Below are 69088 nucleotides of genomic sequence, written 5' to 3'. Positions count from 1 at the left end.
TGTTTCAGTAGAGTTTGTGCCTATTTTATTTATTTTTGTGCTTTGTCGCTTAGATTCGGACCCCGCCGAAGAGCCGGTTTACTTCGAGATCGTCGCCGAAGTTCCCCAGGGGCCAGAGCAAGGCAAGTGACACTCATCTTTGATCATATTGAACCCATTATTGCAATTTTCCCGCTTTATTTATTCAAATATGCATTGTTTTAACTAAAGTATTTTACTGTACGTTATTTTCGGGTAAACCTTATTATTATGCCGTTGTTTATCCAACCTTATGCATTGCTAAACCAGGGGTAACTTGATTAGAGTTAGGCTTAGGTTAATGCTTAGCCCTGCTTAGAACAAGTAGCTCATGGGATCACATTTAATCATGCTTAGTTCTGAATAGCTGAGATATTGGTTCATTACCCGATTCGGGCTAATGTCAACTAAAATATTGATAATGGTGGGCTGTGGGTGCATGGTTTTGAGAGTCGCACCCATGGCAATTAAGGACCGGTTCAAGGCCTGTTGCAACGTGGTGTAACGTTGAACAATGGATGATTATATTGAATATTTACTGTTTATTTCAGTCTATTTTATTTACTGTTTTGCTAAATTATTGTAACTTTGTATAATTTAACCTTAGCCTATCCTTGATATCCTATTGCATTTATTATCATTCCTCTCTTGGGCGTTACTTGTTAAGTACGGTGGTTTGTACTCAACCTTGCTTAATTTTTTCCCACCAAAGCAAGTGCCAAGGCCTGATTTAGAAGGTGCTAGTTCCCAAGGTTGAAGTGATGTTCAGTCCGCTATCGAGAATGTCTTTGGTGTGGAGCTGTCATCGCCAAGTTGAAGAATAGTTTGAGTTTTAGTTTTTTTTCTACAGTATTTTGATAAATAATTGTTTTTAATTGTTTTTAAGTTGTGGAACTGTGCATTAATTTGTCATAGTGTGTACTCGGGCTGATTCCTGACCGAGATTTAATACATGCTATTGTGCGAAAATTGGTGTAAATTTCTGGGAATGACAACGACTTTGAGTGGGACTAGTGGATGGGCTGACCAATGAACACACCATGTATCGGTTGACTAGCAATGTGATCGACGACGCCTGTGCGACCTATCGGCTCACCGACGAACACATTCAGGGTCATCTTAGGGTGTTTAGAAGATAAAATCAAATAACATATTTGCAAATAGAAAATAATTTACGAATAAAAGTCAAAACAAGAAAATGAACTTCAGTGAAAAAAATCTCAAAATCAACTCCAAATTTAACGTTGAAAATTTAAATTTTAGGTTATAATCCAAACACAAATCCAAAAGATGACTTTGATTCATTGCGCACCACATGCGTCGATTGTCGTCCGAGACGCCCATCCGTACTCCTCCTAATGTTGTTTGATACAACCAGCACTAAAGAATGCCCCCGTTAGGCCGCGTTCGAATGTAGGTAGGTTATTCGGTGTCACACCCCAAGTTTCTATCCCAAGCCATAATTCATTAAAGAAATTGTTAAGTAATAAATGTCTTAATTAAACCTCGGGAAGAAAACCGTCTAAATAATTAATTTAAATAAATCAAAATCCGCAAAATTATTAACTGGATTTAAAGTTAAAATTCAAATTATAAAATTTTCCCCAAAAATTTAAATTAAAAATTGGCAAGATGAGGCCCCCTCTCTTTTTCTCTTTTCCTCCTTTTCCTCTTTTTTTTTTCAAATTTGGGCCGCAGCCCAAATCTCCCCTTTCCTTCTTTCTTTCTTTCTTTCTTTTCTTCGCTGGGCCAACCCAACCGTAGCCGCCGGCCCAACTCCGCTCCTCCCGCGCGCCCGCTCGCGTCCCCCTGGTGCTAGGCCAGTCACCCCTGCCCCCGCCCCCGCCCACGCCGCAAGTCCGCTCGGCCTCCCCCTCCGCCCGTGTGCCGTAGACAAGCGGGGCATGCCTGTCAAGCCACCCTTCCTCCCTGAGTCCGGCTCGGCCGCCGCCGCTGATGCTGCCACCCGCCGAAATTTGCGCCGCCGCTTTCCATACTCGCGCCACCTTCCATCCCGCACCCCCTTTCCATGTCAGCAACCCCCTACCTTATTTAATCCCTCTCCCCATGCCACCGCCGCCATTTTCCTCCCACCCGAACCACCGCCGTCCATGCTCCGACGTCGATCTCGAGCGCCGCCGCCATCCGTCGCTACCGGCCCCCATCATCGTGTGTGCTGCCCGCTCGCCATCGTCGCCGTCACCTCCCCGACACCGGTGAGCATCTCTCCCCCTTCTCCGCCCTCCTTTTTTCTCTCCGGCCACTCGCCGTCACCGCCGCTCATCGCCGTCACCATCTTGACACCCTCGCCAAGCTGCCGCCGCCTGCTCCCGAGCGTGCCCAAGCCGGTCGCGCACCGTCGCCAACGCGCCGGACTGCCAACGCCCTTCCCCTCAGTTGCGCCCTCGCGACGCTGTTCGCCGCCGTCGCCGCGTCGCTGTCGCCATCGTGGCACCGCCGCCGCGCCGCCGGTCGCTCCCCACCCGAGCTGGTCACCACCACCGGTCGCTCCCCTCCCTCTCCCCTGCTCCCTCTCTCCTCTCGACCGGACCCACTTGTCAGCCGCCCCGCCGCCTCCTCTCTCTCCCCTCGGGTCCCACCCGTCAGCCTTTCCTGGCCTCCCCTCTCTCACCAACAGGTGGGGTCCACCTGTCAGCATGGCCCCTCTCTGGCTGATGTCAGCGAGCCTCTTTATTGCACAATAATTCATTTAAGGATTTTTCCTATTTAGTTTAAAAACCCAGAAAACTTCTAAAATTCATAACTAATTCATCTAGTCTCCGTTTAGGTCCATTCAAATTTCATTAAATCCGGAAAAATGTCAAGAATCCATTAAAAATAGTTTCTTTTGCTGTTTTTGTAGAGTTTGTGCCTGTTTATTTATTTTTTGTGGTTTGTCGCTTAGATTCGGACCCCGCCGAAGCGCCGGTTTACTTCGAGATCATCGCAGAGATCCCGCCTGAAGCTGAGCAAGGCAAGTGGCACTCCGTTTGACCATAATGATCCTATTTACTGTAAAAAATTCCCGCTTATTTAATTCAAACATGCATTACTTGCTTACAGTATTTTTCGTACTTTACTTTATGTTATTCTCTGGGTTCAGCCTATTGTATTATGCTGTTGTTTATCCATTCCTTACTCCTGATGTACCTAGGGTAACTGAAGTAGTTTTAGGTCTAGGTTGTGGTTAGGCGTGCTTAGAACAAGTAGCACATGGGAAACTATAATTACTTGTAGACTGATCTAGGTTAATGATTGATTACCCATCAGGGTTATTTCCAACTAAAATACTGATAATGGTGGGTCATGGGTGCATGCTTTTGAGAGTTGTGGCCATGACAATTAAGGACTGGTTCACGGGATGCCCTAGAAGTAATCTAGTGGTAACCACATGCCGAAATGGGTAAGGTGGGATTTGAAGCATGGCTTCGAATTATTTGACGTACCAAGGCAAGGGTGGGCGTGATGGAGTAGAGATGGGAGTCGTGATGTAACGATGGCCTATACTACTTCCGGATTCACCAAGGCACAAGAGGGGACTGCCCGACTTGGTGTAAAGGAGGGGGTGAAACCTGAAGTGCGGTGCGATTAAATAGGGAGGGTTATGTGACGGTCCTATCATGGTCTCCTATCCGGTGTGTCATGGTGACATGTCAGTGCACGTTCAAGTGCAGTGGAGTCGTATCTTGTGGGTATAGTAGTACGCCTCTAATCAAAGTATAATCTATTCGAATTGTCATGCCCACAGTTACGGGTAGACTCCTAGATTTAATAACCTAGGTAAACTGGCTTTCACTTGGGTCTACTACAACATAGTGTAACGTTGGGTAGTGGATTGGGCTTGTTGCAACGTGGTGTAACATTGAACAGTGTGAAGAAGCTTTATTTAAATGCTTTACTTAAATACTTTATTCATTTATCTAAATACCGCCTTTCTACTTTAAATCTCTGTTTTACTCAACTGCTGCTTTTGTCTAACCCTAGCCTATCCTTGTGATTTCCTGCATTCATTTATTACTCCCTTTTCATGCTGCTTGTTGAGTACATGGTTGTACTCAGCCTTGCGTATTTTCCCCCTTCAGAGGTAGAGTACTATTCTGATGAAGGCAATTCTGAGGTTTGACGCTTGTCCGCCGTCAAGGTGCTGCCTGTGGTTTGGAGCCAAGCCGCACTGGAGCTAGAAGCCCTTTGTTTTACTTTCCGCTGCATGTCGCTAGACTGTAATTATCATTTATTATTGTTTTTAAGTACGATGGTGATGTAATCAACTTTGTCTATTAGTGTACCCTCGCTGGTCCTAGACGGGGATTTTAATACACAATAAAGTTCGGAAATTTGTGTGGGGAATTTCTGGGCATGACATCCGGCGTGGAAAACATAGTAATAGATTAGTACACAATAGTGGTGGATCTAACCAACGAGATTAGGGGGTCTAAACAAGTTAGATAGAGTTTCAACCCCTTCTATTGATCTTTGCCATAAAATTTTGGGGGATCTACGTGGCGTCTCTAATGGCTTTAACATGGTGTTAAAGCCGGATTTTGGTAAAATCGCCATATGAAATTCTTGTGAAGTCGATTGTCTAGTTCATCGGCTAGGGTCCTGGGACGATATCACCTATCCGACCGACAACGGTTTCGGGTTTAAATGTTTTTCATGTTATATCTTATCAGTTACAGGATCAAACTAACTGGCACGCCCAGAGATTCTAAGAATTAGGTCCTGCACTATAGAGGTCTTAGATTAACTCCCAGGCCTACGCGTGTGACCGTTGTTGTTATTTTCAGTGTCAATATAGGGGTAGCGGGGGCTCGAGCCCCCGCCGCCCACATGCCAAATCTACCCTTGGTACACGATTAGTTAATTATTGGTTATAAAAAATTGTAAATTATATTAATATAATTTTTTAAAGCAACTTTACTATAGAAAATTTTCAAAAAACACACTGTTTAGTAGTTTGGGAAGTGTACACACGAAAAACGAGGGAATCCAGCTTATTTATCCGAAGGAACGAACATGACCTTAGGCCACGTTCGGGTGAGTATTAGTTATCCGGCATGAAAAACGTACTAATAAATTAGTACATGATTAATTTTAAAAAAGTGTAAAATAGATTAATATGATTTTTACAATAACTTTCCTATAAAAATTTTTCATAAAAAATACACCGTTTAGCCGCTCGAGAATTGTGTGCATGAAAAACGAGAGAATCTAAGGGAGAGAAAGAACGTGGCCTTGTTGTTCGCAGGATATTTAACTATTGGGACAATTTCGTTCTGACTACTGTTTCGAAATCTAATATTGATTTTACCCATCTTTTTAGGGTTTTTATTTTTATCATTGTTTTTTAACTGAACCAACAGAATGCCCCTCTTTTGGATGGAAGTTAGTAGACCATGAGCTGTGAAATGAAATGTGTAAAATAAATATAGAAAACTAATTCCTAAATTGCTAAAGGACATATTTGCCCTTGTTACAACTAGAGAGAGGGGAACCATTCAACTAGTGAACTAGACACATTCGCACAGGAGGGCTGGCTCCGACTAGGCTTGGTTGTCGGCGGCAGCGGGGAAGGCTCGCGGTGGCAATGCTAGGTGGGCAGGTAGTGGCGGTTGTGAGGGAAGGCAGAGATGGGTAGGTGATAGCGACGACAGCTGGGAAGACTCGCGGCGATGACCGCTAGGCAAGGGAGGCGGAGACCGCTAGGAAGGCTCATGACGGCGACATTGGACAGGCAAGCGGCGACGACTATGAGGGGAGGCGACAACAGCTCGGAGGGCCGACGGCGGTGGGTGGGTAGGCAGCGACAATTGAGGGTAGGCGGCTGGGAGGCCTTGCGGCGGTGGCGCCTGAGGGTAGGCGCTCGGCAACCACCCCTGGAAGGGGAGGTGCCGACTGGTTCAGGCGGTGGCCAGGAGCGGAGGCCGCGAAAAAGCAAATGATAAAAAAACAGGGTTAAAAATGAAATACCCAAGAAAGGGTAAATGAGTACTTTAACCTATGAGTTAATACCGTTAGATTACTCCATCTAAAAGAGAGGCATTCTGTAACTTCTGTTGGTCCACTTTAAAAAACATGTAATACTGAATGTAATACTGAATCCGTGGTAAGAACAAAATTACCTCCTTGTAAGAGACTCTCTACTGGTCTCTCCAAGCCAAATTTTAGCTATTCAAGATAAAAAGGAGAAAGGAGGTCCAACAGACCGGCCAACCGAATGGCCAATTGTCACACCCGGAGTTTTGTCCTAAGCCTAAAATCGTAAAAAGAAATCTGTAAATAACAATTGGCTTAATTAACTCAGGAAAAATCCCTCTAAAAGAACTTAATTTAATTAAATCAAGGTTCATAAATCAATTAACTGGATTTAAACTCAAATTGCAGAAGTATAAAATTTGGTCAAACAAATTAATTTAAAACTCGGCAAAAGTGGGGCTTTCCTTTCTCCCTTCTTTTTTCTTTCTTTTTCCCTTTCTTCTCAAATTGGGCCGAAGTCCAACTTTCCAACCCTTCCTTTTCTTTTTCCTTTTTCTTTTTCCTCTCCTCCTTCCCAGGCCGACCCGGCCGAGCCGGCCCACCTCTCCCTCCAGGCCGGCCCAGCCAAGCCGACCTCGCCCGCGCGCGCCTCCCCTCCGCCTGGGCCGCCAGCCGCCGGCCCAGCTCGCTCACCCGCGCCCGCGAAGTTTGCCGCCACCTCCCTTTTCCCTCGCGCCACTGACAGGCGGGGCCCGCCTGTCAGCGACCGCGCCCGCGCCGGCCGAGTCCGAGCCCGCGCCACGCCACCGCCGCGTCGCAACCGCCGCGCCGCAACCGCCGCCGCCGAGTCCTCGCCGCGCCTGACTCGGTCTCCAACCACCGCCTGACTCGTTCTTACCACGGTTAATGCTTAGCCGTGCTTAGAACAAGTAGCTCATGGGATCACATTTAATCATGCTTAGTTCTGAATAGCGGTAATAATGATTCATCACCCGGTTCGGGTTAATGTCAACTAAAACATTGATAATGGTGGGCTGTGGGTGCATGGTTTTGAGAATCGCACCCATGGCAATTAAGGAACGGTTCACGGGAAACCCTGGAAGTAATTAAGTGCTAACCACATGCCGAAATGGGTAAGGTGGGATTTGAAGCATGGCTTCGAACTATTTGACGTACCGAGGCAAGGGTGGGCGTGATGGAGTATGGACGGGCAATCGTGGCGTAACGAAAGCCTCTGCTACTTCCGGATCTACCAAGGCACAAGAGGGGACTGCCCGACTTGGTGTAAAGAAGAGGGTGAAACCTGAAGTGCGGTGCGATTAAATAGGGAGGGTTGTGTGACGGGTCCTATCACAGTCTCCTTTCCGGTATGCCGTGGTGGTATGTCGGCGCACGTTCAAGTGTAGTGGAGTCGTGTCTTGTGGGTACAGTAGTACACCTCTGATCAGAGTATAATCTATTCGAATAGCCGTGCCCACGGTCACGGGCGAACTCCCAGCTTCACTGTGATTAGTGAACCTTTAATAACTTGAGTAAACTGGTTTTCACTCGGGACTACTGCAACCTGGTGTAACGTTGAGTAGTGGTTGGGCCTGTTGCAACGTGGTGTAACGTTGGACAGTGTTGTGGTATTTTACAACTGTTATTTACTTATCCTTTACTGTATTCAATTATCTTTATTCATTTTAATCTCTGTTATTTGCTTAACTGCTGCTTTATTGCAACTAACCCTAGCCTGCCCTTGATAATCCCTATGCATCATTTATTACCCTCTTTTCCGTGTTACTTGTTGAGTACGGTTGTTTGTACTCAGCCTTGCTTAACTTCCCCCTTCAGAGTTAGAAGTTGAGTCTGGTGGAGAAGACTCTCAGGAGTGAGCTGATTTACCGTCGAAGCTTTGCCTGTGGACTGGAGCTAGTCTGCCTTTTCTTTCCGCTGCATTTTCGTTAGATTAAGTGTTATTTTTAGTTGTTTCTAAGAATGATGGTTATGTAATCAACATTGTCTTTTTTATACCCTGGCTGGTCCTGGACAGGGATTTATTACACAATTAAGTTCAGAAATTCGTGTAAGGAATTTCTGGGCGTGACACCAATCCATCTGGCTGGCCAAACGGGCTCCTCACTGGCTACATTTGGCTGGCCAAAAGGCCTTGCCAAACAGGGGCCCCACACACAATTATTGCCAACAGTGGGCGAAACACACTTCCCTAAAGTCGTTCGTCGCCTAATCCCCCTGGAGACGAATCTCGCCACCGCCACCGCCAGATTTGGTGCCTCCATCGCTTGCCGTTGCCGGAGGGGGGGGAGAGGAAGAGGCCCGCAGAGGACGGGGGGCGGTGCCGACGGCCGATCTGTGCCCCTGCTCCGCCTGGATGTTCACTGTGGCCGCCTTCGCCGACCCGCGCCCCGCCAGCTGTAGACGCCCCAAGCCCCGCCGCTCGCTTCGACGTCCTTCGACGCCGCCGCCTCTGCCTCAGTGAAAGAAAAAGAAAGAGAAAGAGAAAGAAAGAGAAAAAAGAAAGAGGGAGGGAGAGAAAAAAGAAGAGTATGACAGGTGGGGTCCCAATGTCATAGACTCATAATAGAGAGGAAGGATGAAGAGATATTTGGAGTAAAAAATAAATTTGAGGAACCAAATAAAATGAATAGTGGCCAAATAAATTTGAGATGCTCTAACTATTCACAGGTTGTTTAGATGGGGCTAAACTTTTTAGTCCTATGTCACATCGGATATTTGGATATTAATTTAAAGTATTAAATATAGACTAATAAAAAACTAATTTCATAAATAAGTGGTAATCCGCGAGAGCAATTTTTTAAGCCTAATTAATCCATAATTAGAGCATGTTTACTTTAGTATCACATAGACTAATTATGGATTAATTAGGCTCAACAGATTCGTCTCGCGAATTAGTCCAAGATTATGGATGAGTTTTATTAATAATCTACGTTTACTGTATAATAAGCGTCCATATATTTAATGGGACAAGAGACTAAAAATAAGTCTCTTATCCCAAACACACCTCAATCTTAAGATTTGACATATAAACCCTATGTCTTCGACATTAGACAGCGATAAATATGTAAACGGTGAAATGAAAAAAAAAAATGGCCCGCTGTTCCCCTCTTGTTTCCAGCGCGGCGCTGGGACCTGCAGACTGCTGCGTTCGTTTCCACGATGGCGGAGGACTCCGGTGCCATCCTCCGCCACATATCCTCCCTCAAGGACATGCTCGACAAGGTCCGTCCCGCTCCGCTTCTTCCGTTTACTCTCTCTCTCCTGGGTAATGCTGTGCGGTGAACTGCCGATGGCGAAGCCTAGGCGCTGAGCACTTGGCCAGGAGGAGGCGCTAGGAGGCCGCTCAGTCCTCGGCGATTAGGCGTCGCCATGGCGATAAGGCGGCCGAATCGCCCGGCTGGGCGTCCGCCGCGGCGATCAGGCGTCACCATGGCGATGAGGTGGCCAAAAGGTTGTATACTTGTGTGGTTTTAAATCAATGATTTGAGAGAGAGAGAGAGGGGGGGAACAACAAGAACGCATCTGGAGGGCGAACCCTAGCCGCCACCGATAGCTTGGCGGCCGTCGTTGCGAGCTCTTCCAGTGCCGGTTTGCTGTTTCCCGTACCATTTCTGTTTCTTCTCTGCTCCGTCTTCTTCTACTTGCTTCTACCTCTTCTTCTCTATTTACTCAACCCATTCTGTTTTTCTGGTGTTTCTTCACCACTTTTTTCTTCTGCTCTCCCCCCACTTCTTTTCTGTGCTCACTATTATCTGTCACTTTATCAGTCTCATCATGGTGGAGCAGTGGTCCATTTGCCGGCTAAAGAGGGCAGTATGGCCCATCCAATGATTGTGATGGAAGGCTAAGTCGAAAGATCCAGGATGAAACGATGTTTTTTTTTGGACAGATTTGAGCAACAGAGATTTGATGCAATGCTCGCTTTGTGGCAAGCAAATGATTGCAGGAATCAAGAGAGTCATGCAGCATCTTGCAACAGGCTATGGAGATGTGCTGCAATGCCCCAACACTACCACAGCTACCATGAAATAGATGCGGACTTATCTGATGAAAAATTCAAGAAGCAAGCATCTCAATTTACACTGCTCCTGTCATTGGTTAATGCGAAGTTCTGTGAGCTGCCTAAATGAAGCTCATGCCGCTCTTCAATTTACACCACCAACCCCAAAACAAATATCCATTGCTTCTATGCTTCCAAAGGTGCCTGGAAGTTCATGAGAAAATCCATGCTAAGGGATCTTCTCAACTTTACTATAGAGCAATGTACAAGCCGATACAAAGGAAAACAAATGGCCCATCAGCATGTATCAGATTTCTTTTTGGATTTGGGATACCATTTACTGCTGCACACTCAAGGAGCATAGAGACTATGGTTCAATCTATCGTACAATTTGGACCTTGGTATAAGCCTCCTAGTCATCATGAGTGGTGGGTTTCATTGCTTGATGGGGGCAAGGAGACTATGTTGGGAGCCAGTGTTAATATGGGTGATTTGGATGATTCGGAGGATGATGTTTGGAAGTTAAGACATAATTATTTGCATATGATGTCATGCTAGTATGCTATTATACTACTCCATCCATTCCAAAATATAAGTATTTTTAGTATTTGAATCCTGTCCCCATAATATAAGCATTTCTGTCATAGTACTTGTCTGTCAATCATTTCTCGTTCAAAATTCTTCCCATTTTATCCCCACCTACCCTTCCACTCCCACCCATTCTCATTTATTGGTATGCAGTTTTGGTGCATGATTTTTGCTATCTTATCTTTGATAACTTTGACTGTGCAATGTCAGCGTGCTTCTGTGTTATTGTTTGCTGCTAAATGCCATTGATTGTACCTGTCACCTAGGCATATTCCTAAATGACTAGGTGGGGTTCTTGGCTAGTTGGCTCTCAGGTGCCATGCCACTAAGACTAATGAAAAGTTGTTATTCCTACTGTAATTTTTGTTGCTCGAGCTATATAATAAAGTGTTTTTTTTATCATTAGCTTCCTGCTTCCATACATGGATTCTTTACTTGTACTAAGAAAGATGAGGTGAAATAAATAGAGCATGGGTAAATAATAGTGCAGTGGCTTTGTTTAGCATTTGTTTCCTGCTTCCATACATGGATTCTTTACTTGTACTAAGAAAGAAGAGGTGAAATAAATAGAGCAAGGGTAAATATAATTCTTCTTGATCTCCACTATTACCTTTTTTTTTAGGATGCAAATGCAATAAGCATTAAATCTTGGGGCTTTCATCTGGCTGGTTTGAAATTGAGTCCTTAGAGATAACTTAGTATTTGTAAAGGAACATGTATTATGTTTTAAAAGACATGTGGAGGATATGGATACCTGATATTCAAATAGAAGGCATAACTGACTATGAATATGGGGCGAGCTAGATCCAGGAGAATATGAGATAGACTAGAAGTCGCAAAATATCTTGTCTTGTATCCTAAGGCAGTATATAGAATCCCATTCAAATAATACCATATAAAGATAAGGAAACTAGAGTCATATTCGGCTAGGTTCCCTACCTTGTAACCGTGTCCCTCAGTGTATAATTGGAGCCAGGGCCCCCTCAAGGACAAGTATTTAATACCACCCAATACAATTGGCTGAATAAATCCTTGTATTCCACATCCATCGTGCTTTAGGTCTCGTGTGCTACTCCCTTTATTTACTGCTGGTAAAAATATCGACAACACAAATCTGGGATTTTCTTTCAACTGAACAGGTGCAGAATTTCTGACATGGACCTATGGCTATATGATCATCTGTAGTTTCACAGAAGCAACAAGATAATGAAGTTTGGATTTAATGCCTTAATGTAGCGTAGCTTGTAAGTTATTGCGATAAAATCCAATGCTATCTCTTTTCAAGCAAATATCCACTGGCTGTAGAATGGGAACATGTGCAATATGATGTCACAACCTGGCATGGGCCGTAAGTTGTACAGGTGAAACGACAGGCTGAAGCCTCTGATGGCGAGGTTGGCGAGGCACAGTGGTGACTTGGCAGTAGATGAAAGAAAGAGACATGCAATACATAAGAGAACACGCAGGAGAAAGAAAGACAATAGAAAGGCAGATATAGAGAGATTAGAGATTTGATTAACTTCCTTTTGTTCCAAACAAATACGATTACAAGCTTAAGTAGTTCGGGATTCACTAACAACTTGACTCAATCTTAACAACCTCCTAGACTTATCTCCTAAACCAAAACAACTCTATATAACACCTATACTACTACGACAACTACTCTGCTTCTGCATCGATCACATCACATTTGTTCTCTCTTCACTAGTTTCTGGCAGCGCCGATTGTACTGAACCCCCACATGACATATGATGCAATGGATGATTGTTGGGTGTGAAGAACTAAATTCATTATATTAGCATGCAAATTTTCAAATCATTTGATCGACCCTAATCGCCATGACACTGATCAGACAATTAATTGTGATTAATCTTCGATCAGACCGATTAGTCGACCCTTGTGCATTACTGCAATGTTTTCATTCAATAAAACACCATCCTGTATTATATATAAGTGTAAAGTAAAGAAAGCATCAAGATTGAAGAGAAAAGGCTGAACTGCTTGATGGTCTGCTGGTCACTTCAACACTTGTGAGTTTTGATTTGTGAACTGTCCATAACTCCAGATCCCTGCCCCTGACACTTAATTCTCAGGCAGGCAGCCCAAAGCCCAAAATTTTAAGTCACCATTAATCGTCTCCCTCCCTAATCAAATGATTAGTTGTGATTAACTTATGATTAATTGGATGATCAAATTTCTAATTAGTTGAATGCGTAGATTGCACCTAATCGGATTCAGGGGACCAATTTGCCTGAATTTGGATGATTAATTGCGATTAATCAGATGATCAGATAACATTGGTAGTACGTTGAACTTTGTTATTCCAATTCTTATGTATAACTGTTCTATATTTTTGTCTGTTATTTTCTGAATTAGGTTAACAAAGAGATTGAACAAAATATTCAAAAGACAAGGGAAATAGAGTCAGAAATAGTGAGGCATTCTGAAACTGAAAAGGAGTATCTCATGAAAGAGTCTGAACTAATGAAAGGAGTATCAATTGCTGAGTTTGAACTCAATGGTATTATACAACTGGCTGGTAATTTCTGCTTTTATTCATGCAGTTATTTTCAAACTGGAAGCTACTTTTTTCTTCATTATGCAGCTGCAACAGAACTGTACTTTGCCCTTAAATTCAATGTTACTTATGTGGCTAGGAATGTATGTGCATATGGATTCTATTTTCAGTATTGTATCTTTAAACTCTCTTCATCTATCATTCTTAAAGTGGATTTATGTCATGCTTTTCATACAAGTTATGATTGTTTGTTAACAAACTTTTGACTTTTAAGAACTGCAAGGCACTGTCCCAACCAAGTTTATTCTTGGTCAGTCAGTTACTTGGTGGTCTCATGTCATATTGTTTTCTAATTACTGTTCTCTACAGTGATTTGTATGTCAATCGATGTACACCTTTTTCTCAAAATTCAGTAAGACTCATTACATTTTGTGTTCTACTTACAAAATTTGGTTAGCTGGAGATAAAGGTTTATTTTTCAGTTCTTAATAAATTTATCCTGAGCCAATGGTGTACTGTAATTCATGGATGCATCCCTATGTCAATGAGTGTGATATGTTATTTTCTACCCTTTTAAACTGTAATTTTGTGAGGAGCGATGACTTTCTATAGATGTGTAGCTTTGGACATTTGTTTGGTTATTTGTTTCATTTTTTTGTGAAATTTGGTTGTTCGTTTCAAATTATCCCTTTAGTTGGTGGATACCACATACACAACTACACTGTGTATACTGTAGGGACCCTCATGTAACAGCACCAATTATCTCATTCTATTTTGTGCCAATTGCCAACTAACATTAATGAAAAGTAACTATCAATGTGCCGCCAGAAATGAAGGAATACAAGTTCTAAGATTGATTGGTAATCAATAAAATTATCTTTTTTCTTTCACTTGGATGAGAATATCATAACTAAGCATGTAACTTCATTTTTATCATGTTGCTGTTCTATTTTCAATATTGTGTAACACCTAATCATTTTTAGCTCTTCAAACAGCTGCTGAAACAGACTCACTTAAAGTGATGGAAGGCAATTTGGAATTCCAGAAAGCTACTCTGAATGGAATTAGGAAAAGATTTTCTAAGAAAATGTATGGTCTACATTTGGTCTATTGATGAGACCAAATGTCTTTCAGTGATCTGACTTAATTGGCACTTTATGGCTCTAGTTTTACATCAGATTTTTCTTTTCATTTTCTTGTTAAGTGGGAAAACCATTTCTGTTCCTTCAAAGTTCAAAGTGCTGCAATAGAGTTCAATTACTAAACCACTATCATGAACAGCACTGCGTACTGAAACTGACTTTACCACTATCCCTCATGATTCCAAATTACCTTTCATGATGTGGAAATAACTAAATTCATTAAAATGTGTAAATAGTGGGATCGCAAAATATTTATTTTCTGATTCTTTTACTTCCAAGCAGAGATGAACATGGAATCAGGGATGTGCATGGGTCGACCCGCGGGTAACTTAGGGCCACCTCTAGTTCAACAAAATGAACTAAGTTTCACCACAAAATGAAATTTAATTCATTTAGTTGAACTAGAGTCGACCCTAAAATACCCACGGGTCGACCCACGGCCATCCCTACATGGAATATGTTGATATTGTCTTAGATTGTTGACATTCTATTAATCAGGGAGAAGTTTATCGAAGAATCTAAGGGGTTTCAGGCTAACATGCTTGGAGATTTGAACAAGGATTTAGTTCTTCTACTTAAGGAGAAAGGTTCACTAGGGGATGAGTGTGAGAACCTAAAAAGGAAGGTCAACACAATAGAATGTTCATCACATGATTACATTGCTGACACTCTTCAGGAGCTAAATATGGATAATTCAGGTAAAGAATTTTGAATGTTGTTTGAGCTCAAAGTTAGGTTCAAACAACCCGTTAATTCTTTTTCAATGTTTTGTTTATTTTTTATTGTATTAATTCTATTTCATTCAATTACACAATAAGTTGCTTATTTTATTAACATTGTTAAAAAAAAACTTACCTCCCCTAGGTATTGCAGCTAAGAAGCACCCAAAACCGGAATTATTAATGCCACCATGCCACAAGCTCGTTCTCTTTATTAACATTACTGTTCTCACCAGTATTTAGGAGGTTCTGGCTTTTGAGGCACTCTGGTATTTCCAGGACTTATTTCCACTGTGCTTCTGTCATTTGAATATTTAAGTATTATACATTAGAATTGATCTCTTTATGCTGAATCAAAGCATTTGTCTTGCCATCTTCTCCAAAAAAGTACTCAACTCACTTTGTATGATGCGAGAAGAAAATTAATGTTTTCTTTCTCTTTTGTGCAGTGCGAGATTTGGTTTAGCTAATTTGTTGCCAGAAACCCCTTGTTATGTTGTATTATTTTGCCATGACTTGCAACTACGTTGTGTTGTCACTGATTGCATTGTAGACTTTTTGTATCCTTCTCCAACTTGGTAGTTGATGGTTTGTGAACCGATATATGTATGTAAATTGTCATTACTGCTTCACCTACACTATAATCATTGTTACCTTTCGTTGATGAGTTTCTTTGCTATTGCAGTTTTGGAATCTGAATTACAGTATAGGATTTCAGAATATATGGATGTTCTGAAGGATATAAGCAACCTGAAGGCTTTATTTAGCTCGACTAATTCTTAGCGGAGGTAACTGGGTGTTTGATTAGGCTTGGCAAGTTTGTTTCTGACAAAACGTCAACTTTTCTGTTTAACTGATTCTGTTTCTCTAATCCTTAATCCTCTCGCTTAGGTACGAGTTGTCCATAGCATTCCAGATTTTATTTCTCCGCTTAAGGAGCAGTCTGCATCATTTTCTTGCATGAGCTATGGAGCAGACACTTAACTGAGTTCAGTTGTCCCCCTTGCACCCATCAAATCAAACTGATTTGCTTTAATGGGCTACCTTTTGCATGCTGTATTTTTTTTATCACTCACAGAACGCAATGAAGATTGCCACATTGCATTAAAAAAGAAACCGATCATTGCACTTACGAAACTGTGTATTCCTGAGGAATATCCTAACGCGTAGATTTACCGGAACAACCTATTCAAAGACGGTTCCTGGGAACAAGACGAGATGGTTCGAACCAGATGGCTTTACGAAGATTGAAAGCACGGATCTAGGATTTTAGATCGATGTTGTTGCAATCAATTCTTGATAATACCAACTTCCAATAAACTAATAATATGCATGTAAAGTAATAAGAATAGGGATGAATAATACTGTTAAAAGAACAACTATTTTATACGAACTTGTAGCACTAAAATTTTAAAATTATTTTCATTAGAAATTAAATTGCATAGCACTAAATACAGCTGCTACCCCATAAAACGTATATAGCTCCTAGATACACATGTGAACGATAAATAGCACTAACATTATTTTTCTTGTATAAGCATGACATTATACAATAAGATTTGAAGCCATAGGCAAGGTGACTTGTCTAGCTGGCTATACACGAAGAACACTTCAGGCTAAGGCATCGTTTGATTTAGCTACCAAGTTTTGGCTACTGCGGTGTTTTTATCATGCCAAGGAACTCTAAAATTAATTCTAAACATAAGGTCAATTTTTAAAATTTGGCTTATAAGGAGGAGGGAAAAAAAATGGGGTGTGCCAGTCAGAAGGAAACGAATCTGCAAATCAGATGGAAAGTGGGAGAATGGATTAGAGCAAAAAAAAATCATCTAATCTTCAAACTAATTTTAGCATGGTCACACGGGCTAACTTGTATTGCTAAATCAATTTATAGCTAATTCTGTCAGCAACGAACGGAACGTAATGGTGTCAAAAGACCCTGTGATTTTGGTTGGTTAAATAATTAGGGTGAAAAACCTAGAAGCGGATTAATATATGACTAATTAATTATTAACTATAAAAAACTTCAAAAGTAGATTAATATGATTTCTGAAATCAACTTTCCTATATAAAATTTTCGCAAAATACGCTCTGTTTAACGATTCCTGCATGCACGTAAGAAACTAGAGAATCTAATTTACTTGACTGGCCAAAAGAAACATGACCTGAAAAATTATAAATGTTTGCCACAAGGTTCCTTGTCATATACTTCCTCCGTCTTATCAAAATGTCTTATCAAAACCAAAAGGAATGTAACGCTCCTGGTACAGTGAATCTAGACAAAGAGGTTGTCTAAAATCATTGGAGAACCACTCTTATGTTTGGTTTTTATAAGACGGAGAGAGTATTATTAGAAATATTAGAAAAAAATGTTCTTTTGTCACAAACACCATAAGAAAGAATGACTGTATTCGCTTCAAAACATGATCCTTTAACATCACCGTCACTAACATGTGAACCCTAGTTTTCATAAGGAGATGTTATTGACGGTAATAATAATAGGACGGATCCAATCTAGGGGCTCAGCTCCCCTATACACAGAGCTCCCCTATACACAGAATCCGCCATAGAAAATAGGAGAGATGGGAGGGGGAGGAACAAGAGGCCACTGAACAATAGTGACATAATAGTAGATCTTTTAAGTCCGATTTGCTTCCCCCACCCTATTTGTATTCTTCTGTCTCATCTCCACCTCTGGCCACGGCCATGTCTGTGGTCATCTTGGTAATGGCATGGTACACGGAGCACGAAAGTACGAAACAGAAGATCTGGTCCGGCCGCCATAAAATACTACAATCAAGGCATTTTCCCTATAACAGCAATGCATGTTTTGAAGAAATCGTGTAGACGTCGCGAATCAAATTAGCTGTATTGGTTTTCGTTACACTGTACGTGTATATTCAACCCTAAATTAGCTTGATCCTTGTCTTTGAATAGCAACAACAATCTCATTACACCGTGCACATCTATAAGAGCTTGTGGCTGCACAGCGTGTCTGCAGGCAATAATAGCAATACCTGAAAAAAAAAAGAGAAAAAAAATCCAGATTTTGTCACCCACTCCGATGGAATTTTCACACGATATTTGGAGAATATTTCATCGGCATTTACATGGTGCTGGATAATGCAATATTACCTCCGTCCACAATACCGAGGGATTTTGTCCCTTTTAGATCGTCCCTTTATATGGGATATTGTAAGGTAGAGGCACCATCAATCAATTCTAATTCCAATTTCTCCGTATCTTACCGACCAACTTACCCTATCACCCTAAAGCAACTCTCATTGACATCCTAGTCTTTTCTCTTCGTAAAGTCCCTTGCACATTATGAGACGGTGGGAGTGTATGTCAAGGACTAAAGTTTTGGTTTCAAAAAACATGGGCAAGTTTTACACTTTTTGTGGGCAAAATGGTACGAATAAAAAAATTGACAGCCTTGAACTTTTTAATGATTCAGAAAAAAAAGTTGGCAGCTTGAACTTTTTAATGATTCAGATATTAAACCATAGCAGAAACTGCTGATTAGACCAGAAAATGATGGCAGAAACAGACAATACTAGCTTGGGTTATATATTCACTCCGAGATTCTTCCGAATAAGATTTAACACCTAAAAAATATTGTGTTACTGTATAGTTAATTGTAGTAAGACCATTTCGATCACGGGGTTAGTTTTATGTCTTCTTGCCTTTGCTGCCTTATCAGTTATCACTAGGAAAACTGGCCATTCTGATATATGGCTACGCTTGTTAGTTCTCTTCAGAAATTTAAAAGTCACACTCTGATAACAATGGCACACTTAAAACAGGATAACAGTTCCAACGCCAAATCATCAAATTTGACAGTTAAAACTTATAGCTGTTCATGACTCCTATCACAATTTTGTCTCAACTCAAGCTCGCATACCCAACACCACCACGTGTGGCAAACTAAAAGCATGAGAAAATAGCATGGTTATGTGTGAACAGAGAGTGTGCATTACAAGGTGCGGGAATATAGGATACTCCCTCACTTTTCTTTTTGTCTTTTGAGACCAATCAAATTCTGTGTAAACTTCAGTATAACTATCTTAAGAGTTAAGGCACTCAAATTTTTAAAAACTAGATTTTTTTTCTTCGCAAAAGCAAGACTGCTTCTCAAAGTTTGGTTGGAACCTTGACTATACAACTTGAAATTTCACTCAGACTTTGTGTTTCTGTTCTAAGACACTCCAAAAGGTTAAAACTAGAGTCAAATATGATCAGAACTGTTTGAACTTCAAAGTTAGCATTTATATGTGTTTAGAACTTGCTAGAAACTTGGTTTTGGCCAGCCGATGGCCTGTTAGGATTTCTTAGATACCAAATTAGTAAGTTACCAACACCATGTTACAGGGCCGTTCTCTCTATCAGTTGCTCCCAATTCTAATGTACCTAGCTGGTTTTGGGGGTAACCAGGTGCTAACAGATAATCACTGGCAACAGGTAAATAGCTGATATAGTTAACACTGACCACTAGTTCACAACACATATATATCAAAAAGGGTAATCTTTTACTTCTGAACTCCAATTTGCATTAACAGAAAATGTGTCTTTTATACTTAACTTAAAAATGCAATAGAATTTATGTAGCAGCTCTAGTGGAAAAAACAATATCAAAATATATTTGCACAGTTCCATTGGCATGCCATCACCTAAAAACATTCTGGAGGATGTTTCATCAAGAATGTATATGTGAACTGAAATGATATGCAATACTCAACAGTAATATGATTAGCAACTGCCATCTTCTATTATTTAACATGAAATAAGCTTCCCTGTACAAGTTAAGATGGAAAGATACTATAACTGATAAAAAGATGGCAAGCAATAAGAAAGAAGAGTACCTGTGTTGACATGGGAGAGCGACGAAGGGAATGCTAGGACCAGAGCGACATATAGGGCAGTCTGCTTCATCGCCAGAAGAACTTGCTGATTTATCTTTGGAGAAAGGTAGAAGAAACTTCTTTACTGAGGATGAGTTTAAGAGGGGAAGGAGCAAAAGCAACATTTCCTGGACAACAAAGCAATATCTATTAACTAAAGTCATGGATTCTAAGTTTCGGACAGCTGTCAATATTAATAATGCAAAATAATACTGAACATTAACTCACTAGCAACAAAATCATCAATTAATTACAGAATTAATGATTTAGAAAATAGAGACAATGTTTTGGAAACATCATCATTCAGCAAAGGCCGTAGCAATGCTTGAGACATTCAGTTTGACAGCATATTCACTTTTACTGAAGAAAAAAGTTGCAGATTGATCTTTCATTTTCAGCTCTCAATAGTTTGCACATAAAGAGCAATGAACAATCACAGTGATACATGCAATTAGCTTGTGCAGCCACAAATGGCTGCTATTACCCTAGTATTTGAAAATAGAAAAATACTATGTTCCTTATATATAAGGGATTGGGGTTTTGAAATTTGTCCAATAGTGTAAGGGATACTACGCTAGTACTTGCCCCATCAACCACGTCTCATTCAAATTGCTCTCCATTTTACCCCTTACAACCCTCAATTCCCTACATTAATGATGGTTGCTATAGTCTTTTTGTGTATTCTTAATTTCTACAAAACCACCTAGAATCCCTTATATAAAAGGACGGAGGGAGTACAATATAAGGCTTTAAACAATGTGATTTACTTAAACCATTCCATGGTTGCTGATTTAATCTCCTCTATTACAAATTTACTCAAGATTGTGATGCGACCACTTAAGCAAAATGTGGGCCTGCAGTTCAGTCAATGGGACAAGAAACTGTTTCCTAAGGATTATGCAGCATATTAGAGAAATAACTGTTAACTTCAATAACACGTTATTCAGGGTTCTCAACACTATTATCACTTATCAGAACCCTCTAAGCCAGTGGCTTGGTCACGATATCCAGCGGTCACTATAGTCGTCCTGACCACATGTAACACATTCAACTTAAAATTTAAACAGATATGAATTAACAGATAGAGAACTTTTAGCACTACAGTACCCTCTGATATATTATTCTTGCGCATATGAGAAGACCCTGTCTGGTACTCTGGTTCGTATAAAGTCATGAGTTCACAAACCTGCTAAGGTCAACAAGTTTTCTTCTAGGAAGACTGCATGTCCAGTCCCTTCCCAGTCCATTTTGGTGATTAAGCTGGGATTAATAACTTCGGTTTTACATCTAGCAGACTTGTAAGTCCTATCTAATTTCTATTTTAATGGAAAACCTCCTTCCAAAACTTGCAAACAAAAAATAAAGTCTGCACGGCAGTTGGTTACTCTGTTAATCTTGATTCAGCCGTACTTTTCAGTAATGCAATGTAGTTAGCATCCACAATATCAATACACTTGATGCAACTGATGATCCTGACTCCTGAGTGGAAAAGCCTGATTGCACATTATTTGAATTTCATATGTATTAACTTCTAGGGAGTATTTAAATTATGTTTAACCTGGTAGTTTTCCAATATGGTTATTTGAAGGCAACTTTTCACTGGTAAAATGTGAGGTTAAATGTTTCATCTATGTCCAGATCAGAGTAAAAACCTACTACATTAATTACAGTGCACAAGCATTTTCAATGCAAAGTATTATAAGACAGCAAATGTAGAGAAAATAAATATCAGAGAAAAATGATAGGTATATTATATTTTGGTACCTAGCCACAATTAGTGAAGAAGAATATATAGTGGAGCAGAGATATTAATGAAATATGCACAAAAATCTCTATCTATTAAGTTTTTATTCCCTCACTATTTATGCGAGGCTAGGCTCAAAATTCAATCCATAAGCTAGAAAAAGGGATGAAATCATGAAATGCGTCAAATCTGTCACTTCATAAGCTAGAAATTTAAATTATCAGATAAGAATAGGATCAAAAGAGGCATACCGAAAACTCATTCCAAACCAGCTGCCGATTCATGTACTCAAAACTTACTGCTCTATTCATGTTGGGGCTCCCATAAACAAGTCTTGCTTTCAGAATTCTTTCCACAATAGTTTTATACCTGCATAAATACATAAAATGCTAAATTCGTGTTTGATATGGTTGATAAACCAGCAAGGCTACTGATATATAAGAAAATACATAGTGATTTCTTATATTACTAGCTAAATACCCAAGCTTTGTGATGGATAAATATGAATTATACACATCTTAGTATTGTTTGGAACAAACCACTTGTGAGGTTTTTAAAACAATTCAACCCTGTAGAAGTGAATGTGTTTGCATAATAAACTTGCATTTTAGAGATGAAATAAGATAGAACCAACATGCACAAATCAGAGTGACTATTTTGTAATATTAAAGTACATGAAGTAGTTGGTAAAAAAATATAAAACAGAGCTAGTGGGTGGCAGATTCACTGCCACCACAATCGCATTGTTTTAGAAGAGTATAGATATACTATGCTGACCTAGTTCATTCAAGTAAACTATATCGTCATTGTCATTCATTAACTGTGGATGAAAGACACTATTAAGCCTGTTCCAGATACATCAATTGGTAAAGCCAAACTGGGCATCATTTCCTGTGAGTCCATAAGTACTTACCATTTTTAATCTCCTCAGAACAAATAAATGAGCATAACTAAACAAGTTGATGAATCGTACCTTCCACCATAAAGAAATAACAATAGGTTAAAGAATGAAGAAGCTTTGTATAAGCCTTCAGCATGCTGCACCAAGCCCCAAGCACGACGTGCTAGTGGTCTCTAAATAATGAAACAGAATATATAAGAACATAAAAAAAGGAATTGAAGTTTTTAGAAATAAGTTCTGAAGATAACCTGTTCAGAATCACCCCATCTACGGAAAGCAGAAAAAGACTGCAAGCGGGACCATATATATTGGCCACCAACAGTGGTAATGCAATACAAAATCTTTTGAGAAACTGAAAGTCCAGGTCCTTCCAAACCTGTTCTGACTGAAGAACATGTAACTCATCAGCACTTGCTAGGATAATATTACAAAAATATCAGTTATTAGCATATTAGTAGCAGTCCATCAAAGCCAAAGGATGTAACAAGTAACAAAATGAAAATTGCAGGACCCGGTAATGGGCCAAGGCCTATGTAACCCCATTCTGACCAAATAACAATACAGGTAGCCCAATCCAGACTGATGAGATAATTTTAGAAGTCCTCCAAGAACCAATGGCCTAGATCTGATTTCAATTGACAGAGCATTTGTAACAATGCCATGGAGAGTAGACAACTAGACAGGACACTTCTGAAATGTGTATCTTGCTGAATGGAAACGAATAGAATGGGCCTCTTACATAGAGTAGTCCCCTAAATTCTTGCAAAAATTATAAATAATAATAATCTAAAGAATAGCTTGTCTAACTAATAGTAAAGATACCAAACCACCAAATAGTTAGATCTCCCAAATCCAAATAGCATACCCTGCTTAAGGATGCTGCTACTGCAGGTCCTAATGGGACACACAGGCCAAAAATAGGAAAGCCGATCGTATCCTAAGACATCTTGACAAAACAGGCCAGCTTGGGAAAAATTTAAGCATCTGGACCTTTTTGAACCTTCCAGAAGTTGACACATGCATTAACTATGTTTATTTTCCTCTTTCTTTTATAAAATTAATTTAGCTTGAATTATGAAAATCAAAAAGTTCCAACCTAGCTTATATTTTAGAGTAAAATGCAGTGAGGGTTCTTGTTCGGTGGGTAGGCCAGTATATCATCTTGCAATATGCTCAAATGCGTCACAGAACTTGATAGGAGAGTGGAAATCAAGTCAGATCAGATGCATGTCATTGACACAGAGACCAGATTGGCCTGAGGAACCACGCATGGCAGAATTTTATAGGACTGACAAGCCCAATTTAATAGCCTACGAGGAGCTAACTGCAAAGCTTTGTGATAGAAGCAACAGGAAACAGTGCCATGTATGATTTCATGGATTGTATGCTGCCCCACAGTTGCCTAAGGGACCAATTTGTCGCCGAAGTCGGTGTAATAAGCCACATGGGATGTGTTGGGAGTATGTTTGCACGCCCTAATCAAGTGAACTTGTTTGAGCACTTTGCAAGATGAGTGACTAATATGTACCCACCTCAAGTTGTGGTGCCAGCAATTCATTTTATTCTCACATTTAATTGGCTCAAGTCGTCTCTTACAAAATTAGTAATTCGGATTGACGTATCTTGTGTATTTTCATTAAATATTCTACATGCAACCATTGGACCACTTGAAACAGAATTGTAATCAATAGGTGGCAAGTTCATATTGTACACTTTGTGAGCTAGTTGAGAACTACATGAGAAGACCCACAATGTTGGCCCTTATCAATAAAACACAAACATTTTGGTTCAAAAACCAATTTCCTAGAACACACATTCAATCAGGTTACAGAAATGCGTACTTTAAGGTTTTGAGCATGCTCTTTCATGCAATTTAAGAACATACCACATAAATAAGCCCTTTTTCCTTCAAATAAGTGGGACTGACACCTAGAAATTTGTAGAACACCACGTATTTTTGGACACCATGTCTTATTTTTCAGAACTCAAAAGACAGCTAATTGTACTGTGTACAGGAGACAGTAATTTGTTAAACATAAGGAGCTGTAGGCCTGGCGCACTTGAGAAAATCCAAGTATTACTACTTAGTATACTCTGAGCAGCTATAACCAGCATAGAAACTAAAAATAATGCCATAAAGTACAATGCACAATATTATATGCATTATACAAATCTGGTGATAATTGAGATTCGATAAAACAACAAATACCTTCTTTTCCTGTAGTGGGCGCTGCCCGTTCATCCCTATATCTCAGGTTCATCAACGCATTCCCAGGAGTTGGCTTGTCAACCCATATAGAGAATCTCCATATGAGGAACTCAAGGAAAGCATCTAGTTCAGGCTCGTATTGAAACAAGAGTCCTGGCTGAAACAAACGTCAAAACTGAAGGTTAATAAGAAATTCACTTCTGTGCAAGCCATAAGAAATACACATATCACCATGATTAGTAAAGGGAAGTACCTTCACCAAAGAGAACACTTTGACTAACTGCTCTTTCAACATAGCAGACATCTCGACATCAAGCCTCGCGGCATCAAATTGGTTGACTCTAGATATTGAAACTGGGATAGCGATCTGCATCACACAAGAAATTCAACAACGCATTACTACCCTAACATGTATTGAACTTTTTTCCCTTCCAATCGTAACTGTCTAACTAACAGATTGCAAATGTGCTCATAGTTTAAGACGACACCAGATTTTTTGACTCATAATTGGGGTATACATGAGTACACAAGACCTTACAAAATAGATCCGGACGAAGTTAGCTAAGAGACTTCAGAAATTTAAAGAAATTAATTTCATACACGTCTATTCCGATATGCTCGAAAGCAGCAAATACGCCTTTAGAACCCTATATGTTTCGCAAACAAGGAAAAGCACCCGATGGTAAGAGTTTGTACACTAAAAATAAGTAAATCCCACCAACGGAGAGGAATTGGAGACCTGGTACCTTGGTAGAATCGCGCACTGACTCCCACTGGGGATGGAGGCGCCGATACTCGGCGACCCATGCATCCGGTGGTGGAGGCAGCTGCGGCGACGGCGACTCGGTTGAGGAGACCGAAGGAGAGGGTAGGGTTTTGGGATCCTCCATCAGGACGGGCGGATCTCAGGGGGGACGTGTGACGCGAGCTCGAGCAGAAGCCACACCAGACGCGAGAAATTCCGCAGGCGAAGGAAGCCGATCAGCTTGGTGGCCGATCCCCCCACCTCGTAGTTAGCGGCACGGCGACGGGCGGAGGGAGAGGTGGAAGGCGCCTGCGGAGGTAGAGGGTGGACGGTACCGGCGCCGGAGGGAGGGGGTGGACGGCGGCGGTCCGTGCGGCCGCAGCTGTGCTGTGGACGGGGACCAGGCAGCGGTCCGTGTCGCGCGGACGATTGAAGAGGAAAAGGGGATATTCAGAGTTGAGCACTACTACGGAGATGGGCCCTCGTAGGCCTTACCATGAAGTTGGGTCCGAATCTGGTTTTGGAAAAGAAATGTACTCCTATTTTTACGTCCCTCGCAATGTTGCCCCGATATGAATTTAATCCCTTCACGGTAAAACCGAGTAAAACAAAGCCCTCGAATATTAAAACCAGCGTATTTTACATGGTTCGAAACAGATGGAGTAAAGATTTTAAAACTAAAATGGTGCAACTTAAAATTCCTTCTTTGGCTTCGGTGCGCTGTCGTCTATGTATATATTGCGCAACACTTATGCTGCCGTAGCTATGGGTGCTCTAGTTCATAACTTGATCGAGAACCATCGGTATGTTTCGTACTTTTGATCGATTCATGTGTGGTGCTTTTGTGTACATGTCGGTATCGTATACATATGAGATGGTTTTATTAGTTTACTTATTCAATGTCATAATTTATGGAATAGATTAAATCTATGCATAATTTATGGAATAGATTAAATCTATGCATGCTTGTATTTCAACAATACAAAAACTTTATTATAGACAAGTTGATTTAACATGGTTGGATTTGTTGATACTAACGTCGGAAAATTTTACTAGTTTGCACTTCAAGGGAAGACCGATGAAGGTCACTATGTTGCTAATGATACGAATGTGTTCTAAGTTAGTAATGGCAAAGCTAAAGAAGTTTTGGATGTTGAAAAACAAAAGGAATTTGAGGATGTCGCTACTTGTTAGATGAATTGTTAATGCCCTCGGTGATTTTGTGTCAGAGAAATGGGACCTGGGGCCCTGCTTCCCTCAGGAGGAGATATGTGGGATCCTGATGGCTAGGCTGGCGTGGCGAGGGGATGGACCCACAAGGCTCCTGGGCGCTCCGCCTCCAACGGTCTTGTATAGTTTTTTCTAAAGGAGAAGTGTCGATACTTGCAAAGATAAAAATTCATAAAAATTACATATTAGCTCTAAAAATTATGAAACCTATTTTTGTTTAACTCACGAAAATACCCCATTTAATGTGGTTAAGAATATTGACTTACAACAAATTTTCAAAATGCATGTTAGAGTAGAGTAATAGTTCCATTAATAGATAATGTCTTGTAGGGTTCTACAAGGTCCAGGTGTAGTGCCTAAATGATTAGGTTAAAAATGATAATAACCTTAATACTCTGAAGAGAAACATTGTAAGACACGTAGGAAGAATACACTTTAAAATCTGAATAGAGCAGAAATACGCTACTACTTGTATATAGTTTCTTAGAGTTATTGGAAAATGCTATACACTCTTATAGATACCTAACACTAGTGAACCCATGGAAATATACGTACACTTGAATCTTGCACACTAAAATACATTACCTGTAGATGTAAAGTATTTCTCTAGCAGTATAAAGCAACCTAAATATTACAATCGTAACAAATCTGTAATATTTGTAGGAAATATATATTAGCTCCAAATTAGAAGAAATATAACTTAATGGAATCATCGAATTTGTGTACATTCAGAATGTAAATAAATGCACAATTTCCTGAACGTGAAATAACTCTAGTATTATATTAACTGATAAGGGCCATACAATACAAAAGAACTTAGGAAATTTATTAGTAATTCATTTTAGCTTCAAAAATTGTGAAACAAATTTTATAGACCTTAGAATATTATGCACTTCCATACTAGAGGGTCATGTAAGATCAAGGAGTGATCTACATGTTTTTGTGCTGAACAAATTGGTGGTTTGCGAGATAACTGTTTTTGTGATAATTGACCAGGCGGTCAGACCGCAGGTATATGGGAGATCAGACCTTTCAGACAACTGCGATCAGACCGCAGGTATGTGGGCGGTCAGACCGGCAGGTCAGCCCCAAAAGTTTTAGTTTTCGGTGTTCTTTTCGGTTTCGGATTTGTTCTTTGTGAAGTCAACTTCTAGTTGGTTTCTATACGTATAGGTACTGTTGTTTTGCTAACAATGAGTCAAGTTGGAGATAGCTTGGTCTTGGAATATGGTTTTTTTGTTTGATTCATGTGTAGGTGACTTGATGCCTCAGGAGAGTATACCAGTGATGGATCGGAAGTCAACTTGTAGATAAGGTGACGTCCGACGGTCAAGATATCATGCCGAATACTTAGTCTAGAGTTCAATGCATGTGGTTGGTGAAGATTTCATATGGCATACGATGGAGATATTGTGTGCGTATGGGATATGGAAGTTGAATTCGGATAGAGTCCGGATTTGAGAAGATTTGTTGTATTAGAGATAGAGATATGGTTAGTTACAGATAAGGGTTGGTTTCCCATGAGATTGGGAGTCCTAATTGTGCTAGATACGTGGGATTTGCATGGCCACATCGAGGTTATAAATAGATACCGAGGGGTATGCCCCTGGTGAGCTTTTTGGTGCCATTTGAGAGAGTAAATTAGGGTTTCGACTCTATTTCGATATTAGATCGAAAGTTTTTGTTAGGAGTGCTTTTTATGCACTTTGTAAACACTGGTTGATCAATAAAAGTCGAGAGATTCAATCTACATCTTGAAGCTTTGTCGATCGACGTTTTTCTAGGATCCCGACGGTCTAATCGCAGGTAGGCTGGCGGTCTGATCGGCCACTCAATGTCGGTCTGATCGAGGTTATGCGAGCGGTCTGACCGGCCATATAACGTTAGTCTGACCGGTGGCATAAACGCAGTGCGAGTGGAGGCTTCGGTAAGGCTTTTGTGAAGGTAATCTTTTATTTCCGCAAAAAGATTTGGGTTTTTAATCTATCTACTATTCACCCCCCTCTAGTAGTTGTTTTACTCTGTTGCGATCCTACAAGTGGTATCAGAGCCTGACTAGTTTAACATCTCTGGCCCGATGGACACAGTGTGTGAAGGCCTGATGGATCGTAGGGTGTCTGCGGAGATGCGGGGCCCGTATACCTGATGGACCATGGGCCAGTGGGGGTCCGGATACGGTGAAGGGGTGGTGGAAGGCTGAGGGACACCAATATGTGAAGGGGGAGATTATTGAATAGTCCTACATTGGTTGTGGAGGGGCAAAGGACCTAGGATATAAGTGGGGAGCTCCTCACCTCAATGGCTAGCTTTTAAGGTGGGAAAGACCCTTTACAATCCTACAAGTGATATCAGAGCCTCGTTTTCTTCTTTGGATTTTAACCGATTTAGAGATTTTTTTTTGGATTGTAACCGATCTAGAGTTTTCTTGCCATGGCTAACAAATTTACAATGAAGCCTCATGTTTTTGATGGATTGGATTTTCCTTATAGGTGTGATAAGATACAATCCTATATTATGGCTGAAGATTATGATGTTTGGCAAAAAGTTGCACAACCATATGATATTCCTGAACAAATTAACACTCCTACTTTGAAAACTAAGTTTAGCAATAATTGAAAAGCTCAAAATATTTTATTGAGTGGAATTTCTCGTTCGGATTTTGATCGCGTTTCGCATCTTAAAACTACCAATGAGATTTGGAATGCTTTGAAAAACTTTCGTCAAGAAACAACTAACATAAAAGAACTTCGTTGAGATCTTTTCAAAAAGGATTATATTAAATTTGAGATGAAACCTGGAGAAGTTTTGGATGATTATCTTGCTAGGTTTAATAAAATTTTGAGTAATCTTAAATTTGTTGATTCTACTTATGATGTTAATTACTGTCAATCTGAGATCTCTTTTTGAATGGTCTTGACATGTCTGTTTGGGAGATGAAAGTTACAACTATTCAAGAATCTACTGATATGTCTACTTTGACTTTGGATTCTCTTTACACAAAACTCAAAACACACGAGATGAATATCCTCCCTCGTAAAGTTGATTATAAATCTAGTGTTTTGGTTTTTCCCTCGACTTCTTTTGATGTTGGTGCTTCACCATCAAATTCTACCGCTCTTGCTTTAATTAATACCATGTCTGATGAGCAACTCGAACAATTCGAGGAGTAGGATTTAGCTTTGGCTGCTAACAAAATTTCTCGCGCTATGAACAATGTCAGGTACAGGAAAAGAGAAGGACAAACTCGTTGCTTCAAGTGTGGAACGCTTGATCACATTCGCTCGTATTGTCCTAAGCTTGGGAGAGGCAAGAAGAAAGATAATGGTGGAGACAAGACCAAGGACAATAAGCGCAAGTTCAAGAGCACATTCTAGGGAAGGAGGACCAAAGAGAACCTCAAGAAGATACTGAATCAAGTCTATGCCGCTTTTGAGCCCCTAAGTGATGTTAATGGAGAGAGCGAAGAAGATGAAGCAAAGAACATCTCTGGTGTCTACCTCATGTCGCGTGGTGAATCAGATTTAGAGTATGACGACAATGAGGTGAGTTCCCTTGAAGAAGCTATTCATGTTTTAAGTGCAAAAAATAAGAAGTGTGAGAAGATTTATAAAAAACAAGAATTTATCATTGAATCTCTTAATTCTGAAATTGCTAGATTAAAATCTCTTATTCCTAATGATGATGATTGCAAAAATTGTGAGGTTTTGATGCATGAAATTTCAAAAATTAGAGATGTCAATGTTTCACATGATTTGAGAACTAGATCTTCTCTTGCTCTTGGTTTTGTTTTGCTAACCCGCACTTGTGATAAGTTGTTTTTAACTAGAAAAATATTGAAGAAATATCAAACTGACTTTTATGCTAGTTTGATGTTTAACATGCTTTGTGCTAAAAAGTTAAAACAACATCGTGATGTTTTAGATTGCTCAACATTCACATCAAACAAGATGAAGCTCAAATTTGCTTTAGCTCGTGTTGAGTACATGGAAAAAATTATGAAAACTAATGAAGTGCTATCTTGCCCCAAGTGTCGTAATAGCAAAAGTGTCAAAGTTGATTGCAAAAATTGCGCTAATCTTGAAAAGGAGGTTTGTTATTTGAAAAACTCTTTGAAAAGATTTTCGGATGGTAAGAAACAACTTAACATGATTTTGGATCAATCTAAAGTGACTAGCTGCAATAGGGGTGTTGGTTTCAAAACTTTAACAAAACCAAGTAATGAAAAAACAATTTTTAAGTCTACTAGTTTTATGTCCTCTCCTTCTTCAACACTAAAAGAAAAAAAAACAAATATTTCAAAACCATCTAAAGAAAAGTATAATTGCTCTTTTTGTGGTAAAGATGGACATCTTGTTGGTTTTTATTTCAGATTAGCTCGTACACAGAAAAAGGAGAGAGAAATTGCTTTTGCAAAATCCAAGTTGCAAAAATCTGCTTTTTACTCGAGGAAACCGGTCAGACCGTAGTGGGTTGCACGGTAAAACTGAGGACCAGTCAGACTGGCTACTGAGCCACGGTCAAACCGGGCGCTGGTCAGACCGAAGGTACAGAAGCGGTCAGACCGGCCCCCGGTCAGACTAGCTACTGCACCTCGGTCAGACCGGCCTCGCAGAGATTTTTCGAAAAACTCTCAAACTGTTTTTGCACGTCGATATATGCCTATTGGATTTACTAGTCGTGTGTCTCAGTACTGGATTCCTAAATTTCTTTTATCTAACCCAGTACTGAGGCTTCGACATCCTCTCTTGTGTAGGCTTTGGTGGCGAGGAAGGAGAACGTGTGGATCGTGGATTCCGGTTGTTCGCGGCACATGACCGGTGATAAAAATTGATTCTCCTCGCTTAAAGAGGCATCAAAGACTGAATCAATTATCTTTGGTGATGCTTCTACTAGTACCGTTCTCGCTACAGGTGTCGTCAAGGTAAATGACAAGTTTGAATTGAAAGATGTAGCTTTGGTTGAGGATTTAAAGTATAATTTGCTTTCAGTTTCACAAATTGTTGATGAGAGTTTTGAGGTTCATTTTAAGAAAACTGGAAGTAAAATATTTGATTCCTGTGGCGATTCTGTGCTGAATATTTATCGCTATGGAAAAGTTTTTAAAGCTGACTTTAATAATCTTGTTTCACCTGTCATAACATATCTGGTTGCTAAGTTTAGTAAAGATGTGATGTTTTGGTATCGCAGATTTGGACATGTTGGTTTTGATCATCTCACGAGGATAAGTGGTTTGGATCTTGTTTGTGGTTTGTCTAAACTTAAGAAAGATCCTGACTTGGTTTGTACACCGTGTCGTCATGCTAAGATGGTTGCTTCTTCACATGCCCGAATTGTTTCTGTGATGACTGATGCACCAGGACAGCTTTTATACATGGACACTGTTGATCCAGCTAGAGTGCAATCGGTTAGAGGAAAGTGGTATATGTCAGTTATAGTTAACGATTTTTCTCGATGTTCTTGGGTTTTCTTTATGGCAACTAAGGATGCTTTTCAACACTTTTGTGGTTTGTATCTTCGATTGAATCTTGAACTTCCTGGTTCCTTGAATAGAATTCGAAGTGACAATGGTGGTGAATTTAAAAATGCTTCTTTTGAACAATTTTGCAACGAAAAATGTCTTGAACATGAATTTTCTTCTCCTCGTGTCCCTCAACAAAATGGTCTTGTTGAAAGAAAAAATCGTTCTTTGGTTGAGATGGCTAGAAAAATGCTTGATGAGTATCACACTCCAAGGAAATTTTGGGCTTAAGCAGTTAACACTGTATGTTATATTTCAAATCGGGTTTTCTTGAGATCTAAACTTGGAAAAACTCTTTACAAACTTCGATTTGGTCGTCAACCCAAAGTTTCTCATTTGCGTGATTTTGGTTGCAAATGCTTTGTCTTGAAATCTGGAAATTTAGAAAAATTTGAAGCATGCTCAACTGATGGAATGTTTCTTGGTTACCCTCACACATTCACGTGGCTATCGTGTACTTGTTTTGGAAACTAACAAAATCATTGAGACTTGCGAAGTTACCATTGATGAGGCTAGTCCTGGTACTAGACTAGAAGTTGCAGGTACACAGTCACAGATTCAGGGGGAGGATGGTCCTATTTTTGAAGACGAGAGCGACGACGAGGTCGGCTCGGCCAGTCAGACCGGGCGCCAAGCCGCTCAGACCGTCGGCACACCTCTAGTCAGACTGGCACAGGAGGTGCGGTCAGACCGGCCAGGGTCGTCGGCTTCTGGTTCTGTTGGTGCTAATCACAATGGTTCTCCAGAGGCTTCAACCTTGACCAGTGAAGGTACAGAACGTGAAACAACTTCAGACGTCACTGCTCCTTTGCGCATTCAATGACGACATCCGCCGGAACAAATCATTGGTAATTTAGGTGAGCGGACTACAAGGTTTAAGGTAACAACTCATGATGTTTATGCAAATTCTCCATTTGTTCCTTCTTTTGAACCCAAAGATGTTACTCATGCATTAACTAATGAATCGTGGATTAACGCCATGCATGAAGAACTTGAGTATTTTGAAAGGAACAAAGTTTGGATTTTGGTTGAACCACCTTCTGGACAAAATATTATTGGAACCAAATAAGTTTTCAAAAATAAAAAAAATGAGGATGGTTTGATTGTGAGAAACAAAGCCAGACTTATTGCTCAAGGTTTTACCCAGGTAGAGGCTTTGGATTTTGATGAAACTTTTGCTCCTGTTACTAGAATTGAGGCAATTAGACTTTTGTTAGCTTTTGCTGCTTCAAAAGGTTTTAAACTTTATCAGATGGATGTGAAAAGCGCATTTCTAAATGGTTTTATACAGAAGGAGGTTTATATCAAACAACTACCAGGTTTTGAAAATCCTAATTTTCCCAACCATGTTTTTAAATTGTCTAAAGCTTTGTATGGCTTGAAACAAGTACCTAGAGCATGGTATGATAGGCTTAAGAACTTTTTGCTTGCGAAAGGTTTTCGAATGGGAAAGGTTGGCAAAACGTTTTTTGTTCTTAAGCATGGTGATAATCAACTTTTCGTTCAAATATATGTGGATGATATCATCTTTGGTTGTTCATCTCACGCTTTGGTTGTGGAGTTTGCTGAAATAATGCGTAGGGAATTTGAGATGAGCACGATGGGTGAGTTATCATACTTTTTAGGGTTGCAAATTAAACAAACACCTCAAGGTACTTTTGTGCATCAAACGAAATATACGAAGGATCTTTTGAGATGATTCAAGATGGAGAACTACAAGCTAATTTCAACACCAATTGGTACTACAACTGTGCTGGATCCTGATGAAGATGGTGAAGCAGTTAATCAAAAGGAGTATAGAAGTATGATTGGATCTTTGTTATATCTAACTGCTTCTAGGCTAGACATACAATTTACTGTGTGTTTATGTACGCGCTTTCAAGCTTCTCCCTGTGCTTCACATCGTCAAGAGTCAAGCGAATAATGAGGTATTTGCAACATACACTTGAGTTTGGCATTTGGTATTCTACATCATCTTCTATATGCTTGAGTGGATATTCCGATGCTGATTTTGCTGGGTGTAAAATTGATAGGAAAAATACTAGTGGAACATGTCATTTTCTTGGTACTTCATTGATTGCATGGTCTTCTAGGAAACAATCTAGTATTGCTCAATCTACTGCTGAATCAGAATATGTTGCTGCTACTAGTTGTTATTCTCAGATTCTTTGGCTTTTATCAACTTTGAAAGATTATGGTCTTAATTTTGAGAAAGTACCTCTCTTTTATGATAATACTAGTGCTATTAACATTGCTAAGAATCCTATACAACACTCATGCACAAAACACATTGATATTCGTTTTCACTTTTTGAGAGATCATGTTGAGAAGGGAGACGTTGAATTGATATTCTTGGATACAAAATTGCAAGTTGCTGATATTTTTACTAAACCACTGGATTCTTCTCGCTTTGCCTTTCTTCGTAGAGAATTGAGAATAATTCATCCTTTTGGCATGGTTTGAGGGAGAGCTTTGCACCTCATGGTTTTATCAAGCAAAATATGACAATAAGAAAAATTGACAAAGAGAGCTTTGTTTTCTACATATGGTTTTTCATATTCATGCTAGCAATACTATGAAGGTTTATTTATCTCTAGCATAGCTCGTATGTATTCTAGTCTTTTTATGAAAGTTAGATATTGTTTTTAAGAGATATGATGCATGACACTTAATTTCTATACTTGAATTAAGAAATTATACAATATTGATGCTAGCATATGATTTGATTCATAAATGCTTGTATATATGCTTTATTGATTTGTTATTCCTCAAATTGCTTTTAATTTGCTCATTGTGCAAGAGAATAAAAAACTATATGAGAGAAAAAATAAATACCAAATCCTTGGACAGTCTTGAAGACAAGGACGTATTCGATGTGAGAAAAAAATGGGTGCCGAATCGTTAGAAACAGTCTTGACGAAAAGGACGTACCCGGTATAATTGAGAGAAAAAATATGAGCAAAAAGGCTCAAACAAAAAAAAGTGTTAAAAATTCTCTTGGTAATTTTGTGCTAAGGCTAATTTGAGAAAGTGTGATAAATGCAATAGGTATATATGTCTAGTGTTTATTCTTCAGTCTATGTGCCTGTAACAGTGTTGTATTATAAATCGTTTGAAATCATGAATTTTGATTGTGGAGTTGATCTTAATTGCACAATCTTTGGTTCATGATTATATTTTAATACATGCTTGCTATATTATAGATGAGTTCATCTTCTTTTTATTGTCAAAGAGGGGAGAAGAATTTTGGAAGAGAGAGAGTATGTTTTTGGAAATTTGAAAATTTCTTTTTTTTTCAAAATGAAAGATGTTTCTTTTAAATGTTTTTTTGGAGTTGCTTCTCAAAAACAACAAATAATTTTGAAGTGTTTTCCAATGTGTTCATGAAGGGGGAGATTGTAAGATCAAAAAGTGATCTACATGTTTTTGTGATGAACAAATTGGTGGTTTGCGAGATAAATGTTTTTGTGATAATTGACTGGGTGGTCAGACCGCAGGTATATGGGCGGTCAGACCTTTCAGACAACTACGGTCAGACCGCAGGTATATGGGCGGTCAGACTGGCAGGTCAGCCCCGAAAGTTTCAGTTTTCGGTGTTCTTTTCGATTTCGGATATGTTTTTCGTGAATTTGACTTCTAGTTGGTTTCTATACGTATAGCTACTGTTGTTTTGCTAACAATGAGTCAAGTTGGAGATAGCTTGGTCTCGGAATATGGTTTCTTTGTTTGATTCATGTGTAGGTGACTTGATGCCTCGGGAGAGTATACCGGTGATGGATCGGGAGTCAACTTGGAGATAAGGTGACGTCCGGTGGTCAAGGCTAGAGTTCAATGCACGTGGTTGGTGAAGATTCCATATGGCATACGATGGAGATATTATGTGCGTATGGGATATGGAAGTTGAATTCGGATAGAGTCCGGATTTGAGAAGATTTGTTGTATTAGAGATGGAGGTATGGTTAGTTACGGATAAGGATTGGTTTTCCATGAGATTGGGAGTTCTAATTCGTGCTAGATACGCGGGCTTTGCATGGCCACGTCGAAATAGGTACCGAGGGGTATGCCCCCGGTGAGCTTTTCGGTGCCGTTTGAGAGAGTAAATTAGGGTTTCGACTCTATTTCGATATTAGATCAAAAGTTTTTGTTAGGAGTGCTTTCTATGCATTTTGTAAACACTGGTTGATCAATAAAAGTCGAGAGATTTAATCTACATCTTGAAGGTTTGTCGATCGGCGTTTTTCAGGATCCCGACGGTCTAACCGCAGTTAGGCTGGCGGTCTGACCAGCCACTCAATATCGGTCTGACCGAGGTTATGTGAGCGGTCTGACCGGCCATATAACGTCGGTCTGACCAGTGGCATAAACGCAGTGCGACCGAAGGCTTCGGTAAGGCTTTTGTGAAGGTAATTTTTTATTTTCATAAGAAGATTTGGGTTTTTGATCTATCTACCATTCATTCTCCTCTGGTAGTTGTTTTACTCTGTTGCGATCCTACGGGTCAAACCTCACAAACATAACTCATGAAACGCATGTATAGTATAGAGTAGAACTAGTACCGAAATACATGTATACAAATTGTAAATTCGATATCTCCTAAACTAAAAGGGATAAAATAGAAATTCTTTCACTGGAATCCATCTTAATAATGTACCAACCCACAGTAGTAGAACGATGCATATTAAATTATTTTGGGGTGTATGTTTCTTTTTTATATTTGTAGCAAATACCTTAAATTTTGTATAGGTAACAAATTGGAAGAATTAGAAAATAGGATTTGATTGGTGTATTGCCAAGCAAGGCCAATGTAAATGCTTTCTCCCCAATCTCCTTTGACCATTTTGCATCCTAATTTTGGGGAATGAAAAATTTCATTACAAAATTGCATGTGTCGTTGATAATATCAATATTTGATATGTAAGTATATATCAAACCTGATACACATGTTATATGATACCTGACCTAGTTATCAGGCTAGAGTTGGTTCTATATTTTTGAGGGTCTGAGGTGAACTCGGTGCCAAAGGCTCTCTAGTCTAAATATTTATTCTCTAAAGTTACACTAATAAACATTACTAGCATGATAAACCAAGCATTAACTCTTAGTAGATAACTTGCAATATACTCTTAGTTCTAAATTTTGATAAATAAAGTTGATACTACATTAGGAAAAAATAAAGAAAATGAATAAAAAATGAACTGAATCAACAAAAAATAATTTATGATTAAAACTTTTTTATTTGTGTTCTTAGTGATGCAAAGACAATGCTTGAAAAAATAAACTATAGTAAAAGAACACATTAATGCCAACTTTAATATTAAAATTTTCAAAATTCAAATTTTGGCTAGCACAGAAACCAACATTAGTAAATGATAGAGATACTAACCTTAACCAATAGATTATCATTGTCTATTAATTTTATAAGTTAATTAATCATTTATTTTTAAAAGAATAGATACATAAATCAAACCATAGACATATAAATATAAATTCAGTTGCCTCTAAATTTAGTTGCCTCTCCCGGCTAGGGCCCTAGGTCGCCTCGCCACTTCCGCCAAGGACGTTAGTCGGCCCTGTATTAGGCTTATCCCGTTATGAAACGTACGTGTTTATCTAGTCTCCTACTAACTCCGTTTTATAATGTAATATGTTTGACTTTTTTGATTGTAACGTTTGACCATTCGTCTTATTTAAAAATTTAGTACAAATATAAAAAATGATAAGTCGTGCTTAATTCTTTAAGTCACAAGCAAAATAATTTTTTGAATAAGACAAATGGTCAAATATTGAAAGCAAAAAAGTCAAACATCTTACGTTACGAAACGGAGGAAGTATTTCTTTTAGAGAAAAGAGAAAGCCAAAAACATGACATAACATATAGTCTTACACAATGAGGAAAAAAACTAGGGATTCCAGCTCCTAGATTGCATGTTCATTCCCACGCGGGGGTGAAAGCTATGTACTGAAAAGCAATATCCTACCCTGATCATAATTTGCCGCACAGCCAAAACAACCAGCATTGATAGAGAGTTCACCCAGGAAGTAGAAAGCAGATGTTTTAGCTGACATCGCCTGTGAGGTTCCCCTCCAGACGATATGAGTTGCTCCGACTCGACGTGCTAAGATCAAGTTATGCCATTTGTCCAAAGAAACTTTTCTTAGTAGAGCTTTTTTGTCATTGTTGAAAAAGTATATCGAGTTATGATATTTTTCAGTATAAACGTTTAGTATCTTCAGATACAATAATACACCTTAAGGTAATCGAATTTTGCACTAAAATTTTTAAGAATAGTAAAAAAAAACCTTTTTTACTATCGACAAAAGCTTGAGGGACCGTATTTTTTATTTAGCTTGATATCAAAATTTTACATTAAAAATTTGATATCTTTGCGTGGACAGTAGAATTTGCCTTTGTGCAACACCATTTGGTTTCGTTCCTTTAGAAGTTGTCTCCACCGATGCATGCATGAATGATAAAGATTTGTGAAGTCAGATATCACATATTAATTTTTTTATTGATTTTTATTTTTATATTTTTTTTACTATTTAGATGAATTGGAAGCGACTGGGACATCCTATACGCTGAAGTTGCATTTCAAACGTGCTGCCGGAATGAACTCTCCTCTAACTGTCTAAAAATACAGCATGCAATAAATAGACACATCAGATATGCATGCAGACTGATGCTGATCACCTCTTCCAACCTCCGGATCGTCCCTTTCTCTTGCGGATAGGTAGGACAGAGAGGGCTGGAGAGGAGACGGCCAGGGGAGGAAGCTAGCCATCCCACGCGCACACCTACGTACGTACGTACGGTCAACCATGGCGGCGGCGGCGGAGGCCGTGAAGCCGATGAAGGCGACGTCGGACGGCGTGTTCCAGGGGGAGAACCCCCTGCACTCGGCTCTGCCGCTGGCCATCCTCCAGATATGCATCGTCGTCGTGCTCACGCGCGTGCTCGCCTTCCTCCTCCGCCCGCTCCGACAGCCGCGCGTCATTGCTGAGATCATCGTATGCCGCGGTTCAACAAATTTCTCTTTCTTCTTCTTCGCAGTTCTGGTCGTTCCATTTGGTTCGTCGTCCGTGGAAGGTTTTGATTGGTTCGGTTGGTTTGATCTGGGAGTGTTCAGGGCGGCATCCTGCTCGGCCCGTCGGCGATCGGCCGGAGCAGCGCGTTCATCGACACGGTGTTCCCCAAGCAGAGCCTCACGGTGCTCGACACCCTCGCCAACATCGGCCTCCTCTTCTTCCTCTTCCTCGTCGGGCTCGAGCTCGACCTCCGTTCCCTCCGCCGCACGGGCGCCGGCGCGCTCGCGATCGCTGTAGCCGGCATCTCCCTTCCCTTCGTCCTTGGCATCGCCACCTCGTTCGTCCTCCAGAACACCGTCGCCCGCGGCGTCCCCACGGGCCCCTTCCTCGTCTTCATGGGCGTCGCGCTCTCCATCACCGCGTTCCCCGTGCTGGCGCGCATCCTCGCGGAGCTCAAGCTGCTCACCACCGACCTCGGCCGTATGGCCATGTCAGCGGCGGCCGTGAATGACGTCGCCGCATGGATACTCCTCGCGCTCGCCATCGCGCTGTCCGGCACGGGGTCGCCGCTCGTCTCGCTCTGGGTGCTCCTCACAGGCGTCGGCTTCGTCGTCTCGTCGTTCTTATTCCTCCGGCCGCTGCTCGCGTGGATGGCGCGGCGGTCCCCCGAGGGGGAGCCCGTGAAGGAGATATACATATGCGCGACGCTCTCCATCGTGCTCGCCGCCGGCTTCGTCACCGACACCATCGGCATCCACGCGCTGTTCGGCGCTTTCATCGTCGGTATCATCGTGCCCAAGGACGGGCCGTTTGCTGGCGTCCTCCTGGAGAAGGTGGAGGACCTCATCTCCGGCCTCTTGCTGCCGCTCTACTTCGTGTCGAGCGGCCTCAAGACCAACGTCCTCACCATCAAGGGCGGTGAGTCTTGGGGGCTCCTCGTGCTCGTCGTCGCGACGGCGTGCATCGGCAAGATCGGCGGCACGGTGCTCGCGTCGCTCATCGCGAGCGTGCCGCTCCGCGAGGCGGTGACGCTCGGGGTTCTGATGAACACCAAGGGGCTCGTGGAGCTCATCGTGCTCAACATAGGCAAGGACCGGCACGTCCTCAACGACGAGACCTTCGCCATCCTTGTGCTCATGGCGCTCATAAACACCTTCATCACGACGCCGCTGGTCATGGCCATCTACAAACCGGCGCGGCAAGGCCTACCATACAAGAACCGTGCCGTCCAGCGCGCGAACCCCGAGGACGAGCTCCGCATGATGGCCTGCTTCCACAGCACGCGCAACATCCCCACGATGATCAACCTCATGGAGTCGTCGCGCGGCACGCGCCGGCGCGGCATCACCGTGTACGCCATGCACCTCGTCGAGCTCTCGGAGCGGTCGTCCGCCATCTACATGGTGCACAAGGCGCGCCGCAACGGCATGCCGTTCTGGAACAGGCGGTTCAACGGCGACGGCGACCAGCTCGTCGTGGCGTTCCAGACGTACCAGCAGCTGAGCCGCGTCTCCATCCGTGCCATGACTGCCATCTCCGACCTCCACACCATGCACGAGGACGTGGTCACCAGCGCGCACCAGAAGCGCGCCGCGCTCATCGTGCTCCCCTTCCACAAGCTCCACCAGATGGACGGCCACATGGAGTCCATGGGCGACGAGTACCAGCACATCAACCAGCGGGTGGTCCGCCACGCGCCTTGCTCCGTCGCCATCCTCGTCGACCGGGGGCTCGGCGGCGCGGCGCAGGTCGCCGCCAGCGACGTCTCCTACAACATCGCCGTCCTATTCTTCGGCGGACGCGACGACCGCGAGGCCCTTGCCTACGCCACGCGCATGGTCGAGCACCCAGGCATCGCGCTCCACGTGCTACGCTTCGTCCCAAAGCCCGGCGCGGCCGGTGCAGACAGCGGCAACGACAGCGCCGCGGCAGACGAGGCGTCCCTCGCCGACTTCCGTGGCAATGTCGCCGACGGGAACGACTCCGTCCGGTACGAGGAGAGGGCGGCAGGAGGGAAGACGGACGTCGTGGAGGCGATCAAGGCCATGGGGCCGTGCAACCTCTTCTTGGTAGGGCAAGGGACGCCGTGCGTGCCGCTGGCTGACCGGAGCACGGACTGCCCGGAGCTCGGGCCGGTTGGGAGCTACCTGGCGCTGCCGGAGTTCTCGACGGTGGCGTCGGTGCTGGTGATGAAGCAGTACGACCCAACGGCGGAGCACTACGACCTCGTCGAGGAGGTCGCGGATATTGTCATGGACATCGACACGCCGGGGCCCAGAAGCTCGGGCTCTCGTAAATGGTGATGCAAGCATACCATGCTACACGCTTAGTCGTAAGGCGTACTAATACAAATATGTATACGCGTTGTGTAATTTGATAGTGCTAAGTTTGGTATATGGATTAAAGGAGCTTGTCCTCTAATGGCTTTACATGCCTAGCATACAGTACAATCTTTTTTCAGAAACACCTGACAACGTAGTGTATAATTAATGCTATCTACCACTTCACACTCAAGCCTAAACTCGACTAATTAACAAAGCGAGGAAAGCAGGACGGGAATTTTGGAATTGTCCTTTTTTCACTTTCTTCTCAATATCTGGTTCAAATTATTGAGACACCTCCGAAGACTGGCCAGCAAATCTAGAAAAACCCCGAAGCCGCCATCGCCATGGGCGCCTCGTTGTCGACGGGCACATCGTCTCCCACGAGAAAGCACAAAGCCGTTAGAATCCTGGAAAATTCGCTCCAACGAGGAGTCGAACCCAGGACCTCAGGTGCTACAGGCCCTTTCGCAGCGAAAAATTTTTCATGAAAGGTACTAGTAATAGGTGCACCTAGAGTCCAATAGAAACTCTAGAGAGATAAAGATAAAATCCTAGAGACACTACAAGAGATGTGTGGTTTTTTGATGTCGTACTTATGTCATAATATATAAAATTTATGTTACAATATAAACTTTGTGACATCTAGTTGACGAAAATCCAAACGTCAAAAAACCACCGCCACAAATTTGTTATGTGACATATATATAGTTTCATGTTACAAGTGTATGACAATAGATTGAATGTCATAGAGATCTATGACATTGATTTGTTATTATAAAATCCTAGACCTTGCCACATGGACAAACGCCACATAGGATAGAAAGCTGACATGGCAAAGAAAAAAAGTCAAAAAATAATTTTGGCCTGCTAAAGCCCAACCTTTGTGACGAAGTTAAACGTCACATATGATTAATTGCCACGTGGCGGCCAACATGGCAGGTGATGTCACTATACCAGAACCCAACATCTGTGACGAGCCTAAAGGCCTTCTGGTGATGGATGCTGGCCTGGTTAGTGTTGAGTGGTCACTGATGAGGCCGATACATTACTAACGGACAAAATCCCGTCACGGATCGTAGGCATCTTTGACGGGCCTCAAAGTAGGCCCGTCACATAAGGCGTTACAGTCCGTCACGGATAATGTATCCATGAATGACTTGAAATAGAGCCCGTCAAAGATACTAGTCATCTATGACGGGCACAATTTATAGCCCATCACCGATAGACATCTAGGCGATTTAGTAGGACGGACATGAACTTATCTTTGACGGGTTAAAATTACAGTCCGTCACCAATAGGTTCTAACCCCACCACGGATAAAGAAATAGTGATGGGTTTTATTATGGCCCGTCATCGATAATAAAATACAAAAATAAATTTGTTTTTGGCTAGCCTCTGGATTGCTAGCCATGCCCTCTAGAATACACGTATAAATATATAATCGCAGAAGAGATAAATACAAATATTTGGTCATAATAGTTGTATTTGGTAAGCAATATAGATATATACTAATAGTTGTGCACTGCAAATGTTGTACTTCGTCATCAATCATCATGTAAATATATACAAGAACACATGATGTACAACATGTTAATGACATATATTTGTGAAGCACACAGTTAGCTGAAAGGTACGGAAAAATTGTTTAGCGTTGCACCACAAGCTATAGGGAAAATTGTTATAATTTATAGCACACACAGTTACTCGGAAAAATTGTTTAGCTTTACACCACAATCTAGAGGGAAAATTGTTTAGGACGGCATCGAAGTGGCATGAAAAGTTCCTTTTGGTGATACAACTTCTGAAAGCAAGAAGGAAGCTAATTCTTCTCCAATATTGCCGAAGTTGTGGAGGGAAATATTATTTATATTTGCCTATAATAGAGATGACGACGAAACATTAGAAAGTTGCATAACGTGGTTAGAATGCTATAAGTAAACCCGTAGTAATGAAACATTACATAAACCGCAAAATCTGAATTCTTCACCTGCATAATAAGATTTCGCATGTGGTGGCACACGTAGAAACCACATGTGTCGCCAACCTGTTGTTGGATAGGGAAGTCAAGGTGGTGGTGTAGGTTTGCTTTTCCTCCTTGATGCTTGCCCCTCTTTAGGACATACTGGTCCCATGCAGAGTCCAAGGCAAAGGTTAGAGGAGAGAAGTTGTACTTGTCACTCTTTTGAGAGTTGAGGTAGTAAACCCCACTCCATTTAGGGACAATGCACACCAAAATCCAATGATATCTGCGTTCGTAACGTATTTTTTGGTTAGGAATCGAGGATATATGTTTTGAAATAGTTTCTAACTATGGATGGATTACTTACTGTTGGTTGTGTGCATACACGATGAAGTCTTTGTCTTGGTGTGCGCATAAGCAGTTTTTAAGATATTTGACAACCGCTTCCAAAGCATTGTTCAGCTACATGTCATTAATCTGCTGAGGGTCTAGAAAGCCGACTTGGCTTCTTGTCCGTCGGGACTCTTTCCAACATAACATAAAAGTGAAGAAGCTACAATTAGCATTGTACGGTGCATTGTACTCGCAGAATTAATCTGTACTAAAGGTATCGATACTTACAAGGAATAACACTTCAACAACCCTGTGTCGATTGCCCATTGTCGAAAGAGGTCGCATAAATCGTCGAATCCCACTATGAAGTACGCGGGCAACGATAGGAATGGCTCAGGACCATGGTACCTGACTATGGATGCATCTTTGTTGTTCCTTGACGCGTCAGTCCTCTCCATGTAGTACCCACGTAATTGTCGGGAATAAGGCCCCATTTTGCCAAGGACGTTGTCTGCAACCAAAGGTATGCCTAACTTGAATTGATGTGGATTGGCCCCTACAATGTCAAGGTTAAGCTTCTTGTGAGCTAACGACCCTGATGCCTTCCCCTTGCCTTTTCCCTTTCCACGGCCCTTTCTAGAAGCAACCATTAGAGGCGACGACTGAGCCTGAGTTTCCTTACGACAGTCGGCCATATATGTAGGGCAATGTTAGCTTTCGCTGCGGCTTGCATCTGTAGTTGTTGTACAACGGTGGGAGCTGAAGGTGACGGGCGAGATGGAGCAGTAGGCTTAGTAGATCTAGGAACCAACTTAATGACAATTAGGTCCTTGGGCCATTGGAAGAAACTCCCACGAGCCGCCCCTAGTGTCATGATCTCGTTGTTGGGAGCGATCTGTAACGGCCATACAAGCTAGTCATCCTTAACCATGTCGACTTGGACCTTTGTGTGTCTAGCAACCAAGTCTGCACCTTGCACCTTCGTGGTATCAGTTGGCTTGTATGCTTGGCCCTCCGAAGCATCACAGCACCAGGTGGGTGTCACCCTTACTTGTAAGATGAACATGGCGGTATCCTACGTGCATTGAATTAATGTATTTAATGTAAGGATGTATGTACATATTGAAAAATGATCAAGTTTCGAATCGGTCGCTACTTATTTCAATGTGATCAACTGCGGCTAGCAGTGCTGGAGCTACGTCTTCAACTTCTGCTGACGCGCAGCTGCTTCTCCGCTATGAAGGGCATACTTCTTCTACAACGGCGGGAGGTGGTTCATCAACTACGACCATCTATCTCTGTTTAAGCTGATGCCTTATCCTTGCCTTGACCTCAACCATCTTTGCATTAATGTCACACCCAGAGTTTTGTCCTAAGCCTAAAATCGTAAAAAAAGAAATTCGTAAATAACAATTGCCTTAATTAACTCAGGAAAAATCCCTTTAAAAGAACTTAATTTAATTAAATCGAGGCTCGCAAATCGATTAACTGGATTTAAATTCAAATTGCAGAAGTATAAAATTTGGCCAAACAAATTAATTTAAAACTCGGCAAAAGTGGGGCTTTCCTTTTTCCCTCCTTTTTCCTTTCTTTTTCCCTTCCTTCTCAAATTGGGCCGAAGTCCAATTTTCCTCCCTTTCCTTTTCTTTTTCCTTTTTCTTTTTCCTCTCCTCCTTCCCGAGCCGGCCCAGCCGAGCCGGCCCACCTCTCCCTCCAGGCCGACCCAGCCGAGCCGGCTCCCTCCCGCGCGCGCCTCCTCCCTCCGCCTGGGCCACCGATCGGCCCAGCTCGCGTGCCGCGCTCGCCCGCGTAGTCCGCGCCGCCTCCCTCCCTCACGCCACTGATAGGTTGGGCCCACCTGTCATTGACTGTGCCTCGCCAGCGCGCTGCGCCGCGGCCGGCCGAGTCTGAGTCCGCCGCCGTGCCGCAATCGCCGCCGCCGCAACGGCCGTCGCCGAGATCTCGCCGTGCCCGACTCGGTCTCCAACCTCCGCCCCGCCCTAGCCGGCGTCGCCACCCTATAAATACCCACCGCCGCCGCGCCGTCGCCCACTTTTCCTCTCCGCCTGAGCTGCCGCTGTGCCCCGCCGTTCATCGCCGCCATTCGATCTCGCTGCCAGCCGCTCGTCGTCGCCGTCCAGCCGCGTCATCGCCTCCGCCTCGACGTCGCCAACCCTCCTCCGGCTCCCGTCGCCGCCGGTGGCCACCCCACGCCCTTCGCCGCTCCTTCATCCTCTCCATAGCTGCGCCTCGTCACCTCACCGCCGTTTGCCGACCTCGTCACCGCGCGTCGCTAGGCGCCGCTTGTCTGCGTCACCACCTCTGCCTCGATCTCGCCGACTCACCCGCACGGTCGCCGCCGCCGGTGAGCGTCTCCTTCCTCCTCCCCTCTCTCTCTTCCTTCCCGGCCGATCGCCGCCGAGCCACACGCCGTCACCGGACGTGTGCGGAGCTCGTCATCGCCGCCGCCCGCTGCTGTCGTCGTCGCCTTCGTGACGCCGTCGTCAGGCCGCCGCACTGCGCGCCCGTCCGCGCCACGCTCGTCGCTCGGTCGTCGTGGCCGCGCCGGTCTGTCGCCGCCGCCTCGGTCGTGCGCCTCGCGCCGTCACCGGACACCGGTTGCCGCCGTCGCGCCGTCGTCGCTGTGCCACGCGCCGTCGCCGTGCGTCGCCGCCGCCGCCGCCGCCAGCTCCCGCCGCCGGCCGCGCTCACCTCCCCCTCTGTGTTTCCCCCCCTTGCTGACGAGCGGGCCCCACTCGTCAGCCGACCGTTTCCCCCTCCCTTCCTCTCTCTCCTCCTTGGGCCCGCGTGTCAGTCTCTCCTCTCCCCTCTCTCCCACCGACAGATGGTCCCCACCTGTCAGCCGTCAGCACTTCCTCTCTCCTCGCTGACGTCAGCAGCCCCATTAATTGCGCAATAATTGATTTAGGACTCTTTTGTTTAGCTAAAAAATCCAGAAAACTTCTAAAATTCATAAGTAATTTGTTTAACTGCTATTTTACAACTGTTGGGCCTGTGGTTGGGCCTGTTGCAACGTGGTGTAACGTTGGACAGTGGTGTGGTATTTTACAACTGTTATTTACTTGTCCTTTGCTGCATTCAATTACTTGTATTCTTTTTAATCTCTGTTATTTGTTTAACTGCTGCTTTATTGCAATTAACCCTAGCCTATCCTTGATAATCCCTATGCATCATTTATTGCTCTCTTGTCCGTGTCACTCGTTTAAAGGCTGAGCTTAAGGTGGAGGTTATTCAAGAGCTGCAGGCAAGCATGGACGCCAAGGTGGAAGAAAGGCTTAAACAGGTACTGGCCGACATGAACATACCCCGAGGCACACCATAAGCTGTTCATCCAACTCCTCGGGCACATCATGACGTGAGCCCTATCCCTGGTAGGAGCAGTTGTGCATCCACGGAGGTGCCGGCCCCAGGTCTCCCTATCGTAGCACTAGCGGCAGTGCACAATATAGAGGTAATGTGCCCTATCGTTAGAGCAAATGTACTCCAACACCTTTGCATGTTCAAATATTAATCGCGAACTTTGCAAATGCAGAACGTAGTGCAATGTGCCCTATTGGTGAGGGTGCACCCAACTTTGGTTCTGGAAGTCATTGAGGGCATGGCTTTCAAACCCTCGGTGACAAAAAAGGTCCAGGGCGTAGCCCTGCTATCTGGGTATGCCAAGGTGTCCATCGATTCAGTAAAAGATAACTGGTCAGCCTATCCACTACCTGTGCCCCCCAACGATGAAATCATGACTTTGTCAAGATGACTCCTCGTCCAAGTCGACCGACGGAGCTCACACCTCCCAAGTCTCCCAAGTCAAAGCTTTGTATCGAGGCTTCGCTTGGATCGGCAATGTCTTTACCGTATTCACCGGATGCACCTGATATGGATTTAGGAGATATTACTAAAAACATGGCTCCGATCAATACTACAAGAAAGGCCGATAGCTCCCCACCAGTTGTCAAGGGCCCACAGAAACATGACCGTGGGGGCAATAAAGGCAAGGGGAAGGTCGAGGAGTCGGCACCGGCACCAAAGAGGGGCAAGGCTGCAACTTCAGCACCAGTCAGTAAATTACGAAAAGTCCAAAAGGCGTCGACCCAATTTGTACTAGGCATGCCATTGGTGGATAACAATCTGTTAGTCTTGATGGGCGTTGCTTGCAGAGAGCTACATACACAATACATGGAGCTGAGCAATGCCAAGTGGAAAATGAGGGAGTCTGTTCCTGTCATCGCCTGCATATGTAACTATAGGCTTTGATGACCTCTTTGACCTGTTGAAGACCCGGAAGTTGGACAACGGACTTCTAAAATGCTACTCCTTGTAAGTGCAATCCTTACTCCTTGCTTAATGAACTGTCTCCAAGATAGATTAGTGCTAATACGTACATGATTTAAGGTTGTGTTGGATCGAGAGTCGTCGCCTTAGTAACCAGGTTGGGTTCCTTGATCCATCGATGATCAATGAGGTTAATTTATGACAGAGCTTCGACGACGTAGTTGAATATATGAACCGGTATTTATGGTCCCACCAAGACAAGATGTACATCATGTGCGCACAGAACCAACAGTAAGAACACAATACCCGTCGTGTATATTAATTCCGAAGTTAAGGTTCTTAGTACTAACGCTAGATATCCACCATGCAGGTAACATTGGGTTCTGTTTGTCATCATACCTAAATCGAATAGGGTCGCCTATCTTAACTCCAATAAGGCCAAAGAGTATGATTTCACTAAAATCATCAAGGCCTTAAATTTGGCTTGGGGCCCATACGTGGCAAAGGTTGGTAGGCACAAGGAGGGCAAGAACGAGTTGTCTCATGACACTAAGTTCGCATGCACACAACAGATCGGAGAATAATGTGGTTTCCACATGTGCCACAACATGTCAACACTTCTTAGAGCGGTGAAAGATTTTGACCCTGAGGTTGTTGCCAATGGAAAATAAGCTCGTTTCAATATCAACTTTATTCTTCTAAACGTTTTAACCCCTGATTTATTGAACAGAAAGGTAAAGCTGGCACGAAGATCGTACCCATCAACCCCCCGTGATCAGAGGTGCGACTTCATTCTTGCTGAAATAATGAACAAGAAAGGACGTTTCTATGCCACTTAGATATTTTAACTGGTCTAATTCAATGTGATGTACAATTAACCATAAACTTATGATTTACAAATGAGCACAATACAATTTGTCCTTGTTTTTATATTTTCGTGGTATGAATGCAATGTAATTTACTCTCATATGTATAATATTATGGTAGCCTGCTAAATTTTCTTCAGTTTTGATCAATTACTAATTACGTTGGACTTTTTAATTTATTTCTCAAATTTAAATACGACAGGTCATACATATACAAGGTATGAATTTATGGCTTTCATGCATTTTTCTGGGCAAAATTGGGGCATTTCAATTGTATATACAAGGTATGAATTTGTGGCATTTGAATTGAATATGTTGAGAATTACTGCCATATGTGAAATTGGGAATATGTCAACTTGGAGAGAATATCTGAAGTTGGGCAATATTTGAGTATTTGTGACTTACCTGTCATTTTACTGCCATGTACGTGTGTATTTTCAGAGGGCATCCCTAGCGAATCCTGAGGCTAGCCAATTTTTAACATTTATTTTTTTTCTAAATTTAACTCATCACTGACGGGTCGGAACTAAAATCCGTCATAGGTAGTAACTCCTCTAACATGTTCTCACTAACGAATCGTCAGAGGTGACTTGCCTATGACGGTCACTACCCTTTGGGCCCGTCGCAGGTGTGTTACCTGTGACGGGTCCTAACTGGCATAAGGGCACCGACGATCAACACCTCTGACGGGCCGACAAGTATATACCCGTCAGAGGTGGGAGTCACCTCTGACGGCTTCCACCCGTCAGAGGTGACTCCACTCACCAGTGACCACTGATCACTGACCATGGCCAAAACCCTCACAGGTGAGGGTTTGTGCCCGTCACAGGTGACCATATCCAGTATAGTGGTGGTAGCTTTAGTGACCACATGATTTACATATTTTTGTTGCTTCGATCGACTAGCATTTTAAGACAGGTTAATAGGTGATTAATTAGCTGAATGATGCTACCCAGTTATTAGCTCTAAAACTGATAAAATGTCCTAGATGGCATTGGTAGATCTATGAGCTAGTGATTAAATCATGAGTATGGGTCTGACATCAATTTCATCTACAATGAATCTATGTATGTATGCATATTTTCCTTATAGTAGCATATGCACTCCAAACATGTATGATCTGCATTGATTTACACTAAAATTTGATGGTTAGTAGGTGCGTGCCAAAATAATTCTGAATAGTGCAAGTGGCTAAGCGATGTGTTTATTTCTAAACAAATTGGGTTGCTGAAATTATAAATTGTTTTTCCTACAATCAGGTGTATAGTTTCAGATTTACGATTGAACAATTTTTCTAGGGTTGTTTCAACAGCGATTCATTACATCCAATATTTAACATCAAATGAAAACTACCTGAGTGTTTTTCGAATGGTATAATGGCAATGTCTAGGAGTCGTACATACAGATTGGATCATATGAAATGAAATGACATTGCTTAGTGACAATATCTAAACATGTTAGAAGTGCTTACAATTATGATAGGGGGACTGGTGCTAACAGGTTTGGCTGTCTTTTTTCTATGGAGCAACTCAAGACATTGATGTCGATTTGCATGGTGTACATGTGTAACATCTGACTGAGCTTCTATTGTAGGCAATTTCCAACGAGTGTTATTGATATGTAGATTACTTTGCGGCTTAGCTGGAGATTAGAACCCGACAGGATCTCAGAAGACAAATGATGTCGTTCATATAATTAAATGTCTACGTGATTCTCTATGTTAGAATATCAATCATGTTTTCAAGCAACAAGGTATCACCTTTCCCTAGTGTTTGCTGACGCAGGTATTCCAACTCAGCAGGAGCTCCATCGTCTCCATCGACATCATCGCTATATGTTATGAATATGCAAAAGGTGGATGTTGGAAATCAGAGAGAAACTCACGGAAAACAGTGGACACAAAACACAGCACACAGAGTAATTTTGCGGCACCGCACGAAACTTGGCACCTTTTCTCTTGCTTTTCTTAATTATTCACTAAACATGATGATACAAAGCTTTAAATAGACCACCTAAACACACACGTTCAGCAGTAGTGCCTTGCGCCTCACTAGCAGGAGCACGTTTTTGCTACTGCATGCAACTCCACACACTAGAATCCAAAGCAAACTAAGTATGCATGCATGCACTGCCTATACCACTACTTGCTCCAAACGTGCACACGATCAAGGCTTGGCTAATCACCATGCATGGCCGCTAATCACCTACATGCATGCATGGCTGAACTCAACTTCTAGCCACTCATCTGCCCACTCTGCACGCACAAGCATTAGACTAATTCCATCATGCATACATGATTTACTTGGCTGCCGATCTAGTCTAAGAACTCACTACTACTCTGTACTTCACGGGAGATTAGCCCATTGTGCCGTAACCACTATTACATGCAGCTAAGAATTTTGCTCAAACTAATACCATGCAACAAAATAAACATGATCATCTAGTTCAACAAGATTATTTCTAACAGTGGATGTGTAATGCCATGCCTAAAAATTTATACCATTTTTCGAACAATACCAACGTAACAACAAAGTTCCTAACTAGATTACAAACCATGATCAAAAACTACAAAATAAAATATTAACAAACATATTATTTTATTAAAGTATCTAACATAATAAGTGGAACCTGAGAGAGTATTAATAATGATGAATAGGGTTGTAAGCTAGTAGGAATAAATGATAAAAATATGTCATTTTAAGTATGCAGGATAAAGTCTTAGAAATAGTGAGAAGATGATTTTGAAGATAAATATACAAACAAAAAGAGAAGAAGATAACATAAAAGTGTATCTTTCATCAAGAGAATCCTAAACGACTCATCAGAATTATTGTATGCACGTAGGAATTAATATAAGACATATAAGTTTGATAAATTATGTCAGAGTTTTAAATTATATTACTGTTTAAAATATTTTTTCATACCAAAATATAATAGTATATGCACTATTATGTGAAAAAACTATAGCGATTCTGGTTGAGCCAATCTACTTAGGCCAATAGGCTAGCCAGTTAATTAGTATATATACCCTATAACGCACGAACTTGTTTTAATCATTATCAGCGTCGCGTGACGCATTTGACTATTTAAAACATATATATATATATATTTATTTATTTATTTTCAGGTCCAGATCATCATAGGGTTCCCTATGGTATACAGAAGTTTCCATTTAGCATAAACTTTTGATATTCAAAGCCAACATCCTAATGTGTAAGGGTCACTAATTTATAATTTTTTCTTCTTAAATCTTCTATACTTAATTAAATGTTTTTCTTTGTAAGGGTCACTATTTTATAATTTTTTCTTCTTAAATCTTCTATACTTAATTAAATGTTTTTTCTGTGTAAGAATCACTAATTATTAATGGATAAAATTTATTATAATATTTTTATATTATAAAAATTTCTGTATACAATACAAACACAAACTCTTTCGCAGAATAACCGAAGGCGGCTGGCTCATATTACTATTGTCGACATCGTCCGCACCTGGAAGGCATATTGGTAGCGGATGCTACAGTAGCACTTTCGTGACATACGACACACTAACGTCGATCGTAGTAGCAGTGCACATTGGCAAGAACTTGTGCAGCGCTACTTTGATAGCCAGCAACACACTGATATCATCAGTAGCAAAAACACATGTGGTTTGCAATGATACTTTTGATTCTACACTAATTTTATATAAAAAATAACCTTATTATAGTAGTTCTTATGTGTGTACACATACATATTAGTATATTATTATTTGAAGGTGAACAATAATATGATGGTATAATCATATCGGTTGTGAAGAGAATAACATGTACACTATTATTTTTTCTTGATGAGTACCGTAGTCATACTAATTTACATTTTGAAAATATTTAATTATTATACAACATGCTTAGATAAATAAAAATAAATAATATCTATTTGTTTTTAATATAAATTATAGATCAATACTTTTATTTTTGACTAGAAAAATATCGGTGCATTGAACGGGTTAATTTAATTTTAGTTTTAAAATTAAAATAAATTTTAAAACTATGTATTGAAAATAAATTGCGCGTTGAGTCAGAAATAGTAAATCGTGTTCAACATCATAAACACATTTATAAGATGGGTGATCTTTCGACAATGAATGAAGATACTTGAACACTAAACCCTCTTACGTCATTTTCAACCAAGTTCTCTAAGTCTTACTTTTTTGATTTTTTATGCAAATATTTAATTTTAAACCGTCCACGGTAACGCCTAGTAAGAACCTTTCAATTTTCAATTCTAAAATTTTTATTAGAATTGAACGGTGGTGATTGGTGGTGGTCATGGTGTTGAGCTGGGACTGAAATTAGAATTGAGCATGAATTTCGTGTCGTATTTTTACTTTGAAATTTATATAAACATAATCCTAAAACTATTATGATTTGATTTTTATTTTTATTTGTATTTTTACTTTGAAATTTAAAAAAAATGAAACGGAACAGCATTCTCAGTCTACCTATCGTAGATTTGTATTTGATGTAAACAGTAAAAAAGAGATAGATCATAACTACGCTTGCAGGTAAAGGACAGAAATATTAAACATAATTGTAGATTTGTATTAGATATAAACGTCAAAAGAAATAAATAAAAAATGCGTTACACTTTTATTGTTAATTTTATTTTTTACTTGATTTTTTTAGAAAAATAAAGGTAATTACGTTCTTTACTGATTATAGATTTATGTTGGATGTAAAAGTTAAAAGTAAAATAAATCAAAACTACAGTGGCATCTCTCCTGCCCAAGGAGATGTCTTCTCCGCTGGGCTACCATCGAATATTTGTATATTTCTACTTAAAGTAAGTACAATTTCGGATTGGTTGCCGGTGCCGGTGCTGAGGAAGAGGCCGAGGAAGTCTGTGGCGGCGTTGGTGGCGACGATATCCTAGAGGAGGCGGTGTTGGATGGCGTCGGCATGGGTGGTGAGGTCCTCCAAGAGCTCCAAGCCAAGGGGAAGGGGATGCATCTGAAGTTCATGAAGCCAGAGGCCACGACGGCGGGAAGCGTTCAACGCTCGGATCGTTAGCTCAATTCCCTCGGTGGCAACATCCACAGCAACTACGACCTCCTCTGTCACCACCTTCACATCATCGGCGTGGTTCTCCCCTTCCACCATGGCATCTCCTCTCGCTCGCTGGGAACGACTGCTACCAGAGACCAAGCCGGCCTCCCACCAACACCGCGGCTGCCACTCCACTGTTCTAGTCTCCGCCCCTGCTCCGAATCGGATATGCCACGCGTGCGGACGACGGAAGCCGCGCGTGCCCTAAGCGAAGCTCGCGCGTACAACGCAAAACAGACGAACGACGGAAGCGTTATGTGCTTTTATAATAGGTATAGATATATATTTAGTAGTTGGAGATGAGTGTTATTTAAAATAGATGTTTTGCAGATGACAATTGTATATCTAAAAGGTTAAATAGATATTATGCTATTAAATAAGTCTGTGTGTTTTTGCAGATAATAAGTAGATAATGGCTAAACAAGGATGAGGCCTACCGATAGTGCGCCAATGTGATCTAAAATCATCAGCTAAATTATAACGTGTGATTAATCACTAACGATAATATAAAATAAATATCTACTAAATTGGAATGAGTGTTTATGGTATATTGAATCATGTGTGTTGGCACTATATTTTTATAGGTACAGTAAGTGAATCCTTTGGTTTGTCCAATGTTGAATTAATGCCGTCACTGGCAAAATTGCTTCCTAGCCTCCAATGAAAAGCGATAAATCGAACCCATGCATATCTGATGTGACCATAGCTACCACGGATACAACGATGGCTCACATCATATGCTAACAAGAAGATATTGAGATTAAGTTGTCCGAGTTGTAGATTCTACTTCGGATTCTCGGGACAGTGCTAACTTCAAATACATGCCCCTATGACCTCCTCCACTCTTTAAATAGCTAGTTAACTCTTCAGGGTTAGTTAGGTTTTCTTTGTAACTGTAGCTTAAGCTACAGTCTTGTAGCACGTGTGTTGGATCAATCGCCCTTCTATTTGTTTGGCAACCTCACTTTTAATTGAGATTCATCTTTTGTTCATAACTTATATTTCCTAAATCAGTGCTTGTTTTGTCTTGTTCTTGGTTGTTCTCGATTGCTTGCAGGAGTAAGGTTGGTCCATAGAGGTGTATCGATCAGTAAGGTGCAACACAACAAAGTCTCATACGGTTGTAGTTGGATCGTTAACCTCTTTTCCACAAATTATAGTTATCTGAACTCATCGAAAGATCGGGCCACCCCTACACACATTAAGTGGTATTAGAGCGACGATTTATCAGTCAGTTTGTCATCTACCTATAAATAGAAAATAACCATACATTGATAAAGAGATTGCATCTATTACCTAGCCATCTTCAACCGATGCATAGTTCTTTTCAGTTTTTTTGTTTTTTTTTGAGTTTTTGATTGCATCGTCGTGTCGTGTTGCTGGTGTTTGTGTTAGTCATCTAGAGTTCTGAGTTCTTATCACATTTAGTACCACCTTTGTCCTCACTGCATCGTCTTTGTTCTTGTCGGGACCTTTAAAAATGGAATTGCTTCATTTCAAGTGTTTTGTTTTTGTAGTTTCCAATAGATTGTGTTGGCTAGTTTTAGAGTTTCATCTAGGGTTTGATGTGCTTGTACCATTGGTGTCCTCCCTTTCTTTTCACGTGAGTTGTGATAAATCAGTTCTGGTCAGTCTTGTGTGTTTCGGTCACGCAAGAAGATAATATAGATCTATTTAGATTTGGAGTTGTTTCTACTCTTGCACGTCATGGCTGACCATGGAGAAGGCTCATGGTAGAGTCTGAACTTCTAGTGCCAACTACAAAATCTTTTCTCCACTGTCACTTGATTTTCCCTAAATCAACTCTAGTAAAACAAATTGGCAAAAGTTTTCAGTGTTAGATTTGACTTTCATTTGCACAAACAGAATCTACTATATTTTTGTGCATGTTTCTCGTTTTCTACTAACTATGGCACGGATACACAAGACAATTTGGAATAACTATGCTCAACAACGACATCTTTGTCGAGACATGAGGGATGATCAAAGTAAAACATATGAGGTAAGTGTCATTGTTCTAGATAAAATCCTATGTGCACTATCTTAATTTTAAGGAAATTATAATCCTCATGCATACATTAAGGGGGAATTAGCGTTTGATGAAGAATTTGAAAGCATAACTTGTCTGAGAAACAAAAGGTTATGTGTGTCTCTAGTGTTTTAATTAAGGGTTGTACATATCATTGGAAATATCTTTGTAGGCTTGTAAAATAACTCAATCATGGAAAGACATGAAACACTCTTTTAGACAGGATTACGTACCCCACATATTATGTTGATGCTCTTTTTAAGAAACTACAATGTTTAAAACAATATGGTAGAACCATTATGTCATACTATCATGAAATGTGTCCTTGTTTATTATGTTGTGGTTTAGATGATGTGAAGAAGCTACAAAATTGAGGTTTTTGCATGCACTCAATAAAGAAATCTAGGATATGCTTGCTAATATAACTTATCATTCTCTCTTCCAACTTATTACAACTTGCTTGTAAAGTTGAATGCCAAATTAGACATGAGAGAGCAACAAGCTATGCTTTTGCCTTCTATTACTAACATTATTCAGGATGTTCAGAACATTCAATAAAAAGAGGAGAATGATATGGTTGAGAGACCATCCCCATCGATCACAAAGTATGAGGAGAAGATTGATGCACCTGCATTATATGACGAACTTTTATACTGTTTGCCTTCAGTTTAAAACATAAAATGCATTCAATTTGTATTTACATATCGACAACATATGACTTCAATTATTTTATTATATGTGTTTCATGTTTAGTTTAAAACATAACATAAAAAATTGGTTATCAATTAATTGATCACATGTATGGTATATTTTTTCTTGGACTGATTTGGTACTTTTCTTTGATGGTTAATGTACTTATGGCAGGAAAGAAAATATTTTTGAAAAAATAATCTATTAAAATTGAATGGCTAGGATTTGTCGTAGTTGTCTTATACGGGATGTTTAATGGTAGAGCCCATTATAAGTTCTATCTCAATCCACGTCACCAGAAAAGACTGCTTATACAAAAGACAGTCTCTCAAGCTGACTCTTTATAATTATAGACTAATTAATTTCTTATTTGCATTCCATCTGGTCGACGCCTCTGATTAGAATCAACACACGTCCAAAGCAGATTTTCTGGCTGTCTCTTCGTTTTATGTGCCAACCGTCGATGTTTTGCTGACTACATACAAAACAACCAAGTTTCTCTCAGCTATCGTTTCTCTTCGATGTCAGTGAGTATAGAATGATAAAGACGACAATGAGAGCATTTTGTATGTGCCCTTACCTCTCTAGACTCTAGAGGTAAGATGGAGCACCCTGAAAGATCTCTGTGTAACACTACACTGGACATGGTCACCTGTGAGGGGCCCAAACCCTCACCTGTGACGGTTTCGACCATGGTCAGTGATCAGTGGTCACTAGTGAGTGGAGTCACCTCTGACGGGTGGAAAGCCGTCAGACGTGATTCCCACCTCTGACGGATACATACATTTTAGCCCGTCAAAGGTGTTGATCGCCCGTACCCTTGGGCCAGTTAGGACCTGTCACAGGTAACACACCTGTGACGGGCCCAAAGGGTAGTGACCGTCATAGGCAAGTCACCTCTGACGGTTCGTTAGTGAGAACACGTCAGAGGAGTTACTACCTATGACGGATTTTAGTTCTAACCTGTCAATGATGAGTTAAATTTAGAAAAAAAATAAATGCTAAAAGTTGGCTAGCCTCAGGATTCGCTAGCCATGCCCTCTGAAGAATACACATATACATAGCAGTAAAAATCATAGGTAAGTCATAAATACTCAAATATTTTCCAACTTTACATATTCTCTCCAACTTGATATATTTCCCAACTTCACATATGCCAGTAATTCCCAACATATTCAATTGAAATGCCAGAAATTGATACCTTGTATATATAATTGAAATGCCACAATTTTGCCCAGCAAAATGCATGAAAGCACCAAATTCATACCTTTTATATGTATGACTTGTCGTATTTAAATTCGAGAAACAAATTGAATAGTCCAACGTAATTAGTATTTGATCAAAATTGAAGAAAATTTAGTAAACAGCCATAATATTGTACATATGAGAGTAAATTACATTGCATTCATATCACAGAAATATAAAAACAAGGACAACTTGTATTGTGCTCAAATGTACATCACAAGTTTATGGTTAATTGTACATCACATAGAATTAGACCAGATAAAATGTCTAAGTGGCATGAAAACGTCCTTCCTTGTTCATTATTTTAGCAAGAATAAAGCCACACACTTCTCCTCTAATAGCGGGGGGTTGATGGGTACAATCTTCGAGCCAGCTTTACCTTTTTTTCAATAAGTCAGGGGTTAAAACGTTTAGAAGAATAAAGTTGATACTGAAATGAGCTTATTTGCCATTAGCAACAACCTCTTAGGAGTGTCGACATGCTGTGGCACACGTGGAAACCACATTGGTCTCCGATCTGTTGTGCGCATGCGAACTTAGTGTCATGATATAACTCGTTCTTGCCATCCTTGTGTCTACCTGTCACACCCGGAGTTTTGTCCTAAGCCTAAAATCGTAAAAAGAAATTCGTAAATAACAATCGGCTTAATTAACTCAGAAAAAATCCCTCTAAAGAAAATTAATTTAATTAAATCGAGGCTCGCAAATCGATTAACTGGATTTAAACTCAAATTGCAGAAGTATAAAATTTGGCCAAACAAGTTAATTTAAAACTCGGCAAAAGTGGGGTTTTCCTTTTTCCCTCCTTTTTCCTTTTTCTCCCTTCCTTCTCAAATTGGGCTGAAGTCCAATTTTCCTCCCTTTCCTTTTCTTTTTCCTTTTTCTTTTTCCTCTCCTCCTTCCCGGGCCGGCCCAGTCGAGCCGGCCCACCACTCCCTCTAGGCCGACCCAGCCGAGCCGGCCTCTTCCCGCGAGCGCCTCCTCCCTCTGCCTGGGCCACCGCTCGGCCCAGCTCGCGCGCCGCGCTCGTCGCGAAGTCCGTTGCCGCTCCCTCCTCCCTCGCGCCACTGACAGGTGGGGCCCACCTATCAGTGAGCGCGCTCTCACCAGCTCGCCCACGCCGCGCCGGCGGTCCGAGTCCGTCGCCGCGCCGCAACCGCCGCCATCGCAACGGCCGCCGCCGAGACCTCGCCGCGCCCGACTCGGTCTCCAACCTCCGCCCCGCCCTAGCCGGCGCCGTCACCCTATAAATCCCCACCACCGCCGCGCCATCGCCCACTTTTTCCTCTCCGCCCAATCCGCCGCTGTGCCCCGCCGTTCGCCGCCGCCGTTCGATCTCGCTGCCGGCCGCCCGTCGTCGCCGTCCAGCCGCGTCATCGCCTCCGCCTCGACGTCGCCAACCTTCCTCCGGCTCCCGTCGCCGTTTTTATTTATTTTTGTGCTTTGTCGCTTAGATTCGGACCCCGCCAAAGAGCTGGTTTACTTCGAGATCACCGCCGAAGTTCCCCAGGGGCCAGAGCAAGGCAAGTGACACTCATCTTTGATCATATTGAACCCATTATTGCAAATTCCCCGCTTTATTTATTCAAATATGCATTGTTTTAATTAAAGTATTTACTGAATCTTATTTTCGGGTAAACCTTATTACTATGCCGTTGTTTATCCAACTTTATTCATTGCTAGACCAGGGGTAACTTGATTAGAGTTAGGCCTAGGTTAATGCTTAGCCGTGTTTAGAACAAGTAGCTCATGGGATCACATTAAATCATGCTTAGTTCTGAATAGCGGAGATATTGATTCATTACCTGGTTCGGGCTAATGTCAACTAAAATATTGATAATGGTGGGCTGTGGGTGCATGGTTTTGAGAGTCGCCCCCATGGCAATTAAGGACCAGTTCACGGGAAACCCTGGAAGTAATTAAGTGATAACCACATGCCGAAATGGGTAAGGTGGGATTTGAAGCATGACTTCGAACTATTTGACGTACCGAGGCATAGGCGTGATGGAGTATGGACGGGCAATCGTGGTGTAACGAAAGCCTCTGCTGCTTCCGGATCTACCAAGGCACAAGAGGGGACTGCCCGACTTGGTGTAAAGGAGGGGGTGAAACCTGAAGTGTGGTACGATTAAATAGGGAGGGTTGTGTAACGGGTCCTATCACGGTCTCCTTTCCAGTATACCATGGTGGTATGTCGACGCACGTTCAAGTGTAGTGGAGTCGTGTCTTGTGGGTACAGTAGTACACCTCTGATCAGAGTATAAACTATTCGAATAGCCGTGCCCACGGTTACGGGCGAGCTCCCAGCTTCACTGTGATTAGTGAACCTCTAATAACTTGAGTAAATTGGTTATCACTCGGGACTACTGCAACGTGGTGTAACGTTGAGTAGGGGTTGGGCCTGTTGCAACGTGGTGTAACGTTGGACAGTGTTGTGGTATTTTACAATTGTTTATTTACTTATGCTTTACTGTATTCAATTACCTTTACTCTTTTTAATCTCTGTTATTTGTTTAACCGCTGCTTTATTGCAACTAACCCTAGCCTGCCCTTGTGAATCCCTATGCATCATTTATTGCTCTCTTGTCCGTGTCACTTGTCGAGTACGGTGGTTTGTACTCAGCCTTGCTTAACTTTCCCCACCAGAGCTGAAAGTCGAGTCCGATGGAGGTGTCTCTCATGAGTGAGCTGATCTGCCGTCGAAGCTTTGCCTGTGGATTGGAGCCGTACCCGCTGGAGCTAGTCTACCTTTTTCTTTCCGCTGCATTTCCGCTAGAATAAGTGTAATTTTCAGTTGTTTCTAAGAACGATGGTTATGTAATCAACATTGTCTTTTTGTGTACCCTGGCTGGTCCTGGACAGGGATTTAATACACAATTAAGTTCAGAAATTCGTGTGAGGAATTTCTGGGCGTGACACTACCACCCTTTGCCACATATGGCCCCAAGCCAAATTTAAGGCCTTAATGATTTCAGTGAAATCATACTCTTTGGCCTTATTGGAGTTAAGATAGGCGACCCTATTCCATTTAGGTACGATAACTAAGAGAACCCAATGTTGTCTGCACGGTGGACATATCTAGCATTATTACTAAGAAACTTAACTTCAGAATTAATATACATGAAGGGTACAGTGTTCTTACTGTTGGTTGTGTGCGCACATGATGTACTCCTTGTCTAGGTGGGCCCATAAACACCGGTCACATATTCAACTACATCGTCGAAGCTCTGTTTTAAATTTACCTCGTTGATCATAGATGGATCAAGGAACCCAACCAGGTTACCAAGGCGACGACTCTCGAGCCAACACAACCTAAAATCATGTACGTATTAGCACTAATCTATGTAGGAGACAGTTCATTAAGAAATGAGTAAGGATTGCACTTACAAGGAGTAGCATTTTAGAAGTCCGGTGTCCAACTTCCGGATCCTGAACATGTCGAAGAGGTCATCAAAGCCTATAGTTACATATGGAGGCGACGACAGGAATGGCTGGTGGTCGTGACGTCCAACTATGGATGACTCCCTCATTTTCCGCTTGGCATTGCTCAGCTCCATGTATTGTTTATGTAGCTCTCTGCAAGCAATGCCCATCATGACTAATAGATGGTCATCCACCAATGGCTTGCCCAATTCAAATTGCGCCGGTGCCTTCTCGACTTTCCTCGATTTTGTGTCTCCCGCTGAAGTTGCAGCCTTCCCCTTTTGGGTGCTGGCGCCGACTCCTCGACCTTCCCCTTGCCTTGAGCGCCCCCGCGGTCATGTTTCTGTGGTCCCTTGACAACTGGTGGGGAGCTATCGACCTTTCTTGTGGTCTTGATCGGAGCCATGTTTTTAGTAATATCTCCCAAATCCATATCAGGTGCATCCGGTGAATGTGGTAACGACATTGCCGGTCCACGCGGAGCCTCGATAGAACGCTTTGACTTGGGAGACTTGGGAGGTGTGAGCTTCATCGGTCAACTTGGACGAGGAGTCATCTTGATAACTATGTCTTCCTTAGGCCACTGTATGAATGTCTTGCACGCATCACCCAAAGTCATAATTTCATCGTTGGGGGGCACAGGCAGTGGATAGGCTGACCAGTTATCTTTTACTGAATCGATGGACACCTTGGCATACCCAGATAGTAGGGTTGCACCATGGATCTTTTCTGTCACGGAGGGTTTAAAAGCCATGCCCTCAGCGACTTCCTAAGCAAAATTTGGGTGGACCCTCACCAGTAGGGCACATTGCACTACGTTCTGCATGTGTAAAGTTTCAAATTAATATTTGAACGTGTAAAGGTGTTGCAGTACATTTGGATAGGAAAACATCAATTACCTCCATATTGTCCACTGTCGCTAGTAGTGCGACAGGTACACTAAGGGCCGGCACCTCCGTGGATGCACAACTCCTCCTACCAGGGATAGGGTTTGCATCATGATGTGCCCGAGGACTAGGATCAACAGCTTGTGGTGTGCCTCGGGGTATGTTCATGTCGGCCAGGACCTGTTTAAGCCTTTCTTCCACCTTGGCATCCATGCTTGCCTGCAGCTCTTGAATAACCTCCACCTTAAGCTCAGCCTTTAAACGAGCGTCCCTCTCTTGCTTCGAGACTTTTCATTTCCTGTATTGTGAGCTATACTGTGGCAAGCCATGCTTCTAGGGCACGACGACGCTGATTCCCCGTGTCCGGCCAGGATGTTCTTTGGTTCCGAGCGCCTTCGTTAGAATGTCATCCTCGCGCATCTTCGGCGCGGACTCCACCTCGCTCTGTGAGGCTTGTTCGGCAACCAAATTCAACTGTAAAAAAGCGAGAAAGGATTTTACAATATTTCACCTCGTACAAACGGGAATTACTTATGCTAAGGTGTGATCTTACCAGGTCTTGATAGACAACGACATCACTTTTGTTGTCAAATGTGATGGAGCCGTCCGGGTTGACCTTACCCCTTGCCCTTGCCCAGTTGCGAGCTTGTGGTTCTGTAATGTCCGAGAACGGGGTGGGGAGATTCGCAGTTGCAGCGGCCGCATCCTCTTGGGCCCATATCTGCTCCTTGCCGATGTACCCAGCCGTGCCCAGATGATGCGGGTGCTCATTCCGCTGTTGTAGTCGGCGATATGCCTCACTTGACTCCCTGAACTCGTCGGTGTTCTTCAGTTGGCGGAACTGCTCCCAGACTGCATCCGTAATTTGAGGATACTCGACGAATGATAGACGATTGCCGGGCGGGATGACGTACTCGTTTAGGAGCTTGGACTTCCAATTCTTCCAAGCTTTACCCATCTTCTAGATTGCCTTCCGCTTAAGCCTGTCTTTTGCTTCATCCAGATATGTGAACCATTTCTCCATAGCCATCCAAGCTCGCTCCTTCTCGGCTTCTAATACCTTCCCTATATCCTTATGTAGGATGCCGAAATTTTCACAGGCCGCCACCACACAACAGTTAGACCATCTTCCTATGACAGTTCTCGTCGCTGTGGCCCTGCCACTAGCATCTACCTCTCTTATCACCTGCACTGTCGTGGGCCATTTGTTTTGTGCCCGAGGGTTTATAGTCAACCTACTTGCACTAGTTCCCCCCGACACCGAGGTCTGGTGTTCCTGCGGCGCAACTGTAACATAAACAGAAGGTTGGTGTTGCAAAATTGTCACGTATTGCAAATTTGTCCTATAATTTACCTTGAGGTTCGATTTGTTCGCTTGTCATCGTCGTCGATGGATGACCTACCGAGACTGGCTCCACAGATGGGTCCTCTTGTGCCTGGAGCACTGACGTTGTCGGCATGGGTTCAACTCCCCTGACCGTCTCTGTAGCTTGGTCGGGTTCTGCTTGTTGTCTCGGTGGCATCGCGGACGATGGGGATGCGCCGGGCGTTGTCATAGTCTATTTATCTAAAAATGCTTACAAACCTTCTATCATTTTTGGAACATGTAATTTTATATTTTTTAGAACATGATTGTACTAAGGTATGGCCTTAGTTTTGCTCAGAAAGTATGCATCAAATACCAACATTTGTGTGAGAAAAAAAGGCGACTAGTGTACATAATGAGCAGAAAGCAGGCAACTTGCAAACACGAAAAAAAACAAGTGTAGATAATCTGTTCTTGACCATAAAGCAGTAAACTTTCAACCACAAAAAAAACAAGTGTAGATAATCTGTTCTTGATCATAAATCAGTAAACTTTTAACCACAAAAAAGAACAAGTGTAGATAATCTGTTCTTGATCATAAAGTAGCCAACTTGTAACTAAGAAAAAAAGAACAAGTGTAGATAATCTGTTTTTGATCATAAAGTAGCCAACTTGTAACTAAGAAAAAAAGAACAAGTGTACATAATCTGTTCTTGACCATAAAGCAGCCAACTTTTAACCACGAAACAAAGAATAAGTGTAGATAATCTATTTATGAGCACAAAACAACCAACTTTTTTTAAAAAAACAAGTGTAGATAATGTGTTCTTGAACATAAAGCAATAAACTTTTAACCAAAAAAAGAACAAGTGTACATAATCTGTTCTTGACCGTAAAGCAGCCAACTTTTAACCACGAAAGAAAGAAAAAGCGTAGATAATCTATTTATGAGCACAAAACATGCAACATTTCAAAAAAAAACAAGTGTAGATAATTTGTTCTTGAGCATTCATCACTGGCCAATCACCCACTGCATAAAACTAATTCTAAATTCATCTAGTGCATCAAAATGATCCTAAATCCATCAATAAGTCATCCACTTAATCAAAATGACTCCTAAATTCATCCATAACTCATCTACTTCATCAAAATCAGACAAAATTCATCGTAAATTCATCGACTACATCAAAATAATCCTAAATTCATCCATAACTCATGTACTTCATCAAATTAATCCAAAATTCATCGATAAGTCATCCACTTCATCAAACCAATTCTAAATTGATCCAAAATTCTTCCACTGCATCAAAATAAACCTAGTTTCATCGTAAATTAATCCAGTGCATCAAAATCATAATAAATTCATCGTAAATTCATCCACTGCATCAAATTAATCCAAAATTCATCCATAAGTCATCCACTTCATCAAACCAAGTCTAAATTCGTCCAAAATTCTTCCACTGCATCAAAATAAACCTTGTTTCATCGTAAATTAATCCAATGCATCAAAATCATACTAAATTCATCGTAAATTCATCCGCTGCATCAATTTTATCCAAAATTCATCCATAAGTCATCCACTTCATCAAACCAATTCTAAATTCATCCAAAATTCTTCCACTGCATCAAAATAAACCTAGTTTCATCGTAAATTAATCCAGTGCATCAAAATCATACTATATTCATCGTAAATTCATCCACTGCATCAAATTAATCTAACCATCCATTGCATCAAACTCATTGGAGTGAGAGGGAGGGGGAGGTGGGAAGGCGGCGGCCTACCTGGTCCGGAAGAAGGAAGAGGAGTCAGTGAGAGGGAGGGGGAGGGGGGAAGCGGCGCTGACGAGGAGGTCGGGGACGCGGGGCCGAAGTATGACACGGAGGCCGGCAGGCTGAGGAGGCGGCGTCGAGGGCGAAGTCGGGGAGCCGGCGCGGCAGTAGGAGCCGGAGCCAACGCTAAGGGGGAGGTCGGCTGGCGGGGGCTAGGGCGCAGGCCGGGGAGGCAGCGCTGACGGCGAGGTCGTGGAGACGCGCGAATACTAGGTCCGACGGCGGCGGCGACGGCACAGGCAGGGGGAGCGCGGGGAGGCGGCGGTGAAGTTTGAGACAGAGTGTGTGGTCGGGTCTGGACCTTGAAGAGGCCGAACCCTAGGTTAACGTGGGTCAACATTACCTGTGATAGGCTCCAACTAAGGGCCCGTCACAGGTAAGCGTACCTGTGATGGGTGGGATACATGGAGCCGTCAAAGATGTCAAGACCTTTGACGGATCTGAGGTTTCAACCCGTCACTGCTATGCGTATCTGTGATAGCCTCTAGCTGGCTCCCGTCAGAGGTATGGTTGACCATAGTGGACTTAGGGTTCGGCCTCTTCAAGGTCTAGACTCCAGAGCAGGGTAGTGCATTATTTTTTAATTAGTTAGTAAAATAATAACATGGTTATTACCATAGACTAATACTTGATTGACATTATCAATACAATATGTTGATTAGTAAAAAATAACCATGATTATTTTTAAATTAATTAGTACAATAAAAACATGGTTAGTACAATAGATTAATACAGGATTAACATTATCAATAGAATATGTTGATTAGTAAAATACATGAGCAATATTATCATAGATGATGCATGAAATTAATGCAGTAGATTGATAGATGATTAATTTAATCAGTACAATAGATTAATTAGCCAAATATATATGATATTAATGAGCATTGCGAACATATTACATTCATATGCATGCATGACATAAATTACAAAAATAATCCTTCCTCATGGTCGACGTGGGCATGTTTGTCACGCCCAGAAATTCCTCACACGAATTCCTGAACTTAATTGTGTATTAAATCCCTGTCCAGGACCAGCCAGGGTACACAAAAAGACAATGTTGATTACATAACCATCGTTCTTAGAAACAACTGAAAATTACACTTATTCTAGCGGAAATGCAGCGGAAAGAAAAAAAGGTAGGCTAGCTCCAGCGGGTACGGCTCCAGTCCACAGGCAACGCTTCGACGGCGGAACAGCTCACTCCTGAGAGGCACCTCCATCGGACTCGACTTCTTGCTCTGGGGTGGGAAAATTAAGCAAGGATGAGTACAAACCACCGTACTCAACAAGTAACACGGACAAGGGGAAAATAAATGATGCATAGGGATTAACAAGGACAGGCTAAGGTTAGTTGCAATAAAGCAGCAGTTAAACAAATAACAGAGATTAAAAGAGTAAAGGTAATTTAATACAGTAAAGCATAAGTAAATAAACAGTTGTAAAATACCACAACACTATCCAACGTTACACCACGTTGCAACAGGCCCAACCCCTACTCAACGTTACACCACGTTGCAGTAGTCCCGAGTGATAACCAATTTACTCAAGTTATTAGAGGTTCACTAATCACAGTGAAGCTGGGAGCTCGCCCGTAACCGTGGGCATGGCTATTCGAATAGTTTATACTCTGATCAGAGGTGTACTACTGTACCCACAAGACACGACTCCACTACACTTGAACGTGCGCCGACATACCACCATGGTATACCGGAAAGGAGACCGTGATAGGACCTGTTACACAACCCTCCCTATTTAATCGTACCACACTTCAGGTTTCACCCCCTCCTTTACACCAAGTCGGGCAGTCCCCTCTTGTGCCTTGGTAGATCCGAAAGCAGCAGAGGCTTTCATTACACCATGAGTGCCCGTCCATACTACATCACGCCTACCCTTGCCTGGGTACGTCAAATAGTTCGAAGTCGTGCCTCAAATCCCACCTTACCCATTTCGGCATGTGGTTAGCACTTAATTACTTCCAGGGTTTCCCGTGAACCGGTCCTTAATTGCCATGGGTGCGACTCTCAAAACCATGTACCCACAACCCACCATTATCAATATTTTAGTTGACATTAACCCGAACCGGGTAATGAATCAATATCTCAGCTATTCAGAACTAAGCATGATTAAATGTGATCCCATGAGCTATTGGTTCTAAGCATGGCTAAGCATTAACCTAAGCCTAACTCTAATCAAGTTACCCCTGGTCCAGCAATGAATAAAGTTGGATAAACAACGGCATAATAATAAGGTTTACCCAAAAATAACATAAAGTAAATACTTTAATTAAAACAATGCATATTTGAAATAATAAAGCGGGGAATTTGCAATAATGGGTTCAATATGTTCAAGGATGAGTGTCACTTGCCTTGCTCTGGCCCTTGGGGAACTTCGGCGACGATCTCGAAGTAAACCGGCTCTTCGGCGGGGTCCGAATCTAAGCGACAAAGCACAAAAATAAAAAAACAGGCACAAACTCTACTAAAACAGCAAAAGAAACTATTTTTAATGGATTCTTGACAATTTTATGAATTTAATGAAATTTGAATGGACCTAAACGGAGACTAGATGAATTACTTATGAATTTTAGAAGTTTTCTGGGTTTTTTAGCTAAACAGAAAAGTCCTAAATCAATTATTGCGCAATTAATGGGGCTGCTGACGTCAGCGAGGAGAGAGGAGGCTGACGGCTGACAGGTGGGGACCACCGGTCGGTGAGAGAGAGGGGGAGGGAGAGACTGACACGCGGGCCCGGGGAGGAGAGAGAGGAGGAGGGGCGCGGGGAACGACTGACGGGTGGGGCCCACTCGTCAGCGAGGAGAGGAACAAAGAGGAGGGGGCAGAGCGCGCGGCTCGGGCGGACGGCGGCGGCCGGTGGGAGCTGCGGGCGACGCGGCGGCGGCGGTGCACGGCGATGGCGACGGCGGCGCGACGGCGACGACGCGACGATGACGACCGGCGTTCGGCGACGGCGCGACGGCGACGACGGCTGAGGCGCTGACGCGCGTGGCTTAGCCCGGCAGAACGGCGACGACGGCTGACACGGCGATGACTGGCGCGCGGCGAACGCGGACACGCGCGAGCGCAGGTGACGGCGGCTAGACGACGGCGACGCGAAGGCGACGACGACCGTTGCGGCCGGCGGCGAGGGCGAGCTTCGCATTCGTCCGGCGATGGCGTGCGACTCGGCGGCGGTCGGCCGGGAAGGGGGAGAGAGAGGGGAGGAGGGTGGGGATGCTCACCGGCGGCGACGAGGGCGCGGGCGGGTCGGCGAGGTCGAGGCGGAGGTGGCGACGCGGGTGGGAGCGGGAGATCGGCAACGGTGGCGGAGATCGACGGGCGACGGCGAGGAGGCCGGACGCGACGGCGAGGTCGGAGGAGCTGCGACGCGTCCACCGGCGACGACGAGAGCCCGGGAAAGGTGGGCGACACCGAGGCGGAGGCGATGACGCGGCTAGGCGGCGACGACCGACGACTGTCGGTGAGATTGCGCGGCGGCGGCGAACGGCGACAGCGCGGCGGCGACTCGAGCGACGACGTAAAGTGAGCGACGGCGCGCGGCGGCTC

General features: G+C 42.2%; 3 protein-coding genes and 1 pseudogene across 3 annotated transcripts; 3 read left to right on the top strand and 1 right to left on the bottom strand.

The window, feature by feature from the left end:
* The first annotated feature begins 9102 nt into the window (after window positions 1-9102).
* Window positions 9103-16018, top strand: LOC102718927. Its single transcript, XM_006654150.2, has 6 exons — window positions 9103-9237; window positions 12980-13142; window positions 14117-14210; window positions 14762-14961; window positions 15668-15770; window positions 15874-16018. The coding sequence occupies exons 1-5, from the start codon at window positions 9175-9177 to the stop codon at window positions 15763-15765; spliced, it is 618 nt and encodes a 205-aa protein (XP_006654213.1). The 5' UTR covers window positions 9103-9174; the 3' UTR covers window positions 15766-15770; window positions 15874-16018.
* Window positions 9244-12968, top strand: LOC107304299 (annotated as a pseudogene).
* A 1370-nt stretch (window positions 16019-17388) lies between the features above and the next one.
* On the bottom strand, window positions 17389-25913 carry LOC102718650 (peroxisome biogenesis protein 2). The gene is made up of 8 exons (XM_006654149.3): window positions 25484-25913; window positions 24991-25104; window positions 24738-24894; window positions 22777-22913; window positions 22601-22701; window positions 21879-21996; window positions 19845-20011; window positions 17389-17999 (listed from the first exon to the last, which is right to left on the bottom strand). Exons 1-8 carry the CDS (start codon window positions 25625-25627, stop codon window positions 17894-17896), a joined length of 1044 nt encoding a protein of 347 aa, XP_006654212.1. The 5' UTR covers window positions 25628-25913; the 3' UTR covers window positions 17389-17893.
* A 13056-nt stretch (window positions 25914-38969) lies between these two features.
* LOC102718364 (cation/H(+) antiporter 19-like) lies at window positions 38970-41807 on the top strand. Its single transcript, XM_040524351.1, has 2 exons — window positions 38970-39238; window positions 39358-41807. The coding sequence occupies exons 1-2, from the start codon at window positions 39050-39052 to the stop codon at window positions 41557-41559; spliced, it is 2391 nt and encodes a 796-aa protein (XP_040380285.1). The 5' UTR covers window positions 38970-39049; the 3' UTR covers window positions 41560-41807.
* The last annotated feature ends 27281 nt before the right edge of the window (window positions 41808-69088 follow it).

This window comes from Oryza brachyantha, chromosome 5 (genome assembly GCF_000231095.2).
Source record: "Oryza brachyantha chromosome 5, ObraRS2, whole genome shotgun sequence".
Lineage (NCBI taxonomy): Eukaryota > Viridiplantae > Streptophyta > Magnoliopsida > Poales > Poaceae > Oryza > Oryza brachyantha.
Note: the sequence above shows the minus strand (reverse complement) of the source record. Positions and strands in the feature narration are given on the sequence as shown.

What these genes read in the sequence shown, in the direction of transcription:
- LOC102718927 (XM_006654150.2), top strand. Translation starts at nt 9,175, where the DNA reads ATGGCGGAGGACTCCGGTGCCATCCTCCGCCACATATCCTCCCTCAAG. An exon ending in TCAAGGACATGCTCGACAAG is followed by an intron (nt 9,238 to 12,979) that starts GTCCGTCCCGCT and finishes TTTCTGAATTAG; the next exon opens with GTTAACAAAGAGATTGAACA. An exon ending in TGGTATTATACAACTGGCTG is followed by an intron (nt 13,143 to 14,116) that starts GTAATTTCTGCT and finishes CTCTTCAAACAG; the next exon opens with CTGCTGAAACAGACTCACTT.
- LOC102718650 (XM_006654149.3), bottom strand. Translation starts at nt 25,627, where the DNA reads ATGGAGGATCCCAAAACCCTACCCTCTCCTTCGGTCTCCTCAACCGAG. An exon ending in GCCCACTACAGGAAAAGAAG is followed by an intron (nt 22,914 to 24,737) that starts GTATTTGTTGTT and finishes CATGTTCTTCAG; the next exon opens with TCAGAACAGGTTTGGAAGGA. An exon ending in GCTCTCCCATGTCAACACAG is followed by an intron (nt 18,000 to 19,844) that starts GTACTCTTCTTT and finishes TTTTTTTTTCAG; the next exon opens with GTATTGCTATTATTGCCTGC.
- LOC102718364 (XM_040524351.1), top strand. Translation starts at nt 39,050, where the DNA reads ATGGCGGCGGCGGCGGAGGCCGTGAAGCCGATGAAGGCGACGTCGGAC. An exon ending in GCGTCATTGCTGAGATCATC is followed by an intron (nt 39,239 to 39,357) that starts GTATGCCGCGGT and finishes GGGAGTGTTCAG; the next exon opens with GGCGGCATCCTGCTCGGCCC.